The sequence below is a fragment of the Dreissena polymorpha genome, chromosome 1 (genome assembly GCF_020536995.1).
Source record: "Dreissena polymorpha isolate Duluth1 chromosome 1, UMN_Dpol_1.0, whole genome shotgun sequence".
NCBI classification, from domain to species: domain Eukaryota; kingdom Metazoa; phylum Mollusca; class Bivalvia; order Myida; family Dreissenidae; genus Dreissena; species Dreissena polymorpha.
Window position 1 is genome coordinate 126,536,982 of NC_068355.1, and position 72,089 is coordinate 126,609,070.

General features: G+C 33.9%; 4 protein-coding genes and 2 long non-coding RNA genes across 6 annotated transcripts; 3 read left to right on the forward strand and 3 right to left on the reverse strand.

Annotated features, from left to right (window-relative positions):
* Nucleotides 1–1,312: 1,312 nt before the first annotated feature.
* Nucleotides 1,313–21,992, reverse strand: LOC127849869 (uncharacterized). Its single transcript, XM_052382651.1, has 5 exons — nucleotides 21,838–21,992; nucleotides 21,315–21,569; nucleotides 20,781–21,160; nucleotides 2,253–2,425; nucleotides 1,313–1,607 (listed from the first exon to the last, which is right to left on the reverse strand). Exons 1-5 carry the CDS (start codon nucleotides 21,953–21,955, stop codon nucleotides 1,313–1,315), a joined length of 1,221 nt encoding a protein of 406 aa, XP_052238611.1. The 5' UTR covers nucleotides 21,956–21,992.
* Nucleotides 21,993–32,111: 10,119 nt separating this feature from the next.
* LOC127849127 (uncharacterized) lies at nucleotides 32,112–37,296 on the forward strand. Its single transcript, XR_008034835.1, has 4 exons — nucleotides 32,112–32,234; nucleotides 32,850–32,961; nucleotides 35,052–35,132; nucleotides 36,639–37,296. It is a non-coding gene; the product is annotated as an uncharacterized LOC127849127 (long non-coding RNA).
* Nucleotides 37,297–38,620: 1,324 nt separating this feature from the next.
* LOC127849135 (uncharacterized) lies at nucleotides 38,621–41,447 on the reverse strand. The gene is made up of 2 exons (XR_008034836.1): nucleotides 40,844–41,447; nucleotides 38,621–39,696 (listed from the first exon to the last, which is right to left on the reverse strand). It is a non-coding gene; the product is annotated as an uncharacterized LOC127849135 (long non-coding RNA).
* Nucleotides 41,448–41,450: 3 nt separating this feature from the next.
* LOC127849968 (polyunsaturated fatty acid lipoxygenase ALOX15B-like) lies at nucleotides 41,451–42,437 on the forward strand (the record flags this gene model as incomplete). Its single annotated transcript, XM_052382733.1, has 1 exon — nucleotides 41,451–42,437. A coding segment is annotated over one exon (987 nt), but the record flags the coding sequence as incomplete, so codon positions are not given.
* A 9,528-nt stretch (nucleotides 42,438–51,965) lies between these two features.
* On the reverse strand, nucleotides 51,966–53,305 carry LOC127849077 (uncharacterized). Its single transcript, XM_052381803.1, has 3 exons — nucleotides 53,160–53,305; nucleotides 52,637–52,891; nucleotides 51,966–52,482 (listed from the first exon to the last, which is right to left on the reverse strand). The coding sequence occupies exons 1-3, from the start codon at nucleotides 53,275–53,277 to the stop codon at nucleotides 52,055–52,057; spliced, it is 801 nt and encodes a 266-aa protein (XP_052237763.1). The 5' UTR covers nucleotides 53,278–53,305; the 3' UTR covers nucleotides 51,966–52,054.
* Nucleotides 53,306–62,558: 9,253 nt separating this feature from the next.
* Nucleotides 62,559–66,218, forward strand: LOC127850057 (polyunsaturated fatty acid lipoxygenase ALOX8-like). Its single transcript, XM_052382827.1, has 2 exons — nucleotides 62,559–63,848; nucleotides 66,048–66,218. The coding sequence occupies exons 1-2, from the start codon at nucleotides 62,559–62,561 to the stop codon at nucleotides 66,216–66,218; spliced, it is 1,461 nt and encodes a 486-aa protein (XP_052238787.1).
* Nucleotides 66,219–72,089: the final 5,871 nt, after the last annotated feature.

Below are 72,089 nucleotides of genomic sequence, written 5' to 3' on the forward strand. Positions count from 1 at the left end.
GACTGACCGTTTAGTCTGTTAAACAGGTTCAAAGTGTGTTGTGTCTATGTACATACTAAGTAATTCGTTTAAGTTCAGCTTTAATTATATGTAGATCTAACTGTTTTGTCATGTAATATTTTGTCGTCATGTAATATTATGTTTCTCGTTCTATTGTTGATGTACGATATTAAAAGTTTAAAAACAGTTTTTGTCATTCAATTTTAACAATAAAAAGTAATCAACAACATCCGCTTCGAATTAACGACGGCAACGCTGTGTCAATATTTAAACACTTCCGGTGAACTTCCGGTAAAAACGAAAGTAGAATTCATGGAGTAATGGTACGGTAAACAAAGTTGACTTTTTTCCAACAGATGTTGACCGAACATCCGAATATTCGTTCGGAAGGGTGACCGAATATTCGAATACCGAAATCGGTATTCGTTGCCATCCCTAATTTAAATCGTCGTAGAAGTTACAAACGGCATTACCATCCAATGGCAAATTAATGTTTCTTAAACAAAAAATATATTGATTAAATATCATAATAAGTGTCATACTTTTAACTTGTTTCACAAGTTAAACATCAGTTTAAAATAACATTTGCAATGTTTTGAATTTTTTTATTTTTATCTCTATTTTAGTTTGTATTTTTAATAGCATTCAATTGATTCTAAACAAACAACATACACCATACAAATGAAAAATATATCGTTCCATAGTTTAGAGCAAGATGCAAATAGTTTATTTGACACTTTGTATTTCTAGCTTTTTACGTGCTTCCCTCATTTAAACGAGTTACGTTTGTTTTAATACACTTAATTAAGGCAAATGTATAAATGTCCTTGCATTATTAACTTGTTTGAAAAAGTCTGTGTGCCAAAAGCCCTACAAGTAATCGCACCGAATGTAAAATAAATTAATGGTCGCTTTTACGTGGTTCTAGGTAGATGGCTATGTCGTTAATTAAAGTAAATTACGCCATAAAAGTCTTCATGACGCTACGTATTAGACATAAGGTTTCCTTTTCATTTATCCGATGGTTTTGCGTATACGATATGGGAAACAAAGTGTGTACTTGTGATAAATGTATATATTTGTATAACATTTATGTTAAGCCAATACGAGACTAGCTGAAAAGTGTTCTAAGGTTCAATAATAATTGTGATTAAATATAACTGATACATATACATTTACAGTAACATACATTCTAAAAAATAGATTGCGATCTGTTTTGTTTAAAGTTTTAATTGTTAGTATATGCAGCATTATTTTAACTGTATAAGTTTTTAGTCAAAATGCAAATGTAAATTATGTTAATGACATGTTTTCATTCTATTTCCCAGATAAATCTATCAAGCATATTGTCCATCTGCCCCGAAAACCACAGCGCCAACTGCTCTCTAGACCTACATGATGGATTCTTTGAGTCAAAGGCGCTATTCGGACAGCGTGTGTTCGCAATTGTTACTCCCGTTATCTTGGTAGCGGGGCTTATCGGTAACGGACTCTCTCTGGCAGTTTTCCGAACCAAAGCGCTAAGAAAGCTTTCAGCAAGCTCATATCTTGCGGCCTTGTCCATTGCCGATATGATCACGTTGTTAACGTATGTGTTGGTTGAATGGCTTAGAAGGGGCTTGTATTTCATTTACAATGATATTAACATGGATTTTCTGGAGCGCAACGGTATGTGTCAGTTGCAAATATACTTATCATACATAGTCCGAATAATGTCAGCTTGGATTATCGTCATGTTCACCGTCGAGAGATTCATGGCGATTTGTTATCCGCTGAAGAGATCCAAGCGGGGAGTTGGACGAGTAATTTTATACATGCTGCTTGTTGCAGCTCTGTCATCTGTCTACAAACCAATCCTTACGCGTGAGAAAATTATAAGCCAAATGCATATTGTGTGTACATCATATTTAGAATGGCTTTCAGTCGTGCTTGATACTGCGTATGCCTTATCTATAACGATAATTCCCTTACTTATCATTACTGTATTGAATATTTTAATCGTGGTTAAACTCTTCAAACGAAACAGAGAAAGAAACGAATTGTTTCCGGACGACGCTAATTCGAAGATTCGATTGGAGTTTACAATTATCTTAGTGGTGATTTCGTGTTGCTATATCGTGTTTAACATCCCATATAATGTCATGTGGATTTTGTTCTGGAATGTGAAACATTACACCGAAAACCAGAGTAACTTAATATACTTAGCAAGGGCATTCTTCTACATGAACTATTGTGTCAACTTTTTGCTATACAGTGTGACAGGCCGCTCCTTCAGGTCTGCGCTGAAGAGCCTGCTATTGTGTCGGTCATCGCGCAATGATCGGTACGGGTCGTATGTCATGTGCAGGCGACTTGGCTCAACCTTGAGCACACAGTACACAACGGGCAGTAAGCACACTGCGTCTGTAAGGTCGGCGAATCGCTCCTGAACATACAATACTCAAATACGAGAACAGACAATAAGCACTTAAAAACATATTATAATACAACGCAAGAGGAACAAACTCAAATATGTAATAGTGGAAAGACAAAACAATTATGCCTATTTATGAATAAACAATGAATATAACTCATTAACATCGAATAATCGCTAATGAAGAAAAATGTTAATTCAATTATAAAAGTGAGCTACATAACGAGGCGTGATGCTCCAATATAATATTTTAATTAAGCATCACTCGTGAACAAGCGTCGCGCTTAAATTAGACATTCCAATCGCTGTCTGGACAATCTCGTATTATAATTGAAAACGGGATTAATTGCATGTGCGCGAAGTGTCGTCCGAGATTGACCTATGCAGTCCGCACAAGTGAATCAGGGACGACACCTGCCGCCAAAACTTGCTTTGCATCAAGAAGAGTCTTCCTTTAAGAGCAAAATACCATAAAAGGCTCATTCAGACACGGGACAAGAAGAACCCATGCGCGGGGTAACTCAATATGTTATTTGTTTATACTTTGTGGTAATGAAACTTTAAAATATGACTATTGTTTTCTGTTATACTTGTTTTCTGTCGTGGGTACGTAAATAATTAGATATAAATTGACTGTTTTGTTCCGGTATATTGTGTCTCAATCAATGATTTTGTAGAATTTTATTACTATCACCTATTGGCCCTCATTCGTATTTTCCAACTATATATAAGCAAGAGATGTTTTCACCTCTAGCAGAAGTATTTGAATTGTTTAATACAATAAATTTCATTTCGTCTGAGCCCAAATGAATTCGGGTTCATAAAAAGTAAGGACCACAAACAACACACATTAAAAACGCTTAGAAGATAAACGTAAGTGAGGTTTTAAAAAAACAAATAACGTGTTGAAAACAGCACACAAACAACGCTTATAACCTGAAAGGTTCCATATTGCAGGAAAAGTATATAGAAGACATGTTTCCGTATGAGTTCAATGCATTTATAAGGTATTATCTTCATTATCAAAATAGAAACATTTATGGTGGACGCACCAGTTATCAAACACCTAAGAAATTACTTTAAAATTGAAACACTTTAAATAACAAAAACATTTTGTTTTAACTAATTACTAACAGTTCAATCATTTATTAACTTATTTGTATAGTTTTCCAGCAAATATCCTTCAAGAAATCATAACGATGATTCCCTGGTTATTGTCACCTCTAGCAGACAAAACAAAATGGCGGCCGATGTAAACATGACCCATAACCAGACTTTACATAAATACTACTCCAGTATATACAAAGTCACATGACTATCACGTGACCCGGACTCCGCGAAAAAATCTGCGTCTGCTACAATCAAAATTGCAAAGGGAAATATGCTTTTTGGTGTGTAAATGCACGTTTTGATAAAAGCATTAAAAAAGTAATAGCAAAAAACACATAAAAACGTGTAAATAACAATAATTGCATTCATTTAACCTGTTTCTGCGCATTTGTTTCAATCTAAGTAGGCAAGTAAGTCATGGACTTCATGTACGACCATTTGTTTATCGATGTGACCTCATGCGCACTTTTGCGCTTGCGCATATAGAACCAAAACAAAACGTTCGATAATAGGTGCTGTTCGATAACAGGTACGTCGACGATAATATGCAATTGTAAAAATGGTGAGACATGTATCGAATCCACAAAACAAACTTGAATGTATATTTAAAAATAAAACATGAGGGACTACACACCCAAAATGTTTATGAAGCATTTAAAAAGTAAATTTATTTTTGGCAGATTCCTAGTATTTAATAAATGCGTGAATACCAAAAAGAATCGTAGTGATGATTTGAATAACTGTTAAATCTTATTCAAAAATAAAATCACGTTGTCTGATTACCAATTAAAAAAATAAATATATCAGGTTTTTCACATGTTTTTGTTTCTCAAGTTGAAAATGTCTGATTGTAAATAAAGTATTGAGAAGTCATGAGCTTCATCAACATTTGTTGCAGTGATCTACAATATTATAATAACAATATATGAAATAATTTGTGTGGTTTGAAAGGTTCTACATTTTTAATTAGTATATACTTTACACCTACAGTATTTATGTATTTTGTGTTTCAGTTGTTAAGAAAAACAGTTTTAATTAAAAACTAAGTTTTTTATTTGGAGCTGAACTATTAAAATTAGCGTAGAACATTAACTATTTGAATATTTAATGTTTTTAATTGTATAATTATATATAATATGTATACTCATTAAAGGAAATTCATTTGAAGATATAACTTTAAATGCAACCTTTTAATAATAATACCAAACTTTGAAATACCATTCTATTAATATGAAAGCATACGTACGTCAGTATATTGTATTTTCGGCCGGTGTCCTTTAATAACGTAATAAATAGTTTTGTTTTGTCTTTAATCAATAATAATGTGAGCCTTATTTGATAGTTTCTTAACTTCAGTGGCATATTGCTTACAGAAAAGATCTTTTTTTCTGTAAAGAAACCATACAAATGCGGCGTCTAATGCTGAATGTATGTTGAAAACTAAATCAAACTTTTTAGCCTATTGGCAAATTTAAACAATGTTTTCCAGTACTATGTAAGCGAAATAAAGAAACTTATGACGCCGATTGGTATTTGCAATGTGTTCACCTGATTGTGTAGACTGTTTTATCATGTGAAACACCGATACATTTTGAAAAGAGACTTGTCTTAGTTCTTGACCACTCAGACAACGTATTTTGACATGGAATCCGTCGCCTACGGTGATTGCTTAGTCTATGTTGCAAATACCAGATTTCATTTTTTTCTGTTAGAATATTATATATCCCTATCAAAATAGCGTTATTCTGACAACATTGCATCTGTGCGACTTTCTAGTCGGCCTTTTGATATTCTCCCAACGAGAACGTATGCAAGTGCTTGTTTAGTGTTTTTTAAACGATGTATTAGATAATAATAATAGTTTATATAACTAAAATGCATTAGATGGTGACTTAAGTGTATTGAACTAAAATTATACTAACAATTCCAATGATGTTTTTTATATTTCAATCTCTTCATAAATGCTTACATTTGATTTAAACTAAATCATTTCCTTACATCAAATGCAAAAATAAACAAGTGGACCTGAAGATGCACCGTCAAGGGTAAAACATTATAATACATACGGCTCTTTTTTGGCAAGGAACCGAGTATGGCATACTTTCAAGTGTACTGATTTATATACTTGAAAACAGCATAAGTCACATTCCTTGCAAAAGAGACGGGACGATGGATTAAAGTAATTTCATCTTTTAAACTTTGCATTTTAACATCAACTATTTATAGAACAGGACAGCTTTTTAAATCAATATCTTCAAATTAAAAAGTTGTAAATGTCAATTAAAATTGCAACTTTTATCAAAGCGTAATGGAAACGTGCAAGTCAAAAGTTGCTAACAAAGTTGGTTTGTTATTTTTTAGTGAATAAATTCGATGTATGGTCTCGAAAATGCATCACAAAAAAGTCATTACTTTTCCGCATACACTTCGCATTAGTAGGTTTTTAAAGTTTGTTTTGTACAAATAAACTTCATTTTCGCTATGTTACGTGTCAATAAATTTATATTGAACTCAAAAAGCAAACATGTAGTTACTGTCGTCATCACTTCAAAACATTAGAGACCGAAAATAAAACCTTTTACCAAATACATTAATAACACTTAAAGTACTAACAAAAACAAGGCCTTGACACAGGAGTTTTCGTACCAAAACTGACCATACGAGTTAATCTTATAATATAAGTGTGAACATCAGGCCGATCGGTCAATTCGCTCACGAGTTATCAATCGGACATTATTTACACAATCAATGTCACAGTGACCATCATTAACCTGAAGTTTGATAGGGATTATCTTCTGTTCGAGGTCAATAAATCTGCAAAGTATGAGGCCCATCACTCAATCCTTTGACCACATATCGAACGGAAACCAATTTAACGCTTACTGTCACAGTGCCCTTGACATTTGAACTACTTAGCCCAATGTCATCTGCTGTCCGATGCTAATGCACATAGGAAGTATCAAACCAATAGGTCAATTCGTTGACTAGTTATTGATCGGAAACGATTTTCACACTTATTGTTATGGTTACCTTGACATTTGATTTAGTGACTCCAGTTTCAATAGGGGTCATCTACTTTCCAAGACCAATGCAAATTGGAAGTATCAAGCCAATCGGTGAATCAGATGACAAGTTATTGATCGGAAACGATTTCACACTTATTGTTACAATGACCTTAACCTTGGATCTAGTGACCCTAATTTCAATAGGGGCCATCTACTTCCCAACGCCGTTGCACATGGTAAGTTTCACACCAATCGGTCCATCCGTTCACACCATATTAATCGGAAATAATATTCCCTCTTAGTGCGACAGTGACCTTGAACTTTGATCTCGTGACCCCAATTTCAATATGGTTCATCTACTGGTAAAGGCAAATGTACGTGGGAAGCATTGAGCCAATTGGTCGATCCGTTCACAATTTGTTGATCGGGAACAATTTTCACTCTGAGTGTGACAGTGCCCTTTGACCTAGTGACCACAATTGCAATAGGGGCCATCGAAGCCAATGCACATGATAAGTATCAAGCCAAATGTTCAATCAATCCACAAGTTATTGATCGGAAACGAATTGGTCTACCGACAGTCCGACCGACATCCAGCAAAACAATATACCCTCTCTTCTTCGAAATGGGGCATAATGCTTATTAAGTTTAGAATAAGCTTCGATGCGGATTTTAATCAGTGTAACTAATGATTTGAATCGTTCATTCCGAGCTGTTGACCCAAGCTCTGGCATGTATATCTTAGTAGATTTATCTCAATTCGGATGTTCCTGCGAACTTTAGCGAATTTTCATCTAAACAATATATGCTTACACAATTTAAATCCATAGGTAATGTATTAATTGGGTTTAGCACCATTTGGATCTTAAATATCCTAATTTATTACATGTGGGAGGTCATTAATTCCTAGAAATAGGTTTATCCTAAGCCAAGGAAATTAAAAACATCAATGAAGAAGTAAAACTCTAGAATATTAATATCACTGAGAGACAAACGATTATAGTGTTACTCTAGTGATTGAATGGAACATTTGTCATTTTTATAGTTATGTAGTTTTTCTTTTCATCAGATACAATTGGAAATGTCCATGCATTTCATGATAGTCAGATTAAAACACAAATTTGCACATTAAAAACAAGAATGCTTTCTTGACATCCAAAACAACATCGTCGCTATTTATTGGCAAATTTTATTAATAAAACAACGCCATAAAACTAGGTTTATTTAATAAACATTGGTTATTAACAGAGATGACTTCGTTAAGAATATGATGGTGACATTAAGTTCTCATGGGATTATATATTTAATGGAACGCAGTGTCGTCATGTATGTGTGATCATTTTTATAATCATCAGCTTAGGGTTTTTGATATAAATATGGTAGGCGTCATTCCTGTCGTGTGGGCGTGTGTTCGTGCTTGCTACATTCCATCACAAATGATTATGTGCGAAAGTCCTCATATACTCTTGGAGACTATATCAACGCAACACTTTTCAAACTTAAATATCTCAGTAATAAGTTAAAAATTTTATTGAAAATTTCAAACGTAATCATTTGACTATATTATTTGCAAAATAACAATGAAAAAATTTATTCGTGACAAGCAGGCGCTTTTGCACATGCGGTAGGTGTGGTTTCATCTTTTAGCAAGTGAAAATAGTGAAACGCGATATGATTCTAATTTAATTTGAATTTCTTCATTTTAGGTGGTTTGATACATCAGGAAAACATAAAATCAATTTAAAAATTAATAGGTCTCGTATAAAATTTCAGGAGCGCAACAGCGCAATCGGCATGTTACAGGCTACCTTTCCCACTTGAAGAAGCATCCGCTCGTCACGGATGAATGATTACATCGTTGATTGTACATGTTGTGGTCAAATGATCACATGTACAATTTTAAATCAAAATATTTTATCATTACTGAGATATTAAAGTTTGAAAAAAGCTGCGTTCGAAAAGTCATCAAGTGTAGTACAGCGCGCTATATAATTCCAATTGAATTTCAATTTCATCATTTTACATGTAGGTGTGTTGTTTCATTAGGAAAACATAACATAAATTAGAAAAACAATATGGCTCGTATGAGCGCAATGAACAAGCCGGTCGGTCATTCATACGTGTAAGTTTATGCGTTTACATTTCAAATTATTATTTTACGATGTACGATTTGTGATTTTTACTTTTTCAATGATTTTCAATTTGTTATGTAAAATATTTTATTGTTGATAAATTTAATTTAAATTTACTTGGATTATTAGATATGTTTTTAATTAGTCTGAGTCCAAATTTCAACAAAATCAGTTAAAAAAACAAGAGAGCTATATTGATTTGATTACCTGTTGCGTTAGAAAAGTGTATTTTTGCGAGCAACTTTCGTCAAACATTTACATAACAATTACATTGTTTATGCAAGTGATACAGCATAAGTTCATGGTTTTGCGATTTCATGATTTTTAAGGCGTTATTGTCTTTGTTAATGATTGCATGTCAATTCTTAAGTGAGCAGTTTGTGTTTGTTTGTGCAATTTTCCTTAAACTTTTACATAATTATTATCTCTAATTGCTACTGAGCATATTATCAAGGTTTTTCGACCATTCAATTTTTTTTTATCTTTATGGACAATGAAATTGAACTTGAAGGTATTCACTCTCAACAGTTCACTTGCATTTTATAAAACCAAGCAAAAAACATGAAAATTGGCAGTTCAAATTAATTATTAACACCATTAGATGTAATAACATTAAAAAGTTGTATTTTTAAAATGATTCTGATAATGATTAGTGTTCAAACGTAATATTTGGCCATACTATTTTAAATCTATCCACTAATGACCACCATGAGAGACGGCATCGTTTGTGTCAAACCTGTGTGCATACCTCAGACTTCAAGCTCACATGAACAGGTAAACGGTGTAATTTAGCCATACAACAGCCTTTCCAGGATTGAACTGCATGCATCATGCAATTTTATGATAGCATCACAAATAACTAAAATAAGAAGACTTGTGCGTCTCGTGTGTCAACTATCATATGACCTTAAATGTCTAGGTCGTCATCACAGGTAAAAAGACAATCAGCCAAAACCAGTTTGATTATACAAAAGTGGAGTATGAAGACAACATTTGAATATTAAAGCCTCACCGCTCTAGTGTAACATGTGCTGATTTAACTAACAAATGTAATTGGATCGGTATTTTCTTTGAAAAGTTACCCATGCCTTTAAAACTATTGCAGATATACTTTGTCAATGCCTTTTTCTCACATATAAGTATTTGTTGTAGTTTTTTTTCCCATCAGAGTATTTTCATGGAGAAATTCAAGGGATTATTGTAGTACATGTAATCAGTTGTTGGGTTGTCCATTTTTACTATTGCAATGTATTTATATAATTTATGTTTAATTTCCAAGTCCCTTGCCATGTATTATGCAGATTTTGTTTAATAGGACACATATAACAAGATGTTAGACCATACTAACCTGACGCCGACCATTTGGGGAGTGAGTATCGGAAAGACATTGTAGTAGTATTGCTACACTAAACTTGCATATTCAATATGCACCCTAAACTTAGCCTAGTTAATTGTATTATGTTGCATACCGATTTATATTGCTTGAAATTGTATTGTTTATGTTGCTGTTGTATAATGATAACATTATTATTTAATGTTTGCATAACATGTGCATCGGATGAGAACAAGAAAAAAAGGAAATCTGTGAAATCTATAAAATCGCCGAGACGATAATCACATTGATGTGGAAGGATTCAGCAGGAAATGGCCAAAAGCACTGAAAGTGAGAGAAAAACTTATAATCAATTGTAAGGATATTATAATTATAATAAATTGATATGATATTTATATTAGAGAAGCACTTTTCTTAGTTGTTCATTCCATTCGACAACTTAGATATAGGCGTGGATTTTCAATTTTGTATTTGGGGCCATAGCATTGGAACAGGACGTGGAAGAAAAAAGACGGTGGCTAACTCTGTTTTGAAGAACGCCACAAAAAAAATGAACTATATTTATTTCAGAATGTTTTTTTTTCAAATATTCATGCTCTTCACTGCCAAAAGTCTCGGAAAACTAAAATTGACAACATAGAAGGAATGTACTTTATAACTAGGTAATGCTCATTGAATTATTGTAATGTCCGAAACTAATTTACAGAGAAGAAAATGCGATTATAGTTATTATTTTGACATTATTATTAATGTTCAGACGGAAAACCTTTAATATATTCTTACCGAATCACTACCAGACATTTACTAACATAATGATGGCATCATACAACTGATTTGCTGATTTGCTGCATTAATATATATTTCTCATCATAACAATATTTTTGAAGCGTGTTGGTTTGTTTGCAGAAAGCTTTTCAACGAGTGTGTTACTTAGAAAAGAATGCCAGACATATAATTATTACTTATGGTACTGTTTTCATTGATTTCACTGGCATCAACTCTTTGAGACGGATAAACATTTTTTAAACACGCGATTTCGTCCGATTAAATTGCGAGAAACAACAGTGCATACATTATCATGAACGGCGAGAAGCTGGAAGAAGTGATCAGCCTAAAGTACTTGGGAGCAATTTTGTCAAAGGAAGACACACTTATCTCCGTAGACTGCTCCGCATCTCCTATATAAAGCACAAGACCAACGAGTGAGTAAGGTACATGACAAGCTTGAGTTGGGCACATAACCAGGCACGACACTCTGTTCAAGACTGTGCAGGGCACGCTAGAGGGAGGTCTCATTCGAAGCCGTACAAAAAGCTTGATGGGAAAGGTTAACTAGTGGACGTCTCTCCCCATCGATGAGCTACTACAGACAAACCTTTAATAGCGGAGGATATCAATATCGGCTTCCCTCATTTCCATAAACCATGATGATGATAATGATGAGTATAGTCAATAGTGTTCTCAACTATAATTAAGCACCTACATGTACTATTAAACATATCTTATTAGCATTTAGAAAAAATATTGTTTCAGAAATCAGATATAACATGTAAATATAGTACGTTTCTTTTACCATGTTAAATTGGGAGGCGGAAAACTACAACGGGCGAGGCATGGTCAGGGGTGATAACCCTAAAAAAGGGTTAGAGTAAGGGTTAGGGTTAGGGGTCGGTTAGGGTTAGGGTTGGGTTTAGGCTAACCCAAACCTTAACCCGACCCCTAACACTAACCCTGACCCTTACCCTAACCCTCTAACCCCCCCCCCTTGCGCAATACCATACCATGCCTCGCCCGTTGTAGTTTTCCGCCTCCCTGTTAAATGATAATAAACGTGTGCTTATCCAAAGTACTGTTTTGATCATCCACAGGGTATTGCATATGTATGGCTTTATTGGGTCATAAAACGAAGACGCAGTCGGCTTTTGCGACAAAGGAATACAAATCGGATGAACTTGTCAGGATTATTATCCAGACACTGCATGGTCACCTTATATTTGATCTCCGTCTGAAATTCGACGGGAAGCAGACACGCACGCCAAAGACAACGATTGTCATGATATATTGTGATGGTAATACGCGTGTGTTTTCTCTATTAAGGATTTTTGAGCTGATTCCAACATAACATTCCTTAAGTTACTTATTTACAATATATTTATTTTATTATTATATGAAAAAAGTAACATGTGAATTAATGTGTACATGTTTATGATCGTAGCATTCTGATCATCAGATTTGATGGTGTTAATGAAAAAAGCTAATATTTATGCAAGGGAATAGAACAGCACAGGAACGAACGAATTAAGGATGTGTTCATTGGTATTTTTGTACCTTTGGGAAATTGGATTCTTAGACTGTTAAAAAACAAGAGTGATCCAAGTATGTCTCTCTGAATCTCGTAGTTGTTTGTGAAAGCTCAGTCGACCTATTTGAATAAATGAATTTAAGTATTTGCATATGTCACTCGTAAACATTCAAACCAGTTTTATCGTTGTGTTCTCCACCTAATGCCAAGTAAATTTTGGTTAAAGCTTTATAAATATTTCTGAATGTGTGAAAGAATTATCAATTTAATATATGCTAAAAATGAGGTATTTTATTACAATTGATATTTGAGTACTGTCAACAAAGGTTCGTTTCCATGAGATGGATTTCTATAATCGCCACGCTCAAATAGCAGCTGTTGTAGTGCGTTTTCTAAATTGCACGTAAAAGAGGAGAAAATCAACCCCCACATGTGAATTGAAAAAGAAAAGCAACTATTATACGGACGACACCGAATAAAAATAGAGTTCCTTTCACAATGTGTTACAACCAGACTATTTAAATGATTTGTCGCCACGATTAATTGTGTTCTAACATATGAAATGGTATTTTATTATTTTCAAAATAGTGTTAAAGTATTAATCGTTTTAAGTTATTTATTACATAATATACAATATGTGTGGCTTCTGATTTGTAGAAATAAAAATAATCAAAAACTGGATATTTGGTACAAGATAAGTACATATGAATTTCGCTGAACATATCTATGTTTGTGGACCTTTAACATGTATATACAGCAGCGTTCATATTTAATCAAATTAAGCTGTTTATGTACATTTTCAATAGCATTCACAAGTGTGCATATTTAAACGAAATGGAATTGCTTTCCTTTAACAGGACTGTTTGTGCGCAAGACACCGGGGAAATAAAACGTTTATTAATATAATGTTATTTTTTTATATTATTATATCAATGACTCTTTTGCATTTTTACACGGCACATTCAACTGAAGTTAAAACATTTACAAACGCAAGGCTTATGCTTATTTCATTTTCTTGGATTTAAAAAGGAAAACAACAAATCATATAAAAAATATCTAACATATTAACAATTTTTAATGAAAATTAATCGATTTATCATAAAACATTAAACAGTTTTAAACAACTTAAACTGCTGACTTCATAAAGGTCAATATCCCGTGGCACCAAAATTGCATTTACATATGGTATTAATCTAGCGATTTCGTCATGTTGAAAGTTGTATATTCTTTCTATGGCAAATTTACAAAATTCATACACTGTAAGAATTTCGCTTTATCTTTAACGTTGCGTGTCTTTAGTATGTAAAACAAATGTTCAAACTGTGACATAAATGTTGAGAGTGCTTGTCTTTCAATCACATGTATATTGTTTTTGTTCACTGTGTATGGCGGTATGAAGACGCATATTACGTCTAATTGCTGCTACATAATACCGCTGTCATTACGGAAATGTTGCGCTAGAAAAAAAGACATATTGCTACCCATAAAACATGTATTAAGACATTAAGTATCATATTTAGGTCAAAATTGACTTTCGAAATTGTATGGTTAGATGCTATGCCCTATATTTCATTACAATCAGCACTGTGCGTCTCACTACCTTATGTTTTATTGTAAAATTAATGTCATGAAACATTTTCAACATTTTTAAACACACGTTCAACTTGTGTACTGATTACCTTTTGCAGAAAATTTAAAGGATTGAGAAATTACAATAAGCCCAATCCCTGCGTTTCAAATGTATTATTGCCTTGGTTTGAGAAAACTGTGCTAAATGCATGTACGTTGTCTTCCCAGTTTAGCCTTGCAGTTAGCACAGGCCAATTGGGGGCGACACTTTTATGCACTTGTTCGCATATCGGAGATATATTCTTATTCGAAATAAGGCGACATTTAACGCCCATGCCATTTGTCTAAATTTCCCAGAACATTGACTTATCCAGAATATTGCAATCCTTGTACTACGAACAGAAGTCAATCAGTCGTTAATGTATCAATTTTGCTCTTTGGCGATGGCTTTCGCTTGCTAGTTGCGGCACTTACTTTAATACACTTCATTACGTTTAAGGCCATTTCATGATCTAATGAGCCATTAATGTTAAAACACTCTAAAAAGCCTTTTAGATTTAATTTTTTTCTTCACATATTTTCTATTTTCATGGTTATGTGCATTAAAAATCGAGGAAAAAAAAATCATCAAATCATTAAACATTTCAGGCATTCAAAGATATAACCGTCAATGTGTCTACCCATTTTGCATCTTAACCATTCGATTACAATATTAACTCTTATGATCCTTACTATTGACAAAGCAAAACTAATTTGGTATTTATTTCTACATAAAAGCCTTATATATGCATGCATAGTACCAAATGCGGAGTTACAAGTGGAATACATACAATATCAACACACATCCCGTGTATGAGCTAGTCTCAGCAGTCCGTAACAGACCTAACTGGCGAAGAATCCCTCAATTCTTCATAATGGAGTAAGGAAGTGTTTTTTATTTAATATTGAAACAATAACATAAACTGCAAAGAATACCCCCCCCCCTACGCACACATACATATCTTTTACATTCTTAACAGAAACTAAATTCAGGTGTAACATTCTGGATTATTCAGTGTATTTGCCGCCAACAACATAATGGTTTTTATAGTCTCTGCTTCTTACCCAATACATTCATAACATATCATAAGGCCTCGATCGTGGTCCAAGTATGCATCATGACTGTATGACGAAAGTTGCGGATAGGCGGGTGTAGATTACAGTCGCATAAAATTGCAAAACAGATACCGCATTGTGTGTGGAACCCACCGCCGTCATTGAGGATGGCATTGTCAAATAATGTATTGGTTAACACCAAAAGCATCAACGTTTGTACATTTTTTAGCTGTAAATGACACAGAAACTGTGATAAGACCCCAATTTGCAGGTATGGAAACAACGTGGAATTCACCTTTAAGATATTCCAATTTATCTTTTATAAAGATAAACAGGGTACTTGAACAATGTTGACAAATGATCCTAACTTTTTCTCCTGGCCACTGCATAGTTCCTTAAATTGAGTTAGCGTTTATTCGTTTGTATAGAATATAAGGAACTTGGCCTAAATTATATTTTATTATCATACATTTATTATGCGCCCCCAAAATTTTTGGGGGAGCTTATAGTCGCCGCTTCGTCTGTCCGTGCGTGTGTCCGTCCGTCCGTGCACAATTTTTGTCAGGGCTATTTCTCAGTAATTAATGACCGGAATTCAATTACACTTTATGGGAAGCTTCACTACAAAGAGGAGATGTGCATATTATCAGCCGGTTCTGGTCGGATGATTTTTTACAGTGTTATGGCCCTTTGAAATTTTCCATTAACTGTACATATAGTGCAATTCTTGTCCGGGCTATTTCTCCCCAACTACTGACTGGAATTCAATGAAGCTTTATGGGAATCTTAACTACCTTGAGGAGATGCGCATGTTATTTGTGGGTTCTTGTTAAATGATTTATTTAGAGAGTTATGGCCCTTTGAAATTTTTAAGTTGCTGAACTATCCATCGTATTATTTTGTCCGAAGTTATGCCCTTCAAGACGTTTCCTTTTATCTGAATATATAGTGCAATATTGTGACATAAACAACCTTTTGGGAGCATCACCCGTCTCCGACGGTTTCTTGTTCTATCAGAAATGGAAATATTTAATAAGCTGGACCTTTAATTTAATAAGTGGTGTTAATAAATCGCTTGAATGAAATATCCACTATATTCTTACTAATATTTGCATTTGTTTTGCGTAATTATGGCTTCTTGTTTCACTTCTTTATATTCTAGTAAGATGCCATAATACTAATTCCGTATGTGTGCTTAGACGTTTGTTGTGGCATTGCTGCGTTTTAGTTCCTGACTTAAGGTAGATTGCAGCCTAATGATCACGATGCCTAACCAATACGGATAAAACCTGAAACTGTTGTGCGTTTCTAGCTAATACACAAAACGGCACCGGATCATATCAGAAAATAATGATAATGTTTTTAGTGTTTTCTTTTATTTTCAAGATTCTTTTCTTTAAGTTATAATTTTTCACCAAACCAATATTCCACGGATCAAATAAGTCAATCATTCGGTAAATTTTATAATCGTACTCAGTAACAAAAGCGTCTATTTGCAGTGGGAACCTAAATTGCCCAACAGTTCATGCACCAAACCTATGGAAACGGACGTAAAATACAAGTATTCGTCCATATAAATAATGAAAATCAAACTTCTAAGCTAGTTTCCTGATGAAAAAGGAAAAATTATTATCGGACATCATTGAGATAATGAATGAAGGTTTAGTTTGTAGAAAAACAAGTATTTTATATGTTTCTTGTAGGCATTACTATTGCCAAGCAATATATGTCCCCTACCGGCTCCACCATTGTCAGCATTTTTTATATATATATTTGTTGCCATAGCAACCAGAATTCTTGGCGTATGTACATAATGAAAAGACGTGCATAATCGCCATATTGCCATCTGACCATGTTTCAAGTTTCATGAAAAAATATGAAGAACTTTTAAAGTTATCGCAGGATCCAGAAAAGTGTGACAGACATACGGACATATAAACAGACAGACTCAAAGACCGACGCACAGAGCGCAAAACATAAGTCCCCTCCGGTGAAACCGGTAGGGAACAATAAACATAAGTATAGTACGTTTAAATAATATATTGGATAATGTTGATATGGTAAACATTTAAAGCATTTCTTCAGTTTAGATTGTTACATGAATGGGTCTGTTATTTGTCGTCCCTCAGCCCCAGAACACTATCTAAATGCATGAAAATGCCATGACTTTACCCTGAATAAGATTATTTATACTAGGCATTACATATTGCAAATTGTATTGGTTCTTACAAATTGTTGCGTAGAACACATGCTATTGTAGAACGACCTTTTCATCAATGATATTTATATCATATAACAACCCTTTGTATATAATTGCAATACTGACGACAGATAACAAATAATGCACACATTGTAAGATAACTTTAACTGTCCTTAGTGCAACAAAGCATATCAGTACTTCTCTAACCTTTCAATGCATATGTGTAGAAAGTTGGAATCACACAAGTGTGATAAGTGTGGACACATGTTCAAGACCAAACGCTACCGTCGAGAACACGTGAAGGCTCATGATAACCATGAACAACATAATTGCTTTGTGTGTGGAATTTTTTACAAATATATCATGGCAGGAGTATAATCAATAAATGTGTTCATAAGTAGCTTCCTAACACAGTATGGCAGACAAGAATTGAACTTATCAAAAACCACTGTACCCGTTGTTGAAGCTTGTAAAAAGATTTTTGCGTCAAAATTTAAGGTGGGCTTTAGAAACCAAATAAGAATTATAATTTGTGTTGTACATTGTTATTTTGTACAGATTTTGTTGAAGTCTGTCAAGGCCAATGCAACTGATATTATAGAGATTTAGTTCAATAATGTTTGGAAATATAAAATGATTATATGCATTTGGGAAGACCGAATCATTCATCACTCTTAGGAAAGTAGCGAAACTGTTCGGACAGTGGTATAAAGTGTACTACTTGTTGGAATCCTGTATTTATCGAGTTCCATAGTTATTTTTTATACTGTTGGTAGACTGTGTTGATAAACAAATATTAAAAATATTTCAATATAAATACATAAGATCCATTATCTTGTCATGTTTAATATGAACCTTATTTATTGTTACCATTTAAGACATCTTTTAATTTTAAATGGCATAAATTGTATGCACTCTTTAATATTTTAATTATAGCTTTTTCATTTCTCAATATATTTAATTAATTTGATAAAATATTTGAAAAAAAAAAGATTTGAGTAAATAAAAAGAGTTTCACTATTAGGAAAAAGTCTATGATTTGAAGTAAAATGTTACATTCTTGAATTTTATTTGTACTAAAATGAGATAAAACAAGGGACAAAATTGTCACAAAACCACAAAACGTTTTACAAAAAAAAACAACAAAAACCGTCAGATTTCAAGGAGACAATTCAAAATGTGCAGTGTTACCCCCTTTTTAAATTCACTCTATTTTTACTCGATGCGACCTTGATTTAAATTTGAAAAAAAAATCTGATGAAGGGAGACAACTCAATATGTGAATTGTTACTGATTTCATAGTTACTCCCTTGTTTCAAAGTCAATCTATTTTTAGTTGTGGCGACCTTGACCTTGGAGATATCGACGTAATTCTTTCGCGCGACACACCGTCCAATGATGGTGAACACATGTGCCAAATGATTTTTTTAAATCTCACAATGAACGACATAGTTATTGCCCGGACAAGCTCATTGATGGCCATTTTTGACCTTTGAACTAAAAGTGTGAATTTGACCTTGGATATATCGACGTAAATCTTTCGCGCGACACACCGTCCAATGATGGTGAACAAATGTGCCTAATGATTTAAAAATCTCACAATGAACGAAAACGTTATGGCTCGGACAACCTTGTTTCGCCCGCCAGCCCGCCCGCCCGCCGACATTCGCCAATCTAATAACCAGGTTTTTCCTTCGAAAACCTGGTTAAAAAAGCACATGTTGTTTTTAAAACTTGCTGAAAAGCACGTTATCATCTGTATATGTATCAAGTGATTTCGTGTATTATCCGGTGTCGTGTTTCCGGAATTTATTCGATGCCAGTATTTTATGGTTTCGTCTTTTATCCGGTGCCGTGAAATCAATATGCGACCCTTTTAAAACGCAAAATGCTCATGTTTTGATGTTGCCTGTTATGTTCTATGAATATATTATACATCTAAATGATTCTTACAACATTATAAAGTAGAAGTAGTATTTTTGTTTCTCTCCAGCTACAAAAAAGCAAGTATTTTTTAACTATTTCATGACTATGAGATAGTTATGGTTCATTTATTTTCGTATGGAATTATGAAGTAAACCATGAACTGAAATACCACGATGTTCCGGGAGCAATAGTATTTGGCATACCTACGTGGTGTTGTTGCCATGCTTACTTCCAATACAAGGCACATCCTGTATTTCGCCTTGTTTATTTTCTGATTTTATCCGGTGCCGTTTCGCGTATAAGCTAATCAGCAGGCCGCAAAGGCTACTCAGGGAAGACACTTTCCGCCTAAACTGGATTAACTTTCTCTTAACTAAAAATACCATAAAAGCGGTAAGTGTCGTCCCTGATTAGCCTGTGCGGCCTGCACAGGCTAATCTTTGACGACACTTTACACGCATGCATTAAACCCCCTTTTCACAGAGCACGTCTAAATACATATCTTTCAACAGATTTCAGAAAAAGTGTACAACGTCTTTAAATCATTGTAGAAAAAGTGTCTTGTGAGTTATATCTATGTATTTGAATCAGGTGTAATTTTGAAAAAAAATGATGCCTTTGAACGAATTACTGATGACGACTTCAGTACGTGTGTCGAAAAAATATGTCATGAAAAATATCATATAATAAAAATAATAACATCTTTGAAAAACAATGATACGGTTTCTTCTAAAGCGCCACCTATGATTCAATTTAACCGGCAGCAACATTGTCAATACTATATGGACCGATGAGTACCTTTAAAATTGATTATGATTTTAACTGTGTTCATATCATTGTTAACATGTATATCATCATTTCACTTCATGATTACCTTATCGCAAATAATGTGACATTTTTTATCTAGTTTAAGCTTGTGTTAATTCAAAATCACTAGTAAGCACGTTTACAGATTGTACTCCTTATTACCTTTATTTAATAAGCATGGCTTTTTATCAAAAAGTATAATTTGCTTTTGATCGCATACATTGTCACTGTCTGGTCGTCGTATTTACACTACGTGTTAATTTAAATTATAAGAATGGTGGTTTTGCCATGTTCTAAAACTTACAGTACAAGCTATGAGTTGGAAAAGGAAGCCGTTTATACATGTACACTTGGTCTTTTCTTATCTATTTATCTATTCACCATTGTTGAATATGTTAACATATGCAAATTTGTAAGATCTCTTGTATGTGATCAGTCATGAACTGTCGCGTTTACAAACTTGGGAATTGAAATTGCAAGCTTTTATTAATTACACGTGTATGAAGTTATAAATATCTCCCATAAAGTTGAATTGTGTATAAGTGTTTTGCCTTCTAATAGTAGCATAGAGAGAATATAATGCCCCACTCAAGTGCAATAGTCGTTTAAGTTAACTTCTAAAACACATTAAAGTATACAACCAAGCACAGCTTCTTAAAAAAGTGTGTATGTGTGTTATTTATGCCTCAAATTAGAAATTAAATCTTCATAAGCAGCATTTGTACGGCGAAAGTTAGCAAGGGGAACGGTCTACCAATCGTCCTTTAAAATTAATGGAACATTGTACAAGGTGAGAACAAAACAAATAAACATGCAAACTGTGGTTTTGTAAGGTTACAGTTAATGAAGAAGGACACCAGAAAAAGAGTAGTAATAGCCGCCGTAAACGCTTTGGGATCCGCTGTCTTTATTTTCCAACCAAACCTCATCTCCCTCCGTAATTTTGAGCACAAGAGTCATTGCACACTGCTCCCACTGATTAGTACATTGGACCTTTGCCATCACTCGGCCATTGTGCATCAAGCCAACTCGAATGTCTACCGCCGAGAGCAGAAACGACGTTGTGAACAAATAATATCCGCTGACTAGTGCAATGAAGACGCCGTGGTTTGCGTGGTAGCCACCTCCGTCGTTGAGAACAACACTTTCAAAGTCGATGTTTTGATTAACTCCGATTCCATCTTGATTGATAACTTTTACTGCAGTAAAGGCAACTGGATTTGCGACCATACCTTGGCGTGCCGTTCGTTGAACGTTGTCGGCAATAGCTTTATACAATAGAGTAAACACGATTATAATACAAAAAATATATCGAATAAATATGGCTTGCAAAATTTAACATAATAACAATGAGCATTAAACAGGATAATTACTAAAGCTTTGATGGGGTACTTATGCCCACAAAACAAAACATATTCTCACTTCCATTAGTTGTCCTGGCAGATCTATCAATATCCTGTGTTAACAATATCCTTGTTGATTTCTGATCACCGGTATAATTGTTGTGAATTCCTTGTTGTTGTGGCAATAAATCATGTTTGGGTGTCATGGGTTTCACTGGCGTTAAGCTTTCTTCTCTCTGAATGCCGTGAATAATCCGTTTCAGTTCCTTTATTTCCTCTGACTGTTCTTGCAACTTCACCTCTTGAAGCCTGATATTCTCTGTCTGTTGTGCATCTACAAAAACAATTTTTTTAATGATAAGATCTGCGTTGTAGAAAATGTAATTTCATTGTAGAAATATATTAAGTTTTAAGTCTTTTAAAGGGCATTTGACTCATACATTTTTGTCAATGTATGTGATATTGAACATGTACAAGGGAATTTTTATTCAGTCATATACATTAGACGCATTCAGGAATTAAGTAAATGTGGTACAGTTCACACGGTAATATAGGGCATAAAGAGTATAGATTTAAAGAAAAGACCAAACAACTAGAGTTACCTGTTTTTAAAAGTGATAACACTGCGGCTTCTAAAAGCGCCAAACGCGAATAGAGATCAACCTCCGCAAAAAGGCTTTTAGGACACAATAGCAATATTAAGATGCCACGTATGTTCATTGTCCAGGCAGTGGTGTTCCCAAATGGTTCGTTATCAGCTTTTATCTGACTATTTAAAATGATGTAAATATTCAACCTGTCACATTCTATTGTTCAAACTTGGTAAAAATGGCGATACTAAGATTAAATAATTTTAATTATGTTTACTAAGCATGCTCATTTGGATGTCTGAATTTGAGATGTATGAAACCATGCGTGCTAAGTATAACTCTGTTAAAACTTTTTAAAAATTTACGTTTGATTCTATGTGTATATTAATGACCCAATAATGATTTGAAAACAATATATCCATGCAAGTGTATTTATAAACGTAACGTGTTTAGTATTTGTTCTAAATGTTTTATAACACGTTTTAAGAAAGGTGGTTAGCACGCACAAGATATGTACAATTATAATAAAACCGTTTAAATAAAAAAAGTTCCACAAAGACAATACACTGGGATTTTCATAGTGCTGTGGTGATATAAACCTTCTGCTACCGAACGATCATACTAAAGACTTGTGTTGAATTTAGATATCTTTAGTTTTGCACATGATCGGTTACTGAATTGTCTGATGTTTAAGTGTCGAAGATCGCATAATTCTATTTCACTGCCTTTGGGAGTTATGGGCAAAGGCAAGTAATCTCACACCAAGACATAATTTTTGCTTACTAAGTAGGATTGAGTTTGTGTGAACGTAAACATAAACTAAACGTATTGGTTAAAGGGATATGGTTTTGTTGAATGCAATGTTAACCAGAGCATAGCATTGAGCTTAAATCCCGTGCCGACGTATCAGTAGCTGACTGGTTTGTAACATCAAACCCATAACAATAAAAGGATAGCTCATTAGACTGGATATATTAATTAGAGCAAAACATTCACATACAAATTGTTTAGGTTCAATCCGTCTATGATTTCAAAATTACTGAATACATCAACACAAAGAAAACGTTCTGAATTTGTATTTACCCGCCGTTACACCATCGCAGAACCTGAAGTATGGTGCGACAAACGAGTGCAATCCATCACATTATACATCACAGTACTTTGCAATTTATGAATTGTGTTATTTCTACCAAGCTATGCAATTATACAGTCAAGAAATCCATTATTTGGTTTAGTTTAATGATGCAATTATTTTAATGTTTCTATGAAGAAAGTTGAAAGCTTGTATTACATTAACCACTCAAACTTTGTGTGCAGTTTAAATACATACGCGATTCTAAGACCGGCTTGACACGTGTGTTTCTATACCGCATTAACTAATGCAATTTAATGACCGCCTTGACAAACGAGTGCAAGCCATCACATTATACATCACAGTACTTTTCAATTTATGAATTGTGTTATTTCTACCAAACTATGCAATTATACAGTCTAGAAATCCATGATTTGTTATAGATTAATGATGCAATTGTTTCAATGTTTCTATGAAGAAAGTTTAAATCTTGTATTACATTAACCACTCAAACTATGTATGCAGTTTAAAAACATACGCGATTCTAAGACCGGCTTAACAAGTGCGTTTCTATGCCGCATTAACTAATGCGATTTTGTGACCGCCTTGACCTGTAAGCTCCTTGGACAACATATTGAGAAAGTATAAAAAATAGCCCTTTGTTTTTGTTTGAAACAATCACAACCTGGATTCTGAAAGAAATGGTACACAGGTATTGTATGTGTTTGCCGGTATTAAACATTGTTATGCATATGAACTTAATATTAAAACAATATTTTATTATATATCGTGTCTAAATCATTTAATGATATTCGCGTTTTCATATGTGTTAAGTTTGGCTATTATTTGTATTGGTGTAATGAAATTTTTGATACATATTTTAAATATGTTTATTTTCGATTTAGCTAATCCAAATCGAATTGCCTTGATCCTTTAATCATTAGAATTGCATTTTTCAGAGCGAGGTTTAGTACGCGTTGATGTTATTTGTAATTATATAATGATATTAGAACCCACCCAAAATGATGAAATTAAAATAAATGTAGAATAATATTGCGTCTCAACATTGCCACGTGAAATGAGATGAAACCATACATACCGCAGGTGCTAAAGCGTCCTATCGTCAAGGATGAATGAATTTTATCGTGGGATTGTTCAGAATGACGTCAAATGATCACTCGTAAAATGTTAAATCAAAATCTTAACTTATAATTGAGATATTTAAGTTTGAAAGTGTTGCGTTAGAAAAGTCTCCAAATGTATATGGCAATAATAAAACTGTTTGACATACAAAATCGAACTATTTGCCGTGAATGTCATACATATTAATATTTTACAATAAAAATGAAAATAAGGTTATCTATAAGTTAAAATCAGTAATGTTTTCTAACCTAATAAATACCAATACTGCGTATGTATGCATTGATCTGAATATAAAACCCAATCTGTAACGTTAAAACTCATAGCCGAATGGCTAGTCTTTGTCTGTAATTTATAAAACCCGTCTAATTAAGCATAATAATAAGCAGCGGTTTGTTCGACAAATTAAAACTAATTCTAATAAAACTTCAGAATCAAAGCACATATAAACTCATATTGAAATGAAGCGATATCACTGAAATACACACTGCATCTTGTGAGCGTTGTTATTTCAGGAGTGCTGCAGCATCCCAAAATACAGTTTCGTGCCCGGCTCACATCCTCTGATACTGCAGAGAATGGTAAAGATGTGGTGTATTCCTGGACATTGTACACAACGGCATGTCTCTTGAGACATCATGTCACTACAGAACTGATGGGCAATACATTTTTTCTTTAATACAGGACACTATCGTGATGTCCACGTGTGACATAGTCTAGGTGCGATCTACCTCTTCCAGTTAACTGTTTGATGACGAAATGCGTTCTAATTCATTTTCTGGATGACTGATTCGTGCGTGATATAAAACCGACATGTCCATACAATATATTTAGAAGTTTGCTTTTGGAATCAATCGATTTGCATTCAAAATACAAACAGTAGTATCTGTTTTACTATGCTAGCATATATAACAAAATGAGGTTTCTCCTTAATTTAAAAGTTCTGATGTATATACGATTATGTTTTATGTGTGTTTTAGCTTTTCTAATATAGGTATGCTTCACTTATACAAATAACAAGCAAAATCGCAAAAAAACCACTAACAAACACAATTTATAGACGTTTGTTTTCTATTTTTTTTTAATCATTGTATTGTTAGACTTAAGACTTTTTCATCTTTTTGTAAATACATGTTGTTTTATAATGGTTTGTTAACGACCAGCCTTTTTATTGTTGATACTTATTTAATGTTTCTTGGCGTAAAATTGCATAAGTTCAGCCTAATATAAACCCGGTTCTTTAAGAATACACAACGTAATATTTTCATTTTGTACGCAATATATGTAACGAACTTATACATGGGGTGCATTTTTTTATAGTGACACGATTAAAATAACTGCAAGAATAGCATCGTTATGTAACGACAACATTTATTCCGTTATAAATATAAATATTAATACTATATCACAATCACTTTAATGAATGTGATTGGATTGTGCTTATTTTCTTATTTTTGAAAATAAAACTTTATTTAATTAATTATAGTTATTCAATTATAATTTAAAAATAGTTTTATTAAAATATATTTTAACCTATCTTATTTAAGTATTACTGTGCTCAATAATGTACGGGGATCAAAATGCTATTCAATTAGAAAGCAACTCATGTTTATTTCTTGATTAAGTAAAAACGAATTTATGTCTGCTCACCATGGTTTCGTTTTGATTATTTAAACGTTTAAACTAATTACAAGATGACGCATGGAGAGCAAAAACATGATCCGTTCAATTATACATAAACGTCACTCCTTGTTAAAATACTAGATCCAATTAAGAAGATTGTATTCGACAGTTTAATGCAATACTCACTCAATTTACTTCTAAAAGATCACACACGATTTGGTATAATTATTTCAAAGATATTTATGTTCAACTTAGTCAATTACTTCATGTACAGTTTTAATATACAATGTATTTAATGATAATAAACTTTAAGTAGTGTACATTTTGTGTAATTGTATCTTCCAAATAATACATTTCGGAAACATACATAAAATGTAAAGCTCGTGTCAAATTCAAAATAAGAGTTAATTTGCAAACAGCTTATTTTCAAACGTATGGAAGTTCCATATTCTCCTTCGCGTGCAATAACCAATATTCCGTATCCGTTGCTTAGTGATATAGGCAATCGGGCGTTTACATAGCGGACGGTTAAAACATCACTCAGGGCACGTCAAACCTTGTTCGGTTGCTTAACCTGTAGCTTTTAAATTTGACTGATGCGGAGTGTTTTCAAAATGGCCACCTAAGACAGGTACCCACGTTTTAAATAATTTGTCAGGAGTCACCTCATTCAAGGAGAAACGGAGCACAAACATCAAATACAATAACAAACTTTTAATGTACTAAATAATATACGTGTGCATGTGTTTTGTTATTTTTGCATGTACAGGAGAGTAAATAGTCTATATGAAATGACATGTTAATCTTAGCAAACCTCCAGTTTGCACAAACATCTCACACACATCATTTTCATTTAAGAAAACATAACTGAGAACAACTCTCCATGTAAAATAGTGTAAGACAGTAATACTATGTTATTTAATGTTTGTATTTGTTAACGTGCTTTATTAAATTTATTTAAACGACAAGATCGAAAAAAGAGTTACCATGTTATGTGCGTATATCCGCCGACCTTATGAAAGCGCATATCTTATTATATACTCTGACTTTTATTTTGAAGATTATTCCGTTATGATCGCAGTTAAACACACCTTGACACCCAAGTATATGTTGTCGCAATAATTATATCCCATGCGGTTTTCGAAATAACATTCTCCGCCCGCACTATAGATACACAGCCGACTCTATTGCGTCAGAGATGCGCGACAAACGACGAAGATTAATTAACAGATTAATGCTAGTACCATTTGTCCATATTATTAATAGAAAGAGGCTTTACAATCTTTTCTCAGTCTTGATAAACTTGCTTGCAAGGTTGCTTTGTCAAATGCTTGTGAACTGTCAGACCCTGTTCAGAAATTGATAATGTGTTATTTAAGAACTCGCGCATTTTTAGTTATAAATATTCTATACATGTATTTCTGACGCAGCTGCAGTTTCACTGAGTTTATATTTACGTTACTTGAAGTATATTACAATATAATAACCTGTCAAAGTGTTTTATTTCATGTTCCTGTGTTTGTACCATGTATTTATTACGCACACGCATTAGATTTTCTTCCAAATATTCAATTACAGAATTTGCATATGTTAACTTAACCAGGTTTAATAGTGTGTTTTCCCTTTGGTTTTCATTCTAACAGATATTACAAATGTGTAGATATTAAATATTCCATCAAAATTCTACTGACGCATGAATATTTGAAATGAGATAACTTATCCAAACAGTTTTATAATTTACAAACAGTCATCAATTGTAATATATTTGTAAATATTAAATATAATTAATATACCACTATAGTATGACTATTTTAGATGAGATTACTAAATGTTTTCAGCGTTTTCAATTTTAAACATCTTAAAAATCTAACGCATTAGCCCGAAATCGACTATATCGTACATAAATGGAATATTCTTAAAGAAGAAATCCAGCACAGGCTAAAATACATTTTTTTAAGTCTAGTGAATAAATAACCTTGGTAATTTAGACGTTTTCACTGAAATGAATCGTTGATATTAGTTGGTTTAAACATATTTATTCAATAATGTGTTTTACAACATAATGTACAAGCATCTAAAGTTTATAGGATTGGAACGATAGCTAGGCTAGTAGGGTTCCTTTCCTCATTGATATTAGTTGTTAATATTGTAGCAAATACTTTGAATATAACCACGGAAAAACATATTTAATCCATTTAACAGAAGTGAGTTTGTTTTCCATTTTACGCTTACAATAAAATTTCACGGGCATATAATGTAAAACGAAAATTCATAGCGTTTAAGCAGTTGTTTTTGTAAATAGTACTGATATATTTTCACAAACTAAGGAGCTAGTACGTTTTATTGGAATATTGATTTAATAAAAAGCTATTATATGTGTTAATGTCAAAGACGAAATACTAGAATATTTAGGTCAATTGTATAGTAAATCATTTTATCCTATTACCAGATGAAAATCGATAGTATAACAACGATTGTATAAACTTTAGCTTTATACTAGGTTACAATATACTAAATAACCGTTTCATGTTGGGCTGTACTCTCTAAAAAAGTATTATAGTTGACAGGAAGGCATGTTTTACACTTTTAACTATTATTCGGGTGTTATCTTTCGGAGATAATGGTAGGGCATGAATAGGTGTTCAGTACTGAGTCCCTGAAATATGAGAAACTTGAAGACTATAGTAAACTATTGCACTGAAAAAGGTTACATTCCACTAAGAAACGTACGAAAATAAAAGTTGCAAAAACAGTCGATTTTGATTTGTGTCAAGTTCTTTCTTGCATTGAACATGACATATCTTTTTTATTGCATAAATCGATTCCGCTTGAATGGCCTTTAAGAACAGGTACGGTTATTGGGGTCTCTATGTGCAAAATGTTGCATTTATTTTGGCTTAAAGTTGTCGCTTTTACATTGAATTATATAGGGAAACTATTTAGTATATTCTGACCTACTATTGCTATTTTTAGATCAGATTTGGGTTTTTCCAAAAAATGGATAATATGTTTTTGTGAACTACAGAAAGATAAAATCGTCAAAAAATGCGATATTTTATAATAATTAATGGAAAAGGGGAGGAAATAATAGGATAAATAGAATATTATGTGAGTTTTGGATAAAGGTCAAGCTTATCATGCTAGGCTCGAACCATGGTAGCGCTCGGCAAGCCTCGCGCTGACATGGTTCTAAGCCTCGCATGATAAACTTGATCTTTATCCAAAACTCACATAATATTCTATATATACCAGAATAATGCACTATTCGTTCTATTATCTGTGTAGCACCAGAAAGTAATGTCGTTGGGTAATTTGCATAGAACTTTCCTAGAGGGGAAATCGAAACCTTTCTATCGCCAGGCGTGCAATATATCCACAAAAGGAAGCGATGTCGTCATAGTTAGATTCATTTTCTATATACATTCGACACTTTGTTCGCTTCAGAAAGGTTGCGACTTCATCATTTATCGTATTTGGACCTGACAATTGATGAATTATGATAAAGCGCTAAATTCAAGTGTTGAAAAGCTTTGTTTTTCGTCAGACTTGAAGTCGCATGCTGCTGTTTTGTGTTAGTATACTCAGTTGCTGGACAAGATTTGACTGCAATATTGTGATATATTTGATTGAAATTACATGCGCATTCTTAACGTAATATAAACAAATATAAAATAGCGCCTTAAGTGATGACTTGTTTTAATGTAATGGCAACTATCTTTGTAATTAAGGTATAAGCACTGTAATAAACTTCTAACAATATCGCTTTATTTCGTACATATTCATCACACCCATACTAAATGTAGGACCAGGAAACTACATTAACATTAAAAAAAACATATGACCGACAATGTACGTGACAAGTTGGGTCTTTATAAGACAAGCAAATTGCCATCTCTAAAGAAAACTATTCATACAGTGTTAATGTTGATCATAATTATGTGACTTGAGTTAATGATAAATGTCAAGTATTGGATGGCAGTGTTGCTAAATATAAAGAAAACTATTTGTGAAAAAACTGTCGCCGGATGGTAGAATTTCAAACGCTGCTTGAAGATTTGTCCCACTGTCAAGAATGTCGTTTAGGACCAGTGCCACTTACACATTGTAATCGTGTTGGTGAGCAGAAAAGGGGATCCAGTGGGGTTTTATTGTGCCATGTAAGAATGTTGGCTTTAAACCGGGTGTCGTACGGCAAAACCCATAACTTAAAGAAGAATCTTTTAGAAGGAGTATCTTGTTTTGATATCAACACGAAGCTCAGAACAGGCAGAAACGTGGAATAATTTTATGCGATACGTGTTTAAGTTTCACACAGTTTCATTAATCATAATCCACAGTTAAATCCAGGACATTATGCCAAAGCAGTAGAGGACAGGAAAAGGTTGACCATGGCGATTGAGCATAAAAAAGGCGATTGGACAAGCATCAATGACGTCCAAAAAAAAATAGGTGTTTGTTTTCGCATCCATCAGACATCACACGGTATTTAACTTTGTTTGTTATTTTTCCACGTAAATCATATCCTGTCAAAGTATATTAACATTCTGATTCGTTCAATGCCTGCGATATCGGGTTTGTTACAATCAGGCATTTTATTGATTTGCGAAAGGAATATTTAGATGTATCTAAATACTTTAAGAGATGAGTATGGTATATGATTTATTTAATATTGCACAGGATTTACTTTGCATTCTACTAGATATTATATCTGATATCCAAGCTAGCGGTAATTTTTTTATGGTATGGTTAGTATTTATTGAAGTTTAGTGTTGTAAACAAATTCTAGCCTTTCATGTGTTGTCCGTTAAGCACAGTTGTTGCTCCATGCGCTTCTTACGTATGCTTCCCGTACTCCATCCCCGTTCCAAACATCATATGTTATTGGTTGGTGGTCACCATACCGGACAAGTAAGGTACTCCGGTTCTCACTGCAGCTCGAGATCACGCCAAACACTACATACAATCTTTAATTTAAAACACATAGCTGTACATTGAAGCTATGATTCAAAAATTCGTCTCATGAATCTCATGAACGTCGAGATACACACAGACAACTTATAATTTTCACCATGTAAACAATAATCTACCGTTTTCCTAGTTGACAACGGTTAATTTTATACCCTTTTAAACTCAAGTGGTTAGTAATTTACATAATGAACAGTTGTTTTACCAACTTGCGGTAAATCATTAAGTTTTAATAGCAGTTTTCTTACAAATAAGAACATGAAAATGTTTTTGCATCACCTTTTTTAAGAAAACAAAATGTCACAACTGCAACACAGTAAAAATCATTCGAACCACTCCATCTTCGAAACCGATTTGTTCATTGTTTTCTCGCAATCACCAGAAAGTCTCGTACAATCTACATCTTTTCAATAGTACCGTAAAAAGAATCAGTATTCTTTTTTTTTTTAGAAACGTTTAATTAATTATGTTTGCTCACCAAACCACAGAACTATCAAACGGTCTATAAAATATGTTACATACTGATATTTGGTACACATATATGCATTGATTTAAAGTCGTTCACTTTAAAGTTTGTTATTTTAAGATGGAAAGACGATGTCAAATTCGGAATGCAGCGTTTTGCTGGCACGCACAACACCGTTATCAGGCTCTGTACGGAAATACCAGAGAAACTTGGCTTAACACCGGCAATGCTCAAACCTCTCATAGAAAATGATACACTGGAGTCGGCGATAAAGAAAAAGCGTCTTTTTATAATAGACCACTCAATTCTACGGAATTGTCCAACGATCAAAGAGACTGTTGTTTGCTCTCCTATAGCATTGTTTTACCGACGGAATGACAACAAAATAGTTCCCATCGCCATTCAGCTGTTCCAAGACAAAGCCCACGATAACCCAGTCTTTCTACCTTCCGATCCCAAATACACGTGGATCCTCGCGAAAATGTGGTTCAACTATGGAAAGCCAAAGGGGACCCCCGCTAAAATACATATACTTATATAGTAAATATCGGGATTGTCATTTTTCGCGGAACTTTCACTTTCCGCGAAAAACCAATGCCAGCATGGCCAAAAATCACTACATACAAATCGAAATCTAAAAAGCGCGGAACTTTCATATATTTTCCGTCGGAGCAATTATTTTTCAACCCTGTAGAAAAAGCGGGCTCAATTAATCGCGCGGAACCTTATTTATCTACTCTGTACAAATAGTAGTGTTTAAAATCGCGCGGAGATTGTAGAATGCTATTTTAAGAAGTCTATTAAAGAGAGAAAATCCAGTAAATACCAGATCCAAAAAGCGCGGAACACAAATATCGTCCGCGAAAATTAAGCATTGAATTACTGTACAAATCTCGGGTTGTTAGGTGTTAGAATCCCTAGTAACCCGAAAAATTTGATTGGATCCGATACTAAGAAATAACCAATCAGATACTTTGTAACAAATGCAACACAATCAGTGCGTTCAGTAAGTATAACGTTTCAAGATGGCGGAGCGAATTGCATGGTTGTTTTTTCTACTCGATGGATTCGCATATAATTCGGAAATAGATCAGATTGGGATCAATAACTTTATTGCATACGATCATTTACATGTATTACCAGGTTTGTATTTGTACTTTTTGTGTAAAACTATCGGATAATTTGCATAATGTTGACAATCGTTAATTAAATGAGCCGCGTTCTAAGAAAACTGGGTTTAATGCATGTGCGTAAAGTGTCATCCCAGATTAGCCTGTGCAGTCCACACATGCTTATAAGGGATTACACTTTCCGCTTTTATGGTATTTTTAGTTTCAAGGAAGTCCTCCTTACCGAAAATCAAGTTAATGCGGAAAGTGTCGTCCCTGATTAGCCTGTGCGGACTGTTGTGTTTTTAATCCGGTTAGCTTTCGGTTCGGGGACAGTACTGGTAATCTACACAGGCTAATCTGGGATGACAGTTTACGCACATGCACTAAGCCCAGTTTTCTCCGAACGCTACTGAAATAATAACTTATTGTAATGTAATGTACTTGTGTCTTGTATTCGTTAAGTTGAATGTCAATATATTAATAAATTTATCTTTCTTTTCAACCTATTAATTAAAATAAGGTATTGTTTTTAATCCGTTTTTAGTTTCGTTATAGCTGACCTAGATTAAAACATTTCGTCATAAATAAATAAATAAAATTATTAATAAATTTATGTTTTTATATAATTTATATATAAATTTTGTAGGTGTGTGTTGCCAGTAATGATTGAAGATATGCCAAACAAATTGTGGCTCTCTATACAGACAGATTTCAGGTCTCAATTTCGACTTCAAAGGTCAACATATCACTGATATCAGGTTTGTCAGCTATTGGTTTGTATTATTCTTATCCACATTGCAGCAAGAATAACTGGATAACCTGACTATTCAATAGCTATTACATGTAATTTAAATTAATCATGTTTCTAAATCATCCATTAAATGCGGCTAATTCTCCAATTGAAAGTGTTGTATGTTGGAAGTTTTTTGTGACAAAAACTTGGAGTAGATTTATTTTACTCCCAAACTTCCTTTAAGAAAGCCCAACAGCTGTAGAGTGATGGAAAATCTACTTCTTTAAAGTATTTATAAGTGAATAGACCCTTTTCACAATAAGCCAATATAGCAGGTAGTCAAATGATTGCAGAATTCCAGAATGAGGCTGAACGTGTAGAGATTTCTAATAGTGCACGCAATATCGCTCTGCTTTTGATCAGCGATTTAATGATATTGCCAACACAAGTCGACTTCGTCAGAAACAGCCGTTAATTACTTAATATATACTTTCCATTTTAAGTGGCAATATACATGTCAATGTATGAAATACATTTTCTTGATTAAAGTACTTGTTTGTATTCAATTTTTTTGCACAAATTCTGACACTCCAAGTATGGCTTTCAATTCTTAGTGTGTGTAAATTGACAGTCTAAAACTTATTGGATTATCTGACACTCTTTGTTTGCGCATTATTTGGGCGATCAATCAATTATTTTGTTTATTGATAGATCTTGCGTTTAAATGCCCCTGTATTCAGCACAAACCCATAACCTCGTTATGATCAGATACTGTGCAGACAAATACTAAATAACAACGTGATGTCATAAACCACCGGTTGCAGATATCTGGTCATTTAACACAATTAATGACACCTCCATGTGACCATGCCTTCTCGTGGTTGTAGCATTGCGTAGCTGTTTCTTGTAATAATTTAATGCCAAATACTCAATTGTTGCTTTTATTGAACATAAAAGATATTGTCAACATTGAAAGTCATCTGTCCAAACATATTGTCAGAAACTAAATATTGTATAGATATTAGCCAGTTTTATCATAATTAAAAAGTACTTTTTACCTATATATTTTAAATATTTCAAAAATTTAATGCTAAACATTAGTGTCATTTTCTTCTATTTTATAGGACTTTGTCTTATGCTTGATTCAACTCTTACATGTTCTATGATTCATGAAATAGTTCACAAACTAATACATCCATACCTTTGAGAATTGTAGTCTTATAATACTTTGTATTGTATATTGCTAATTTATGACTTTCATTTGTGCAATAATCGATGTTTAGTCTTCAGACCACATTAACTCTGATGCTTATGGGTAACTCGTATTTTTATGCCCCCGGTAGGGTGGCATATAGCAGTTGAACTATCAGTCAGTCAGTATGTCAGTCTGTCTGTCCGTCCGAAAAAAAACTAACGTTGGCCATTACTTTTGCAATATTGAAGATAGCAACTTGATATTTGGCATGCATGTGTATCTCATGAAGCTGCACATTTTGAGTGGTGGAAGTTCAAGGTTAAGGTCATCCTTCAAGGTCAAAGGTAAAAAATAATAATAAAAAATTTAAGCGGTGCAGTAGGGGGCATTGTGTTTCTGAAGAACACATCTCTTGTTATTTAGAAAGATTAAATATAATTTATTAATATACACAAATAGTATTAAATATTATGTCCTTGAATTATTATTTAGGTATTATAATTTTTATATAAGAATTACTTATTAATTTATTGACTTAACACAGCATGACATGTGATGGTTGTCTGTATGCATATGTTTGACTTAATTGTAACCAGTGTCAGTTTGCATTAAAATCTTGATATTCAATGCAATTTGCATAGCAAAAGAAAATGCAGTTACACGTTCAGCCTTGTTCTGCAATTCGACGCGTCAGGTGATATGATTGATATCTTAAAATAGTATCGGTGTTCATATTGTGAAACTGGTCTATTATTCGATTATGATTAATTTGATGAATCAAGTTAATTTTTGTTAAATGTCTGTTTAAATATTAAGAAATTTATTTTATAACAATAAAGTAATATGTAGGGAATTGAGTTACCTACACATTCTTTTAAAAGAAAGTTGAATTGTAAATGTATACTTCATTTATTTTGTAGGTATTCTGTGAATTTGTGGCACCATGTATGGTACGTGAGCGCAAAATGTCTGTTGGAAAAAGGATATTGGAATAAGCAAAGGTAAATTTTATGTGAAGGAGTCTTGACAATTGCAAATATGGTTAGTTTTTTGTAAGGCTCGCAGAAAGTGGCCCTAGCCTTCATATGTAAATAAAAAGCTGAAGGAGTATTTATGAAAAATCGTGTAATCAAGTGTGCAATCTGTAACATTTTATTTATTAGCTCATCTATTTTTTTGAAAAAAAAATATGAGCTATTGTCATCACCTTGGCGTCGTCGTCCGGTTAAGTTTTGTGTTTAGGTCCACTTTTCTCATAAAGTGTCAAGTATAAAACTTAGTACATTTACTTACTACCATGAGGGGACTGGGCAGGCAAAGTTAGATAACTCTGGCGTGCATTTTGACAGAATTATGTGCCCTTTTTATACTTAGAAAATTGAAAATTTGGTTAAGTTTTGTGTTTAGGTCCATTTTAATCCTTAAGTATCAAAGCTATTGCTTTTATACTTGCAACACTTACTATCATAAAGGGACTGTGCAGGCAGTTATGTAACTCTGACTGGCATTTTGAAAGTATTATGTGCCCTTTTTATTCTTAGAAAAGTGAAAATTTGGTTAAGTTTTGTGTTTTGGTCCACTTTACTCTTAAAGTATCATAGAAATTGCTTTCATACTTGGAACACTCGCAAATTATCATAAGGGGACAGTACAGGACAAGTTGAATAACTCTGGTTGTCATTTTGACGGAATTATGGTCCTTTTCTTACTTAGTAACTTTGAATATATGGTTAAATTTTGTGTTTTGATCTACTTTACTTCTCAAGTATCAAGGCTATTGCTTTCAAACTTCAAATACTGTCATGCTATCATAAGTTACTGTACCTGGCAAGTTGAATTTTACCTTGACCTTTGAATGACCATGACTCTCAAGGTGAAATTATTAAATTTTGCTAAAATTTCCATAACTTCTTTACAAGCGTTACAAAGCAACTCTTACCTGACATACCACAATAGACTTCACCCAAACCATCCCCCACGCCCCCCCCCCCAAAAAAGAAAAATTGCCACACCCTCACAATATACCCCCGCCCATTTTTTTTAAACATGGCTAAAAAACACAAATATTTATTTTTATCATTTTTTCATTTTTGGAAGATGGTGTAATAAATGACCACACCACCACACTATACACCCTTTTCCACCCCACCTCTCCCTCCTTTTTGAGTGAAGTATTAAGATAGGTCCCTTCAACTTAAAAAAAAAAAGGGAAGAGGTCTGAATCCGAAGGGCGGTGCTCTTGTTAACAATCGAATGAGACATAACTTAGAAGCTTCACTTCATTTACTTTGTTAGGCTGGTGTAGTGGATATGGTGTTCACCTAGTGATGGGAAAATTTTGGGTTCAACCCTGTTTATTAGCGGTCTCTTTATCTTCATATATACAAAGTACTGATTATTCCCAGAAAATGGACTCTTGAATGTCTTAATAAGCCTAAAGCTTTCAATGCAATCAAGCATAATTAATATGGCTAAACTCTAGCATAAATTATACTTTTGTATTTCAGGGACTCAACATTACACAGTCATTTCAACATGTAGAGTCTTGTCAGCAATGATGGAGCAGTACATCAGATTTCCAGAATCTCGTCATGAGCTTAAGATCATTGCCTATGGATTTCATCAATGATGTAAAATGATTGGACTGTTGAATGATGGAACCCACAGTGCATGTCCTGCTTCAACATCTGAGCATAGGTCCTTGTTTATCGGCAGTTTAGTTCTTCAAGCAGTCTGTGACAGTAACTTTAAATGTTTGGACATATGCCCTGGATGGCCAAGTTCTGTGCATGATGCCCATTTAAATAGGAACGGCCCAGTGGCGCATTAAATGGACAATCGTTCGAATGTTCTGGAGGATTCAGCTTACCGCCTGACAAGAAATCTTGCTTTTTGTTCCGTATCGAGGCCATGGACATTTGTATCATTTGCAAAAAGATACTGCGATATTTGTGCCTTTGTTCATGCTTTATAGTTGATTCACAATTGGAAGCCATAACCTGTTTTATAGGATGGTGTTAGTGGGACAATGAATTTTGTAAAGATTTAAAGACTGGAAAAGATAATTAAAAGTCAAAAGAGTTCTGCTATTGTTAAGCATGCTTTATTGATTTGTAATGTTATAAAAATAGCATTATTAACAGAATAAAATGTCCATAATTTGAATATTCTTCTGTTTTCAGCAACATTTAATTTGATATAGTACAAAATGCTGCATCATGTTATATCATGATCCGTTTTGTGAACAACGACCTTTCAATGTATATTTAATAATTTGTCAATGGGTGTTACACGCATTAGCCCTACCATTAGCCCAAAAAGGAATTGCTTAGGAGTTTTGCCACCTTCTAGAGAAAAATACTTCTCAGAAACAATTGCATTTTGGAAAGTCTATGGCTAGTAAAATTTGGATTCCTTTTGGATACCCAAGGTTACCAATTTATGTTTAATGAATTTGCAATAAAAAGCTTTGACAGAACATAATGTCACAGAGTCGAACAAGTGTATGGAATAAAGTGGAATTTGATTAAATGAGTAATACACATTATTTGCTTCTTTGATTAAAAGTTTGTGTTTTCACTAAAACTGCAAACATAGTAAGCTTTAAGGTATTGCAACTAAATAAAAGATTCAGATTTAAATTGCATTATTTGAATGCGCTGTCTAATACATATGAGCCTCGCTCTGTGAAAAAGGGGTTTAATGCATGTGCGTTCCAGATTAGCCTGGGCAAACCGCACAGGCTTATCATGGACGATACTTAACGCACATGCATTAAACCCCTTTTTCACAGAGCAAGGCTCATATATGTTCAATAAACCAAAGATAATCAAAAACAAAATGAGACATTTAACCCTGTACCACTCAAAAACGCACTAAGACACATTCGAGAATAAATTTAATTTAAGACCTTTCTTACTATATTAAAGTTTTAAAGGCTTTGCTTCCAACCCATGGATACTGATGAGCAGCAAACAGCATAAAACCTGAACAGATTGTGAGTTACTTGCAGGCTGTTCTGGTTTTATGATGTTTGCATGTAGAAATTTTAAAATTTCCTCAGAGCAGGAAAAGGTTAATAATAACACAACAGCAATTAAGTCATTTTAAGACTTTGGTTCCAATCAAAGTGCCATAGCACCTAAAAATTTGGTATGTAATTATTTCATTTCAAAGAATGGCACAGTGGTAAAGAAGTTTACTCTAGAAGACCATGGTTTAAATCCCCATGAAACCAAATTATCTTTTTCTTTTATCAATACAGCCTGGCTTAAATTGAACCGATGTTCATACTTATGCAAGTAACTTGCAACTGTCTAACCAAAATTGGAGATGGTGGAAGGCAAAATTAATGGCTGTGCAACTTAAATTATCTTTTCATACTAAAACAATATATTGTTGATTTACAGTATCTTGTACAGCATGCATCTAATACTACAGCCAAATTTGCTTACAAATAATATTACAACTTTACAAGAAGCACAAGTCATTGAAGACTAAACTTTATTGCATCAACCATTTAGCAGGAATAAAATATAAAGAGAAAAAATATGGCAATTTTGTCATCTTAAAATACAAGTGTTGATATACAATCCCATAGCATATAAAAACGACAGTTTACTATTTATCCGTTCTATATGTCAGCATAAAGACAAGATGGTATTGACTGTGCAATGAAACACAAGCAATTCTATTACAATTGCTTTTAATTATATGATCTGTACCTTCATTAACATTCAAGAATTTTAATATAAATACATGATGAAAGATGAGCTTGTTCTTGTCTTAAAATAACTTGTAACTTTGCAATGACCAAACAATACAACTCAACATACAAATTATCCAACAAAATATATTTTAATGACACAATATTTTATTCAACAATAGGAATAGCTTAAGGTTGCAACGTATTACACTAAAGTCACAGTGTCAATCTAAGCAAAGAGTAAAATCATAAAGAGATGTTCACAACGGATGATGTGCAAGCTGTCTCTGACTCAGATTTCCACATCAGATGATGGTCAAGCTGGTTATTAGAAGGATGTGAACAACCGATGAAGTGCATGCTGGCTCTAAGACAGATATCCACAACAGACATTGTCCTTGCTGGCTCTGATTCTAATGTCCACAAGTAAATAACATGCAAGCTATCTCTGACTGATGTCCTTAACGTATGACATGCAAGCTGGATCTAACACAGATGTCCACAACAGATTACGTGCAAGTTAGCACTAACACGGATGTCCACAACAGAAGATGTGCAAGCTGGCTCTAATACTGATGCCCAAAAGAGATGACGTGCAAGCTGGCTCTTACACGGATGTTCACAACAGATGACGTGCAAGCTAGCACTAACACGGATGTCCACAACAGAAGATGTGCAAGCTGGCTCTTACACGGATGTTCACAACAGATGATGTGCAAGCTAGCACTAACACGGATGTCCACAACACAGGACATGCAAGCTGGCTCTAACACGGATGTCCACAACACAGGACGTGCAAGCTGGCTCTGCCTCAGATATGTACTCAGAAGATGATGTTCAAGTTGGGAACACTGTTACAGCTATAAAATACAAAAACCATGTTTCATACTTGCATATTATTTTACTACCTGTATTTCTTCCACAATAAAGTACATTATACTTATTATTTACATTCTGCTATTGATATCTGAAGGTTTACCAGATGCTTTGTTTGTGTGAAGATAGTTCATACCATAGATTAGCCGTAAAACACTTTTTAGACATAATGTGCATTCGGCTTTAAGCAATATAGCTCAGAATTCACTGGTTAAATCAAAGTTGTTGGGCTAAATTGGCTTGCTATGCAGACAAAATGTAGAGTTTTGAATCTGTGTCGTATCTGGTGTGAATGTTGTGTTATTTTATTTGGTCAGTATATCAGACATGTACACCTGTTATATGTTAACTGTAAGAGTTAAGAATGTCTTGACAGTCATTGTGTTTGTAATACATTGTGTTATCTTTCAGATTTGTGTGACAGTTAAATATAATAATCAATAATCTTGTTCTGCATGCCGGTCAAATTGTTCCGTGGTAAACACCTCCCCACTCGTACCTGTTTTTTAGTCAACTTGTACCTACCCTAACTAAACCTGTACCCGATATACAGAAATAGGTGTAGGATGGTTAGCTTTAAAGTCAAACTCATAGAGACAATGTTTTTTTTCCTCTTAATGTTTCCACTAAAATTATCTAAGCATTTTTCACGCAAGTTGTTTGCTGCAGATATGTATAACGCTGCTAAAGTGTTGATGAAAATTGACACTTGTGTTTGGTGTCTTTCAATGATTTGACAATTGTGACAAAATAAGACAAATGTAACAAGTCGAATAGTTTGAATGAGGTACGAGTTGACAAATTTGGAAACGAGTTGACCAAGGTACGAGTTGCCTTTGGGAGGAATTGCCTGTAAAGCCTTGTTCTTTTTCTTTGTGAAGGTGTATACGGTGCTGGACTAGAGCACATGACTACCATAACAATAACTTGGCTCTATACTTACTGAGCTTAAGGGAAGATTTTTCTTACCCACAAACACTACTGTATTTCATTTTTTGACGACATGAGTCTGACGTGATTATGTTTTACTAGAGACGTTTGCATATCGACAAACCGTGAAAACAACACTCGATACTCTTGAGCTGTTTTAATTGCATTCCAATTCATAATTCGTGTATGTTAAATACTTACCTCATGGCTAATGTCATCAAAATTGATCATTCTTTCGCCCTTTAAAGGTTTTGTGTTAATGTGAAACAACCGTCATCGTGATGACTGCATGAATGCTGGATAAGACGCTAGTTTTGATTGGTTCACTCTAGGTGTCGGAACCAATCAAATTTTATCGCGTAACCACATAGCAACCCGAATTTCGTGCAGTAATTCAATGCTATTGAAAAATCGCGCGGAGTAATGAATCTTCCGCGCGATTTTTCATTAGCAACCCGCAATTTACATAGCAACCCGAGATTTGTACAGTAATTCAATGCTCAATTTTCGCGGACGATATAGACTTCTTAAAATAGCGTTCTACAATCTCCGCGCGATTCTATACACTACTTTTTGTACAGAGTAGGTTCAGCGCGATAAATTGAGCCCGCTTTTTCTATACTAAAAGATAGTTGTTCCGACGGAAATATATGAAAGTTCCGCGCTTTTTAGATTTCGATTTTTATGTATTTTTTTTGGCCATGTTGACATTGGTTTTTCGCGAGAGTGAAAGTTCCGCGAGAAATGAAAATCCCGATAGTTACTATATAATTATATGTATTTTAGCGGGGGTCCCCTTTGGCTTTCCATATTCAACAATGCAGACACCTGCGTTCATCAAGCAAACACCCATCTTGGATACACGCACATCGTTATGGAGGGATTTGAAGTATCCATAAATCGAAATCTCTCCAAGGCACACCCGATGTTTAAAATAATGGCACCGCACTTCATGTATCTGATGACAATCAACTATCTTGCTTTAGATATCTTGCTCGGGGAAGGTCAATTTATGAACACAGTCGTTTCTGTGGGTACGGAAGGAGCCTACGAGTTGATCAGGCGTTACCGAACCAAATGGAGGCTCAACGTTGAAGGAACGCTCCCGGCGGACCTAAAAGAGCGAGGTGTAGACAGCACAGATGTAGTTCCTGACTATCCCTTTCGGGATGATTCGCTGCTGACGTACAACGCAATCCTACAATACGTAACAGACTACGTTCACCTCTACTATCCATCCGATAAGGAGTTGAGTGAAGATAATGAGACACAGAACTGGCGGGCAGACCTGGAGAGACCAATACATGATGGTGGCCTTGGTATTCTTGGTGTTGAAGGGGTCGACGGGAGATTTACATCACGTGAACAACCGATTCAAGTAGTCACGAGCATTATCTACACGTGTAGCGCGGGTCACGCGGCAGCGAACTTCAAGCAGTACGACGAATACGCATACCCTATGAATTACCCGTCAATGCTTTGCGGAAAGCCACCTAGCGACAGAGGAAGCCGTTCCGAGGTTGACGTCATACAAACCATTCAACCCCGCTTGAATCACTACCAAGTGATGACGATATTGAAAGTCCTAAGTGATCATTCATTCGGGAACCAACTGGTTGATTTCGACCAACGGTACATCTATGACCCGAAAGCGATGCATATTGTGAAGAAGTTTAGAGCCGATCTGTGTAAGATTCATAGAAAAATCCAAAAACGGAACATGGAAAGAGAAATCCCGTATGATTACATGGATCCACTTGTAATACCCAATTCTATCAATATTTTAGTACTTTGAACAAACAACGTACTTTATGTATCCAATCTGAATATCCAACTATCTCAATGTTTAAGTAATTTGTACAAATAACCTTCTTTATATATTCAATTGTAATACCCAATTCTATTAATATTTGACTACTTTGTACAAACAGCATACTTTGTGTGAACAGTAAGATGTGTGATCTGCGGATTCCGGGATCAGTGCCTGAAAGCCAGTGCAAGATTGATTTGTACAATCATTCGTGTTGATATCTTTTATACATTTTAACCAAATATCAGAATATTATTTCACTTGATTCTACTTTATTAAAAGCTATCTAGCATTCCTTGTAACGCTTTGCATTGCTGCTATATCATGTATATCTTTCTTTGTTAATGAGTATGGGACTGTACTGCAGACCAGTTTTTGTATAAGTGATACAGGGCTATAAATATATGTCTGAATTTTGTCATTGTTTCGCATACATGTGCTCGTTTATTGGTTCTAAATAATTTTTAATTGTGTTGCATTTTCGTCGCATGCCATTATTTCCTTTATTGAATGACTGAACGTTAAAAGTATAGCTTCTTAAATATGTATATTAAATTGTTGTTGTTTGTCAAATTGATATATTTGATTGAAATCATGATATACCATTTCATGTTAGCAAATTGTGTGCTTCAATGTAAACTAATCACGCTTAATTAAGAATGTTTAATGGTCAAATGTTTGTTTCAATATGACATTGAAATTATGTGCTTTGTTTCCTTGGGTTGGTTTATATTTACTTTTTCATATATTGTCTATATATATTATTCTGCTTTTTATATAAACTAAATCTTTAAATTACCTTTATGATTTCTTAATTGAATGGTTGTTGTTTTGATGTTATCTTCGAAAGGTTAAGAAAAGTAATATGATATCAGATTGAAAGGCCAAATGAATTCGACATTTATGACTTAAACTGCGGAGTAGAAATACCATTAGATTTACTAGCACATATCTTATCACTTCAAAGATTGATTTTTAAGCCATGTCCGAACGCGAACTTTACTTTCGAATTAAAATATGGTACCAGTTAGAGTAATAATCTGCATATGATTATTTTCATTATATGTATTCACAATACTGCATTAGAGGTAGCCCTAAGTTCTTAGATGCGATTGGAACCAGTCGATCCTCGAACTTGCAGTTGTTTCAATCACATTACTTTCTGAAATATTCAGACATTGGCTTGCTTTTTTTACGTATTGCGAAGACTTAAGATCTAAAACTTGCTATTTATTTGCTCTATTCCATTGGCGAGTTGTTTTAAAACAGCACTGTCCTTGCAATTTGTAAATTTAATAGAATGAACAAATATTGATAAAAGCATAATGACAAAACAGAAGCGAACGCAATTGTTCTATCATGTTTGACCACTTGGACCCATTGGATTTGTATCAAGCCCGTTTGAGTTTAAGCATTCTCAGCTAATGTCAAGATCAATTGTCAGGATACGCTTTAAAATCCCAGATTGATTTGATTGCAAATCTCTTTAATTCAGTCACACCAGCTGGAGCAGTTGCTCTGCTCCCACTTTCATTCATAAACAGCTCGGTATGATCATGCCTATATTATATAAATTTGACGCTATTAAATAGGATTTACAATTAATTTGTTTTTTCAACTTAACAATAATATATGTTTAATACTTCTATTTTAATAAGAAAAACTAAGAAAAAATACGTTGTCAACATAAAATGTTCGTTAAAAACAAAGAACATAAAGTATGAGATGCATATTATCTTAAAATTCCCTAATAGCGTAATACAATTTTGTATGGAAATCAACGACATGATTTTCAGGAGATTGTCTTTAGCAAATATAGCATTAATTCTCAGACAATAACTAGCAAGTCTCTTAGAGTCAGATATTGGCTTAATTAATGGAATATAAACATAATACAATGTTATTGATGGTAATTTGGCGATTCCGGGTGTCGGTAAGATACATTGTTTACATACTAAAGAATAAGAAACATGTACCTAGCACTGATATTTAAACGATCACATAGGTCGTTGTAAAAAAAATCAAGTATCTAAGTTAATCAAATAATGTATATTCAATTCAAGACATATAAATAAATGGTTGTTAATATAATGGACTTAAAATAAAACTATTTATTTTTATACCACATTCAACTGAAGTAAAGCATTACAAAGCAAGGCTTATGCTTATTTCATTTTCTTGGATTTAAAAAGGAAAACAACAAATCATATAAAAAATATCTAACATATTAACAATTTTTAATGAAAATTAATCGATTTATCATAAAACATTAAACAGTTTTAAACAACTTAAACTGCTGACTTCATAAAGGTCAATATCCCGTGGCACCAAAATTGCATTTACATATGGTATTAATCTAGCGATTTCGTCATGTTGAAAGTTGTATATTCTTTCTATGGCAAATTTACAAATTCATACACTGTAAGAATTTCGCTTTATCTTTAACGTTGCGTGTCTTTAGTATGTAAAACAAATGTTCAAACTGTGACATAAATGTTGAGAGTGCTTGTCTTTCAATCACATGTATATTGTTTTTGTTCACTGTGTATGGCGGTATGAAGACGCATATTACGTCTAATTGCTGCTACATAATACCGCTGTCATTACGGAAATGTTGCGCTAGAAAAAAAGACATATTGCTACCCATAAAACATGTATTAAGACATTAAGTATCATATTTAGGTCAAAATTGACTTTCGAAATTGTATGGTTAGATGCTATGCCCTATATTTCATTACAATCAGCACTGTGCGTCTCACTACCTTATGTTTTATTGTAAAATTAATGTCATGAAACATTTTCAACATTTTTTAAACACCGTTCAACTTGTGTACTGATTACCTTTTGCAGAAAATTAAAGGATTGAGAAATTACAATAAGCCCAAATCCCTGCGTTTCAAATGTATTATTGCCTTTGGTTTGAGAAAACTGTGCTAAATGCATGTACGTTGTCGTCCCAGTTTAGCCTTGCAGTTAGCACAGGCCAATTGGGGGCGACACTTTTATGCACTTGTTCGCATATAGGAGATATATTCTTATTCGAAATAAGGCGACATTAACGCCCCATGCCATTTGTCTAAATTTCCCAGAACAATTGACTTATCCAGAATATTGCAATCCTTGTACCTACGAACAGAAGTCAATCAAGTCGTTAATGTATCAATTTTGCTCTTTGGCGATGGCTTTCGCTTGCTAGTTGCGGCACTTACTTTAATACACTTCATTACGTTTAAGGCCATTTCATGATCTAATGAGCCATTAATGTTAAACACTCTAAAAAGCCTTTTAGATTTAATTTTTTTCTTCACATATTTTCTATTTTCATGGTTATGTGCATTAAAATCGAGGGAAAAAAAATCATTCAAATCATTAAACATTTCAGGCATTCAAAGATATAACCGCAATGTGTCTACCCATTTTGCATCTTAACCATTCGATTACAATATTAACTCTTATGATCCTTACTATTGACAAAGCAAAACTAATTTGGTATTTATTTCTACATAAAAGCCTTATATATGCATGCATAGTACCAAATGCGGAGTTACCAGTGGAATACATACAATATCAACACACATCCCGTGTATGAGCTAGTCTCAGCAGTCCGTAACAGACCTAACTGGCGAAGAATCCCTCAATTCTTCATAATGGAGTAAGGAAGTGTTTTTTTATTTATATTGAAACAATAACATAAACTGCATAGAATACCCCCCCCCCCTACGCACACATACATATCTTTTACATTCTTAACAGAAACTAAATTCAGGTGTAACATTCTGGATTATTCAGTGTATTTGCCGCCAACAACATAATGGTTTTTATAGTCTCTGCTTCTTACCCAATACATTCATAACATATCATAAGGCCTCGATCGTGGTCCAAGTATGCATCATGACTGTATGACGAAAGTTGCGGATAGGCGGGTGTAGATTACAGTCGCATAAAATTGCAAAACAGATACCGCATTGTGTGTGGAACCCACCGCCGTCATTGAGGATGGCATTGTCAAATAATGTATTGGTTAACACCAAAAGCATCAACGTTTGTACATTTTTTAGCTGTAAATGACACAGAAACTGTGATAAGACCCCAATTTGCAGGTATGGAAACAACGTGGAATTCACCTTTAAGATATTCCAATTTATCTTTATAAAGATAAACAGGGTACTTGAACAATGTTGACAAATGATCCTAACTTTTTCTCCTGGCCACTGCATAGTTCCTTAAATTGAGTTAGCGTTTATTCGTTTGTATAGAATATAAGGAACTTGGCCTAAATTATATTTTATTATCATACATTTATTATGCGCCCCCAAAATTTTTGGGGGAGCTTATAGTCGCCGCTTCGTCTGTCCGTGCGTGTGTCCGTCCGTCCGTGCACAATTTTTGTCAGGGCTATTTCTCAGTAATTAATGACCGGAATTCAATTACACTTTATGGGAAGCTTCACTACAAAGAGGAGATGTGCATATTATCAGCCGGTTCTGGTCGGATGATTTTTTACAGTGTTATGGCCATTTGAAATTTTCCATTAACTGTACATATAGTGCAATTCTTGTCCGGGCTATTTCTCCCCAACTACTGACTGGAATTCAATGAAGCTTTATGGGAATCTTAACTACCTTGAGGAGATGCGCATGTTATTTGTGGGTTCTTGTTAAATGATTTATTTAGAGAGTTATGGCCCTTTGAAATTTTTAAGTTGCTGAACTATCCATCGTATTATTTTGTCCGAAGTTATGCCCTTCAAGACGTTTCCTTTTATCTGAATATATAGTGCAATATTGTGACATAAACAACCTTTTGGGAGCATCACCCGTCTCCGACGGTTTCTTGTTCTATCAGAAATGGAAATATTTAATAAGCTGGACCTTTAATTTAATAAGTGGTGTTAATAAATCGCTTGAATGAAATATCCACTATATTCTTACTAATATTTGCATTTGTTTTGCGTAATTATGGCTTCTTGTTTCACTTCTTTATATTCTAGTAAGATGCCATAATACTAATTCCGTATGTGTGCTTAGACGTTTGTTGTGGCATTGCTGCGTTTTAGTTCCTGACTTAAGGTAGATTGCAGCCTAATGATCACGATGCCTAACCAATACGGATAAAACCTGAAACTTTTGTGCGTTTCTAGCTAATACACAAAACGGCACCGGATCATATCAGAAAATAATGATAATGTTTTTAGTGTTTTCTTTTATTTTCAAGATTCTTTTCTTTAAGTTATAATTTTTCACCAAACCAATATTCCACGGATCAAATAAGTCAATCATTCGGTAAATTTTATAATCGTACTCAGTAACAAAAGCGTCTATTTGCAGTGGGAACCTAAATTGCCCAACAGTTCATGCACCAAACCTATGGAAACGGACGTAAAATACAAGTATTCGTCCATATAAATAATGAAAATCAAACTTCTAAGCTAGTTTCCTGATGAAAAAGGAAAAATTATTATCGGACATCATTGAGATAATGAATGAAGGTTTAGTTTGTAGAAAAACAAGTATTTTATATGTTTCTTGTAGGCATTACTATTGCCAAGCAATATATGTCCCCTACCGGCTCCACCATTGTCAGCATTTTTTATATATATATTTGTTGCCATAGCAACCAGAATTCTTGGCGTATGTACATAATGAAAAGACGTGCATAATCGCCATATTGCCATCTGACCATGTTTCAAGTTTCATGAAAAAATATGAAGAACTTTTAAAGTTATCGCAGGATCCAGAAAAGTGTGACAGACATACGGACATATAAACAGACAGACTCAAAGACCGACGCACAGAGCGCAAAACATAAGTCCCCTCCGGTGAAACCGGTAGGGAACAATAAACATAAGTATAGTACGTTTAAATAATATATTGGATAATGTTGATATGGTAAACATTTAAAGCATTTCTTCAGTTTAGATTGTTACATGAATGGGTCTGTTATTTGTCGTCCCTCAGCCCCAGAACACTATCTAAATGCATGAAAATGCCATGACTTTACCCTGAATAAGATTATTTATACTAGGCATTACATATTGCAAATTGTATTGGTTCTTACAAATTGTTGCGTAGAACACATGCTATTGTAGAACGACCTTTTCATCAATGATATTTATATCATATAACAACCCTTTGTATATAATTGCAATACTGACGACAGATAACAAATAATGCACACATTGTAAGATAACTTTAACTGTCCTTAGTGCAACAAAGCATATCAGTACTTCTCTAACCTTTCAATGCATATGTGTAGAAAGTTGGAATCACACAAGTGTGATAAGTGTGGACACATGTTCAAGACCAAACGCTACCGTCGAGAACACGTGAAGGCTCATGATAACCATGAACAACATAATTGCTTTGTGTGTGGAATTTTTTACAAATATATCATGGCAGGAGTATAATCAATAAATGTGTTCATAAGAAGCTTCCTAACACAGTATGGCAGACAAGAATTGAACTTATCAAAAACCACTGTACCCGTTGTTGAAGCTTGTAAAAAGATTTTTGCGTCAAAATTTAAGGTGGGCTTTAGAAACCAAATAAGAATTATAATTTGTGTTGTACATTGTTATTTTGTACAGATTTTGTTGAAGTCTGTCAAGGCCAATGCAACTGATATTATAGAGATTTAGTTCAATAATGTTTGGAAATATAAAATGATTATATGCATTTGGGAAGACCGAATCATTCATCACTCTTAGGAAAGTAGCGAAACTGTTCGGACAGTGGTATAAAGTGTACTACTTGTTGGAATCCTGTATTTATCGAGTTCCATAGTTATTTTTTATACTGTTGGTAGACTGTGTTGATAAACAAATATTAAAAATATTTCAATATAAATACATAAGATCCATTATCTTGTCATGTTTAATATGAACCTTATTTATTGTTACCATTTAAGACATCTTTTAATTTTAAATGGCATAAATTGTATGCACTCTTTAATATTTTAATTATAGCTTTTTCATTTCTCAATATATTTAATTAATTTGATAAAATATTTGAAAAAAAAAAGATTTGAGTAAATAAAAAGAGTTTCACTATTAGGAAAAAGTCTATGATTTGAAGTAAAATGTTACATTCTTGAATTTTATTTGTACTAAAATGAGATAAAACAAGGGACAAAATTGTCACAAAACCACAAAACGTTTTACAAAAAAAAGAACAAAAACCGTCAGATTTCAAGGAGACAATTCAAAATGTGCAGTGTTACCCCCTTTTTAAATTCACTCTATTTTTACTCGATGCGACCTTGATTTAAATTTGAAAAAAAAATCTGATGAAGGGAGACAACTCAATATGTGAATTGTTACTGATTTCATAGTTACTCCCCTTGTTTCAAAGTCAATCTATTTTTAGTTGTGGTGACCTTGACCTTGGAGATATCGACGTAATTCTTTCGCGCGACACACCGTCCAATGATGGTGAACACATGTGCCAAATGATTTTTTTTAATCTCACAATGAACGACATAGTTATTGCCCGGACAAGCTCATTGATGGCCATTTTAGACCTTTGAACTAAAAGTGTGAATTCGACCTTGGATATATCGACGTAAATCTTTCGCGCGACACACCGTCCAATGATGGTGAACAAATGTGCCTAATGATTTAAAAATCTCACAATGAACGAAAACGTTATGGCTCGGACAACCTTGTTTCGCCCGCCAGCCCGCCCGCCCGCCGACATTCGCCAATCTAATAACCAGGTTTTTCCTTCGAAAACCTGGTTAAAAAAGCACATGTTGTTTTTAAAACTTGCTGAAAAGCACGTTATCATCTGTATATGTATCAAGTGATTTCGTGTATTATCCGGTGTCGTGTTTCCGGAATTTATTCGATGCCAGTATTTTATGGTTTCGTCTTTTATCCGGTGCCGTGAAATCAATATGCGACCCTTTTAAAACGCAAAATGCTCATGTTTTGATGTTGCCTGTTATGTTCTATGAATATATTATACATCTAAATGATTCTTACAACATTATAAAGTAGAAGTAGTATTTTTGTTTCTCTCCAGCTACAAAAAAGCAAGTATTTTTTAACTATTTCATGACTATGAGATAGTTATGGTTCATTTATTTTCGTATGGAATTATGAAGTAAACCATGAACTGAAATACCACGATGTTCCGGGAGCAATAGTATTTGGCATACCTACGTGGTGTTGTTGCCATGCTTACTTCCAATACAAGGCACATCCTGTATTTCGCCTTGTTTATTTTCTGATTTTATCCGGTGCCGTTTCGCGTATAAGCTAATCAGCAGGCCGCAAAGGCTACTCAGGGAAGACACTTTCCGCCTAAACTGGATTAACTTTCTCTTAACTAAAAATACCATAAAAGCGGTAAGTGTCGTCCCTGATTAGCCTGTGCGGCCTGCACAGGCTAATCTTTGACGACACTTTACACGCATGCATTTAACCCCCTTTTCACAGAGCACGTCTAAATACATATCTTTCAACAGATTTCAGAAAAAGTGTACAACGTCTTTAAATCATTGTAGAAAAAGTGTCTTGTGAGTTATATCTATGTATTTGAATCAGGTGTAATTTTGAAAAAAAAATGATGCCTTTGAACGAATTACTGATGACGACTTCAGTACGTGTGTCGAAAAAATATGTCATGAAAAATATCATATAATAAAAATAATAACATCTTTGAAAAACAATGATTCGGTTTCTTCTAAAGCGCCACCTATGATTCAATTTAACCGGCAGCAACATTGTCAATACTATATGGACCGATGAGTACCTTTAAAATTGATTATGATTTTAACTGTGTTCATATCATTGTTAACATGTATATCATCATTTCACTTCATGATTACCTTATCGCAAATAATGTGACATTTTTTATCTAGTTTAAGCTTGTGTTAATTCAAAATCACTAGTAAGCACGTTTACAGATTGTACTCCTTATTACCTTTATTTAATAAGCATGGCTTTTTATCAAAAAGTATAATTTGCTTTTGATCGCATACATTGTCACTGTCTGGTCGTCGTATTTACACTACGTGTTAATTTAAATTATAAGAATGGTGGTTTTGCCATGTTCTAAAACTTACAGTACAAGCTATGAGTTGGAAAAGGAAGCCGTTTATACATGTACACTTGGTCTTTTCTTATCTATTTATCTATTCACCATTGTTGAATATGTTAACATATGCAAATTTGTAAGATCTCTTGTATGTGATCAGTCATGAACTGTCGCGTTTACAAACTTGGGAATTGAAATTGCAAGCTTTTATTAATTACACGTGTATGAAGTTATAAATATCTCCCATAAAGTTGAATTGTGTATAAGTGTTTTGCCTTCTAATAGTAGCATAGAGAGAATATAATGCCCCACTCAAGTGCAATAGTCGTTTAAGTTAACTTCTAAAACACATTAAAGTATACAACCAAGCACAGCTTCTTAAAATAGTGTGTATGTGTGTTATTTATGCCTCAAATTAGAAATTAAATCTTCATAAGCAGCATTTGTACGGCGAAAGTTAGCAAGGGGAACGGTCTACCAATCGTCCTTTAAAATTAATGGAACATTGTACAAGGTGAGAACAAAACAAATAAACATGCAAACTGTGGTTTTGTAAGGTTACAGTTAATGAAGAAGGACACCAGAAAAAGAGTAGTAATAGCCGCCGTAAACGCTTTGGGATCCGCTGCCTTTATTTTCCAACCAAACCTCATCTCCCTCCGTAATTTTGAGCACAAGAGTCATTGCACACTGCTCCCACTGATTAGTACATTGGACCTTTGCCATCACTCGGCCATTGTGCATCAAGCCAACTCGAATGTCTACCGCCGAGAGCAGAAACGACGTTGTGAACAAATAATATCCGCTGACTAGTGCAATGAAGACGCCGTGGTTTGCGTGGTAGCCACCTCCGTCGTTGAGAACAACACTTTCAAAGTCGATGTTTTGATTAACTCCGATTCCATCTTGATTGATAACTTTTACTGCAGTAAAGGCAACTGGATTTGCGACCATACCTTGGCGTGCCGTTCGTTGAACGTTGTCGGCAATAGCTTTATACAATAGAGTAAACACGATTATAATACAAAAAATATATCGAATAAATATGGCTTGCAAAATTTAACATAATAACAATGAGCATTAAACAGGATAATTACTAAAGCTTTGATGGGGTACTTATGCCCACAAAACAAAACATATTCTCACTTCCATTAGTTGTCCTGGCAGATCTATCAATATCCTGTGTTAACAATATCCTTGTTGATTTCTGATCACCGGTATAATTGTTGTGAATTCCTTGTTGTTGTGGCAATAAATCATGTTTGGGTGTCATGGGTTTCACTGGCGTTAAGCTTTCTTCTCTCTGAATGCCGTGAATAATCCGTTTCAGTTCCTTTATTTCCTCTGACTGTTCTTGCAACTTCACCTCTTGAAGCCTGATAGTCTCTGTCTGTTGTGCATCTACAAAAACAATTTTTTTAATGATAAGATCTGCGTTGTAGAAAATGTAATTTCATTGTAGAAATATATTAAGTTTTAAGTCTTTTAAAGGGCATTTGACTCATACATTTTTGTCAATGTATGTGATATTGAACATGTACAAGGGAATTTTTATTCAGTCATATACATTAGACGCATTCAGGAATTAAGTAAATGTGGTACAGTTCACACGGTAATATAGGGCATAAAGAGTATAGATTTAAAGAAAAGACCAAACAACTAGAGTTACCTGTTTTTAAAAGTGATAACACTGCGGCTTCTAAAAGCGCCAAACGCGAATAGAGATCAACCTCCGCAAAAAGGCTTTTAGGACACAATAGCAATATTAAGATGCCACGTATGTTCATTGTCCAGGCAGTGGTGTTCCCAAATGGTTCGTTATCAGCTTTTATCTGACCATTTAAAATGATGTAAATATTCAACCTGTCACATTCTATTGTTCAAACTTGGTAAAAATGGCGATACTAAGATTAAATAATTTTAATTATGTTTACTAAGCATGCTCATTTGGATGTCTGAATTTGAGATGTATGAAACCATGCGTGTTAAGTATAACTCTGTTAAAACTTTTTAAAAATTTACGTTTGATTCTATGTGTATATTAATGACCCAATAATGATTTGAAAACAATATATCCATGCAAGTGTATTTATAAACGTAACGTGTTTAGTATTTGTTCTAAATGTTTTATAACACGTTTTAAGAAAGGTGGTTAGCACGCACAAGATATGTACAATTATAATAAAACCGTTTAAATAAAAAAAGTTCCACAAAGACAATACACTGGGATTTTCATAGTGCTGTGGTGATATAAACCTTCTGCTACCGAACGATCATACTTAAGACTTGTGTTGAATTTAGATATCTTTAGTTTTGCACATGATCGGTTACTGAATTGTCTGATGTTTAAGTGTCGAAGATCGCATAATTCTATTTCACTGCCTTTGGGAGTTATGGGCAAAGGCAAGTAATCTCACACCAAGACATAATTTTTGCTTACTAAGTAGGATTGAGTTTGTGTGAACGTAAACATAAACTAAACGTATTGGTTAAAGGGATATGGTTTTGTTGAATGCAATGTTAACCAGAGCATAGCATTGAGCTTAAATCCCGTGCCGACGTATCAGTAGCTGACTGGTTTGTAACATCAAACCCATAACAATAAAAGGATAGCTCATTAGACTGGATATATTAATTAGAGCAAAACATTCACATACAAATTGTTTAGGTTCAATCCGTCTATGATTTCAAAATTACTGAATACATCAACACAAAGAAAACGTTCTGAATTTGTATTTACCCGCCGTTACACCATCGCAGAACCTGAAGTATGGTGCGACAAACGAGTGCAATCCATCACATTATACATCACAGTACTTTGCAATTTATGAATTGTGTTATTTCTACCAAGCTATGCAATTATACAGTCAAGAAATCCATTATTTGGTTTAGTTTAATGATGCAATTATTTTAATGTTTCTATGAAGAAAGTTGAAAGCTTGTATTACATTAACCACTCAAACTTTGTGTGCAGTTTAAATACATACGCGATTCTAAGACCGGCTTGACACGTGTGTTTCTATACCGCATTAACTAATGCAATTTAATGACCGCCTTGACAAACGAGTGCAAGCCATCACATTATACATCACAGTACTTTTCAATTTATGAATTGTGTTATTTCTACCAAACTATGCAATTATACAGTCTAGAAATCCATGATTTGTTATAGATAAATGATGCAATTGTTTCAATGTTTCTATGAAGAAAGTTTAAATCTTGTATTACATTAACCACTCAAACTATGTATGCAGTTTAAAAACATACGCGATTCTAAGACCGGCTTAACAAGTGCGTTTCTATGCCGCATTAACTAATGCGATTTTGTGACCGCCTTGACCTGTAAGCTCCTTGGACAACATATTGAGAAAGTATAAAAAATAGCCCTTTGTTTTTGTTTGAAACAATCACAACCTGGATTCTGAAAGAAATGGTACACAGGTATTGTATGTGTTTGCCGGTATTAAACATTGTTATGCATATGAACTTAATATTAAAACAATATTTTATTATATATCGTGTCTAAATCATTTAATGATATTCGCGTTTTCATATGTGTTAAGTTTGGCTATTATTTGTATTGGTGTAATGAAATTTTTGATACATATTTTAAATATGTTTATTTTCGATTTAGCTAATCCAAATCGAATTGCCTTGATCCTTTAATCATTAGAATTGCATTTTTCAGAGCGAGGTTTAGTACGCGTTGATGTTATTTGTAATTATATAATGATATTAGAACCCACCCAAAATGATGAAATTAAAATAAATGTAGAATAATATTGCGTCTCAACATTGCCACGTGAAATGAGATGAAACCATACATACCGCAGGTGCTAAAGCGTCCTATCGTCAAGGATGAATGAATTTTATCGTGGGATTGTTCAGAATGACGTCAAATGATCACTCGTAAAATGTTAAATCAAAATCTTAACTTATAATTGAGATATTTAAGTTTGAAAGTGTTGCGTTAGAAAAGTCTCCAAATGTATATGGCAATAATAAAACTGTTTGACATACAAAATCGAACTATTTGCCGTGAATGTCATACATATTAATATTTTACAATAAAAATGAAAATAAGGTTATCTATAATTTAAAATCAGTAATGTTTTCTAACCTAATAAATACCAATACTGCGTATGTATGCATTGATCTGAATATAAAACCCAATCTGTAACGTTAAAACTCATAGCCGAATGGCTAGTCTTTGTCTGTAATTTATAAAACCCGTCTAATTAAGCATAATAATAAGCAGCGGTTTGTTCGACAAATTAAAACTAATTCTAATAAAACTTCAGAATCAAAGCACATATAAACTCATATTGAAATGAAGCGATATCACTGAAATACACACTGCATCTTGTGAGCGTTGTTATTTCAGGAGTGCTGCAGCATCCCAAAATACAGTTTCGTGCCCGGCTCACATCCTCTGATACTGCAGAGAATGGTAAAGATGTGGTGTATTCCTGGACATTGTACACAACGGCATGTCTCTTGAGACATCATGTCACTACAGAACTGATGGGCAATACATTTTTTCTTTAATACAGGACACTATCGTGATGTCCACGTGTGACATAGTCTAGGTGCGATCTACCTCTTCCAGTTAACTGTTTGATGACGAAATGCGTTCTAATTCATTTTCTGGATGACTGATTCGTGCGTGATATAAAACCGACATGTCCATACAATATATTTAGAAGTTTGCTTTTGGAATCAATCGATTTGCATTCAAAATACAAACAGTAGTATCTGTTTTACTATGCTAGCATATATAACAAAATGAGGTTTCTCCTTAATTTAAAAGTTCTGATGTATATACGATTATGTTTTATGTGTGTTTTAGCTTTTCTTATATAGGTATGCTTCACTTATACAAATAACAAGCAAAATCGCAAAAAAAACACTAACAAACACAATTTATAGACGTTTGTTTTCTATTTTTTTTTAATCATTGTATTGTTAGACTTAAGACTTTTTCATCTTTTTGTAAATACATGTTGTTTTATAATGGTTTGTTAACGACCAGCCTTTTTATTGTTGATACTTATTTAATGTTTCTTGGCGTAAAATTGCATAAGTTCAGCCTAATATAAACCCGGTTCTTTAAGAATACACAACGTAATATTTTCATTTTGTACGCAATATATGTAACGAACTTATACATGGGGTGCATTTTTTTATAGTGACACGATTAAAATAACTGCAAGAATAGCATCGTTATGTAACGACAACATTTATTCCGTTATAAATATAAATATAAATACTATATCACAATCACTTTAATGAATGTGATTGGATTGTGCTTATTTTCTTATTTTTGAAAATAAAACTTTATTTAATTAATTATAGTTATTCAATTATAATTTAAAAATAGTTTTATTAAAATATATTTTAACCTATCTTATTTAAGTATTACTGTGCTCAATAATGTACGGGGATCAAAATGCTATTCAATTAGAAAGCAACTCATGTTTATTTCTTGATTAAGTAAAAACGAATTTATGTCTGCTCACCATGGTTTCGTTTTGATTATTTAAACGTTTAAACTAATTACAAGATGACGCATGGAGAGCAAAAACATGATCCGTTCAATTATACATAAACGTCACTCCTTGTTAAAATACTAGATCCAATTAAGAAGATTGTATTCGACAGTTTAATGCAATACTCACTCAATTTACTTCTAAAAGATCACACACGATTTGGTATAATTATTTCAAAGATATTTATGTTCAACTTAGTCAATTACTTCATGTACAGTTTTAATATACAATGTATTTAATGATAATAAACTTTAAGTAGTGTACATTTTGTGTAATTGTATCTTCCAAATAATACATTTCGGAAACATACATAAAATGTAAAGCTCGTGTCAAATTCAAAATAAGAGTTAATTTGCAAACAGCTTATTTTCAAACGTATGGAAGTTCCATATTCTCCTTCGCGTGCAATAACCAATATTCCGTATCCGTTGCTTAGTGATATAGGCAATCGGGCGTTTACATAGCGGACGGTTAAAACATCACTCAGGGCACGTCAAACCTTGTTCGGTTGCTTAACCTGTAGCTTTTAAATTTGACTGATGCGGAGTGTTTTCAAAATGGCCACCTAAGACAGGTACCCACGTTTTAAATAATTTGTCAGGAGTCACCTCATTCAAGGAGAAACGGAGCACAAACATCAAATACAATAACAAACTTTTAATGTACTAAATAATATACGTGTGCATGTGTTTTGTTATTTTTGCATGTACAGGAGAGTAAATAGTCTATATGAAATGACATGTTAATCTTAGCAAACCTCCAGTTTGCACAAACATCTCACACACATCATTTTCATTTAAGAAAACATAACTGAGAACAACTCTCCATGTAAAATAGTGTAAGACAGTAATACTATGTTATTTAATGTTTGTATTTGTTAACGTGCTTTATTAAATTTATTTAAACGACAAGATCGAAAAAAGAGTTACCATGTTATGTGCGTATATCCGCCGACCTTATGAAAGCGCATATCTTATTATATACTCTGACTTTTATTTTGAAGATTATTCCGTTATGATCGCAGTTAAACACACCTTGACACCCAAGTATATGTTGTCGCAATAATTATATCCCATGCGGTTTTCGAAATAACATTCTCCGCCCGCACTATAGATACACAGCCGACTCTATTGCGTCAGAGATGCGCGACAAACGACGAAGATTAATTAACAGATTAATGCTAGTACCATTTGTCCATATTATTAATAGAAAGAGGCTTTACAATCTTTTCTCAGTCTTGATAAACTTGCTTGCAAGGTTGCTTTGTCAAATGCTTGTGAACTGTCAGACCCTGTTCAGAAATTGATAATGTGTTATTTAAGAACTCGCGCATTTTTAGTTATAAATATTCTATACATGTATTTCTGACGCAGCTGCAGTTTCACTGAGTTTATATTTACGTTACTTGAAGTATATTACAATATAATAACCTGTCAAAGTGTTTTATTTCATGTTCCTGTGTTTGTACCATGTATTTATTACGCACACGCATTAGATTTTCTTCCAAATATTCAATTACAGAATGTGCATATGTTAACTTAACCAGGTTTAATAGTGTGTTTTCCCTTTGGTTTTCATTCTAACAGATATTACAAATGTGTAGATATTAAATATTCCATCAAAATTCTACTGACGCATGAATATTTGAAATGAGATAACTTATCCAAACAGTTTTATAATTTACAAACAGTCATCAATTGTAATATATTTGTAAATATTAAATATAATTAATATACCACTATAGTATGACTATTTTAGATGAGATTACTAAATGTTTTCAGCGTTTTCAATTTTAAACATCTTAAAAATCTAACGCATTAGCCCGAAATCGACTATATCGTACATAAATGGAATATTCTTAAAGAAGAAATCCAGCACAGGCTAAAATACATTTTTTTAAGTCTAGTGAATAAATAACCTTGGTAATTTAGACGTTTTCACTGAAATGAATCGTTGATATTAGTTGGTTTAAACATATTTATTCAATAATGTGTTTTACAACATAATGTACAAGCATCTAAAGTTTATAGGATTGGAACGATAGCTAGGCTAGTAGGGTTCCTTTCCTCATTGATATTAGTTGTTAATATTGTAGCAAATACTTTGAATATAACCACGGAAAAACATATTTAATCCATTTAACAGAAGTGAGTTTGTTTTCCATTTTACGCTTACAATAAAATTTCACGGGCATATAATGTAAAACGAAAATTCATAGCGTTTAAGCAGTTGTTTTTGTAAATAGTACTGATATATTTTCACAAACTAAGGAGCTAGTACGTTTTATTGGAATATTGATTTAATAAAAAGCTATTATATGTGTTAATGTCAAAGACGAAATACTAGAATATTTAGGTCAATTGTATAGTAAATCATTTTATCCTATTACCAGATGAAAATCGATAGTATAACAACGATTGTATAAACTTTAGCTTTATACTAGGTTACAATATACTAAATAACCGTTTCATGTTGGGCTGTACTCTCTAAAAAAGTATTATAGTTGACAGGAAGGCATGTTTTACACTTTTAACTATTATTCGGGTGTTATCTTTCGGAGATAATGGTAGGGCATGAATAGGTGTTCAGTACTGAGTCCCTGAAATATGAGAAACTTGAAGACTATAGTAAACTATTGCACTGAAAAAGGTTACATTCCACTAAGAAACGTACGAAAATAAAAGTTGCAAAAACAGTCGATTTTGATTTGTGTCAAGTTCTTTCTTGCATTGAACATGACATATCTTTTTTATTGCATAAATCGATTCCGCTTGAATGGCCTTTAAGAACAGGTACGGTTATTGGGGTCTCTATGTGCAAAATGTTGCATTTATTTTGGCTTAAAGTTGTCGCTTTTACATTGAATTATATAGGGAAACTATTTAGTATATTCTGACCTACTATTGCTATTTTTAGATCAGATTTGGGTTTTTCCAAAAAATGGATAATATGTTTTTGTGAACTACAGAAAGATAAAATCGTCAAAAAATGCGATATTTTATAATAATTAATGGAAAAGGGGAGGAAATAATAGGATAAATAGAATATTATGTGAGTTTTGGATAAAGGTCAAGCTTATCATGCTAGGCTCGAACCATGGTAGCGCTCGGCAAGCCTCGCGCTGACATGGTTCTAAGCCTCGCATGATAAACTTGATCTTTATCCAAAACTCACATAATATTCTATATATACCAGAATAATGCACTATTCGTTCTATTATCTGTGTAGCACCAGAAAGTAATGTCGTTGGGTAATTTGCATAGAACTTTCCTAGAGGGGAAATCGAAACCTTTCTATCGCCAGGCGTGCAATATATCCACAAAAGGAAGCGATGTCGTCATAGTTAGATTCATTTTCTATATACATTCGACACTTTGTTCGCTTCAGAAAGGTTGCGACTTCATCATTTATCGTATTTGGACCTGACAATTGATGAATTATGATAAAGCGCTAAATTCAAGTGTTGAAAAGCTTTGTTTTTCGTCAGACTTGAAGTCGCATGCTGCTGTTTTGTGTTAGTATACTCAGTTGCTGGACAAGATTTGACTGCAATATTGTGATATATTTGATTGAAATTACATGCGCATTCTTAACGTAATATAAACAAATATAAAATAGCGCCTTAAGTGATGACTTGTTTTAATGTAATGGCAACTATCTTTGTAATTAAGGTATAAGCACTGTAATAAACTTCTAACAATATCGCTTTATTTCGTACATATTCATCACACCCATACTAAATGTAGGACCAGGAAACTACATTAACATTAAAAAAAACATATGACCGACAATGTACGTGACAAGTTGGGTCTTTATAAGACAAGCAAATTGCCATCTCTAAAGAAAACTATTCATACAGTGTTAATGTTGATCATAATTATGTGACTGGAGTTAATGATAAATGTCAAGTATTGGATGGCAGTGTTGCTAAATATAAAGAAAACTATTTGTGAAAAAACTGTCGCCGGATGGTAGAATTTCAAACGCTGCTTGAAGATTTGTCCCACTGTCAAGAATGTCGTTTAGGACCAGTGCCACTTACACATTGTAATCGTGTTGGTGAGCAGAAAAGGGGATCCAGTGGGGTTTTATTGTGCCATGTAAGAATGTTGGCTTTAAACCGGGTGTCGTACGGCAAAACCCATAACTTAAAGAAGAATCTTTTAGAAGGAGTATCTTGTTTTGATATCAACACGAAGCTCAGAACAGGCAGAAACGTGGAATAATTTTATGCGATACGTGTTTAAGTTTCACACAGTTTCATTAATCATAATCCACAGTTAAATCCAGGACATTATGCCAAAGCAGTAGAGGACAGGAAAAGGTTGACCATGGCGATTGAGCATAAAAAAGGCGATTGGACAAGCATCAATGACGTCCAAAAAAAAATAGGTGTTTGTTTTCGCATCCATCAGACATCACACGGTATTTAACTTTGTGTGTTATTTTTCCACGTAAATCATATCCTGTCAAAGTATATTAACATTCTGATTCGTTCAATGCCTGCGATATCGGGTTTGTTACAATCAGGCATTTTATTGATTTGCGAAAGGAATATTTAGATGTATCTAAATACTTTAAGAGATGAGTATGGTATATGATTTATTTAATATTGCACAGGATTTACTTTGCATTCTACTAGATATTATATCTGATATCCAAGCTAGCGGTAATTTTTTTATGGTATGGTTAGTATTTATTGAAGTTTAGTGTTGTAAACAAATTCTAGCCTTTCATGTGTTGTCCGTTAAGCACAGTTGTTGCTCCATGCGCTTCTTACGTATGCTTCCCGTACTCAATCCCCGTTCCAAACATCATATGTTATTGGTTGGTGGTCACCATACCGGACAAGTAAGGTACTCCGGTTCTCACTGCAGCTCGAGATCACGCCAAACACTACATACAATCTTTAATTTAAAACACATAGCTGTACATTGAAGCTATGATTCAAAAATTCGTCTCATGAATCTCATGAACGTCGAGATACACACAGACAACTTATAATTTTCACCATGTAAACAATACTCTACCGTTTTCCTAGTTGACAACGGTTAATTTTATACCCTTTTAAACTCAAGTGGTTAGTAATTTACATAATGAACAGTTGTTTTACCAACTTGCGGTAAATCATTAAGTTTTAATAGCAGTTTTCTTACAAATAAGAACATGAAAATGTTTTTGCATCACCTTTTTTAAGAAAACAAAATGTCACAACTGCAACACAGTAAAAATCATTCGAACCAATCCATCTTCGAAACCGATTTGTTCATTGTTTTCTCGCAATCACCAGAAAGTCTCGTACAATCTACATCTTTTCAATAGTACCGTAAAAAGAATCAGTATTCTTTTTTTTTTTAGAAACGTTTAATTAATTATGTTTGCTCACCAAACCACAGAACTATCAAACGGTCTATAAAATATGTTACATACTGATATTTGGTACACATATATGCATTGATTTAAAGTCGTTCACTTTAAAGTTTGTTATTTTAAGATGGAAAGACGATGTCAAATTCGGAATGCAGCGTTTTGCTGGCACGCACAACACCGTTATCAGGCTCTGTACGGAAATACCAGAGAAACTTGGCTTAACACCGGCAATGCTCAAACCTCTCATAGAAAATGATACACTGGAGTCGGCGATAAAGAAAAAGCGTCTTTTTATAATAGACCACTCAATTCTACGGAATTGTCCAACGATCAAAGAGACTGTTGTTTGCTCTCCTATAGCATTGTTTTACCGACGGAATGACAACAAAATAGTTCCCATCGCCATTCAGCTGTTCCAAGACAAAGCCCACGATAACCCAGTCTTTCTACCTTCCGATCCCAAATACACGTGGATCCTTGCGAAAATGTGGTTCAACAATGCAGACACCTGCGTTCATCAAGCAAACACCCATCTTGGATACACGCACATCGTTATGGAGGGATTTGAAGTATCCATAAATCGAAATCTCTCCAAGGCACACCCGATGTTTAAAATAATGGCACCGCACTTCATGTATCTGATGACAATCAACTATCTTGCTTTAGATATCTTGCTCGGGGAAGGTCAATTTATGAACACAGTCGTTTCTGTGGGTACGGAAGGAGCCTACGAGTTGATCAGGCGTTACCGAACCAAATGGAGGCTCAACGTTGAAGGAACGCTCCCGGCGGACCTAAAAGAGCGAGGTGTAGACAGCACAGATGTAGTTCCTGACTATCCCTTTCGGGATGATTCGCTGCTGACGTACAACGCAATCCTACAATACGTAACAGACTACGTTCACCTCTACTATCCATCCGATAAGGAGTTGAGTGAAGATAATGAGACACAGAACTGGCGGGCAGACCTGGAGAGACCAATACATGATGGTGGCCTTGGTATTCTTGGTGTTGAAGGGGTCGACGGGAGATTTACATCACGTGAACAACCGATTCAAGTAGTCACGAGCATTATCTACACGTGTAGCGCGGGTCACGCGGCAGCGAACTTCAAGCAGTACGACGAATACGCATACCCTATGAATTACCCGTCAATGCTTTGCGGAAAGCCACCTAGCGACAGAGGAAGCCGTTCCGAGGTTGACGTCATACAAACCATTCAACCCCGCTTGAATCACTACCAAGTGATGACGATATTGAAAGTCCTAAGTGATCATTCATTCGGGAACCAACTGGTTGATTTCGACCAACGGTACATCTATGACCCGAAAGCGATGCATATTGTGAAGAAGTTTAGAGCCGATCTGTGTAAGATTCATAGAAAAATCCAAAAACGGAACATGGAAAGAGAAATCCCGTATGATTACATGGATCCACTTGTAATACCCAATTCTATCAATATTTTAGTACTTTGAACAAACAACGTACTTTATGTATCCAATCTGAATATCCAACTATCTCAATGTTTAAGTAATTTGTACAAATAACCTTCTTTATATATTCAATTGTAATACCCAATTCTATTAATATTTGACTACTTTGTACAAACAGCATACTTTGTGTGAACAGTAAGATGTGTGATCTGCGGATTCCGGGATCAGTGCCTGAAAGCCAGTGCAAGATTGATTTGTACAATCATTCGTGTTGATATCTTTTATACATTTTAACCAAATATCAGAATATTATTTCACTTGATTCTACTTTATTAAAAGCTATCTAGCATTCCTTGTAACGCTTTGCATTGCTGCTATATCATGTATATCTTTCTTTGTTAATGAGTATGGGACTGTACTGCAGACCAGTTTTTGTATAAGTGATACAGGGCTATAAATATATGTCTGAATTTTGTCATTGTTTCGCATACATGTGCTCGTTTATTGGTTCTAAATAATTTTTAATTGTGTTGCATTTTCGTCGCATGCCATTATTTCCTTTATTGAATGACTGAACGTTAAAAGTATAGCTTCTTAAATATGTATATTAAATTGTTGTTGTTTGTCAAATTGATATATTTGATTGAAATCATGATATACCATTTCATGTTAGCAAATTGTGTGCTTCAATGTAAACTAATCACGCTTAATTAAGAATGTTTAATGGTCAAATGTTTGTTTCAATATGACATTGAAATTATGTGCTTTGTTTCCTTGGGTTGGTTTATATTTACTTTTTCATATATTGTCTATATATATTATTCTGCCTTTTATATAAACTAAATCTTTAAATTACCTTTATGATTTCTTAATTGAATGGTTGTTGTTTTGATGTTATCTTCGAAAGGTTAAGAAAAGTAATATGATATCAGATTGAAAGGCCAAATGAATTCGACATTTATGACTTAAACTGCGGAGTAGAAATACCATTAGATTTACTAGCACATATCTTATCACTTCAAAGATTGATTTTTAAGCCATGTCCGAACGCGAACTTTACTTTCGAATTAAAATATGGTACCAGTTAGAGTAATAATCTGCATATGATTATTTTCATTATATGTATTCACAATACTGCATTAGAGGTAGCCCTAAGTTCTTAGATGCGATTGGAACCAGTCGATCCTCGAACTTGCAGTTGTTTCAATCACATTACTTTCTGAAATATTCAGACATTGGCTTGCTTTTTTTACGTATTGCGAAGACTTAAGATCTAAAACTTGCTATTTATTTGCTCTATTCCATTGGCGAGTTGTTTTAAAACAGCACTGTCCTTGCAATTTGTAAATTTAATAGAATGAACAAATATTGATAAAAGCATAATGACAAAACAGAAGCGAACGCAATTGTTCTATCATGTTTGACCACTTGGACCCATTGGATTTGTATCAAGCCCGTTTGAGTTTAAGCATTCTCAGCTAATGTCAAGATCAATTGTCAGGATACGCTTTAAAATCCCAGATTGATTTGATTGCAAATCTCTTTAATTCAGTCACACCAGCTGGAGCAGTTGCTCTGCTCCCACTTTCATTCATAAACAGCTCGGTATGATCATGCCTATATTATATAAATTTGACGCTATTAAATAGGATTTACAATTAATTTGTTTTTTCAACTTAACAATAATATATGTTTAATACTTCTATTTTAATAAGAAAAACTAAGAAAAAATACGTTGTCAACATAAAATGTTCGTTAAAAACAAAGAACATAAAGTATGAGATGCATATTATCTTAAAATTCCCTAATAGCGTAATACAATTTTGTATGGAAATCAACGACATGATTTTCAGGAGGTTGTCTTTAGCAAATATAGCATTAATTCTCAGACAATAACTAGCAAGTCTCTTAGAGTCAGATATTGGCTTAATTAATGGAATATAAACATAATACAATGTTATTGATGGTAATTTGGCGATTCCGGGTGTCGGTAAGATACATTGTTTACATACTAAAGAATAAGAAACATGTACCTAGCACTGATATTTAAACGATCACATAGGTCGTTGTAAAAAAATCATTATCAAAGTTGATCCAATAATGATATATGTCTTTATTATATGTATTTTATAATTCAATGTTGGGGAGGGTGGTAAAGATATGAAGAATTGAAGTATAAAAATAGACAGACTGACATACCGACAGATATACAGACAAACAGAAAGATGGTCGGTCAGCCAGCTGATCAGCCAGTCAGCCAGCGACCAGCCAGTCAGCAAGCCAGTCAGCCAGATAGCCAGCAAGCCAGCCAGCAAGCAAGCCAGCCAGCAAGCCAGCCAGCAAGCTAGCAAGCCAGCAAGCCAGCAAGCCAGCTAGCCAGCGAGACAGCGAGACAGCAAGCCAGCCAGCCAGCGAGCCAGCCGATCAGCCAGCCAGCCAGCGAGACAGCCAGTCAGCCTGACAGCCTGACAGCCAGCGAGCGAGCGAGCCAGCCAACATGCCAGCCAGCCAGCAAACCAGCCAAGCAGCCAGCTAGAGAAAACAAGTCCACATACCTTACCGCTATTTTTTGGATATGTAAGACAGTCAAGCTCAGGTCACATATTGCGTGAGAAAACAATCGGATTGAACAGGGTTTTATGTTTTAACGCGAGCGACTTCGTAGGTTTTTGAAAGTGAATGCTTCGAGCTTAAACCACAGCAAATTGATCAGTTTCCACAGTGTATGCATTTTTAAACTCGGTTTTAAAAATTAATAATACGAAGTCCTTATTGTTGTCTTTTTGCCAATAATTTTAACGATAATTGGAAAAAATAAATGATAAATTCATGCAAAATTCACATCTCTTGTTCATGTTGTCTACGAACAATTTTAACAATTATTTATAGATTATAATACAATGCACCTTTTCAAAGAACAACATTTCAACAGGTTAGGTAATACAATCAAAATATTACTCCCGTAACAGGGAAACAGGGAAACTTTCCTGATCCGCGGTCATATTACATGTTGTCCTCACTATCGACACAAGTAGCGTGTTTTTTATCAATTCGAAAATAAACCCTTTCGCTTTTGACATTTACGTGATGATGGTGAATCAAAAGTTGAAAATAAAAGTATGTCTTAGTTGTGCAAGAAGCGCAAATCTACCAACGACATTATTTAAATAGACAGGATCCTATAAAATCAATTTAACCGAGTATTTTGAACGTTTTACAGTTGTGTGATGTTTCTTCATCTGGTGAAGGTTACCTTTAAGTGTTGCATTAACGTTGACTACACATACATGTATTCCAAACAGGTTATTTATCTTAAAAAGAAACCTACTATTCCCACGGTTGTAAGATTCACCTACTTTTCGTAACCGTAATTATCAGTTGTATCTGGCCATATAACTAAAATTTCCACAAAGCACTTTAATTAACGACATAATAATTGGTTTTGGGATAGACGGGGTAGTGAGAACGGAATATATGTTTTAAAAAAAAGATTTATATAACGCAAGTGTTTTGTAGCCTTCTTGGCGCTGCATATTAATAACTTTATATACTAGCATTAACTGTTTTTATTTAGAATTCAATAACCACGCGATTACCACGTTTTTTAAGGCGTATACGAATGATGCATGATAGTCTGAATAAGTCCCAATAAGTCAGCGATATTTCAGAGTATGTATTACCTTGGATAATTTATACAGTATGATGGTCAACAATTATGTGAGCGAGGACTTGTAGAAAAAAACATTTCTGTTATGTCTTTTGACGAATGTCTGACCTTGTATCTTGTTTTTACTATTACTCAGTGTATCGTACAATTTAAAACTAACCATGTGTATACAACTTGTCTCACCCCCACTTGCCATAAGCCATAATGTCTAAAGTCACACCTTCAGGTATAAATGTTAAAATGTTTGTTAAACACATTCCATATTTGGAACTCTTTGGGGTCGACCTGATTTGCATTTATGCTCGACAGTTCTTGGCACACTTTAAAAAGAGTATATATTAGTATAGAAGAGTAACTTAAGTAAAAATGTATCCAAAGTGTGCTATACAATAAATATTAACAACTTAAGTCTGAAACATTAAAAAGCCAAACTAACACTTAGCTTTTGTAATCATACAGGGGTTTGGAAAATACACATTGTTATAATAGATTTTGCTTCTATTAACAATATATCTAGGGGATATTTAGATACATATTTTAAAGTATTTTGTAACCAATATTCCTTTAAATTTGTAACCAGTGTTCCCATTTTAGTGAATCAGGGTTGATAATTTCGAAACTAATTTCAAAGAGTCAACATAAGTAAAGCCCCTTCAGCTGTTTGATGAATGTACAAGTTCTTGACATTTGAATATTGGCGTACAAAATAAAGTAAATTACAATCAAATAAGTTATAAGTTATTATATACGCAAAACATAAACTGTCAGCCGACGAAACTTACCAAAGGGAGAGCTAAGACCTCTCCTTCGCCAGGGGAGGCACTTGATCCTACTAACGACCATCATCTAAGAAAAAATACCACGGAGTACAAGTTCATCATCAACATAATCATCGTAACAATCCTGAATGATTTCCAACTTGCATCCACATATTTTCAAACTTAAGTTGTCAAAGCAATTAACATTACATTTCAAAGAAATATCCCTGGTGGACGTTTACGAACGTATAAGGTATCGTCAAAACCTGGGTGGCGACGTTTCTAGAGATTCGTTATTCCTATATACTCTGAAAACGTATTCTTAACTCAAACACACACATAAAATATAAATATTAAACACGTATTCCTCATTTATACTTCATAATATCGGTAATATATTTACACGACTGTTTTTTTCTTTCAAATATTACTAATCAAAATTAAAAAAACAATATATGGATTTAAAAGATCTACATATTTTCTTTTGTATCACACCCCATGTTTTTCTGTATAACCATTTATGTCTGAAGAATCTATAAAGTGATTCTTATCATATGATTCATTTTGCGAAACATAAATTATCAAAAGAGGTATAAATGGCATTTGCATTTAAATTCAACATAATAGTTATCCTCTATCTTTCTTGTTGTTGAAAGAATACTTCTTATTTTCTATAAAATGTACTAAAGACGGTTAACCTATTTTTTTCTATTTTAATAACAATAATTGTTTTGAGCAAACTTTATTGAAGAAAAACTTACTGTTCAATTTCGTACGTTTGTCATTTATCTCCCCATGGAACAGAGATAAATGTTCCGCGGTAGTATAATGGTGGAGTTTGGATGATGAATGCATAGGCTGTGTAGGGCCTCTCTCATTTCTTGCATGTATTTTATACTACTTCTTTGAGGTCTGTATATGGCTGCAGCGATGATTTTGTTTATTCCCTCTGCATTCTATACTGGCTACTGTTAGTTCGTGTTTGTCTCGACTCGATCGTCAATTAATTTAATCATTGCATTTGGTATCGATCTATATAATGTATCTTATGTAAATATGCAGCCTAAATAAAAAAATCTAAGTGTCGAAATGTAAACACTATTTAGGTTCTATTGTCCTACGGTAAATGAACAGGTCTGAGACATTTTTCCTAATATCCTTAAGTAGATCTTTTAATATAGTTTTTGCGGCATTATAAATTGCGTCGAAACCTCATATTAGCGTAAAACACGTTTTAACGACAGAGTGTGTCAATTAAAATACGTAGTTGCAACACGTTGTTCATCTAAATATTCAGACGACGCTTTCGTTTTTTTTCAATGATTGAATAACAAACAATAATTGTATCTCGTTAAATGGAAGCGAACTATAACACTCATTAAAAAAAGATAACCAAGAGTCGCCGGAGTTAGTTTTCTTAACTTGAACATGCCTCTAAAGAGTGTGTATTGGAAATGTCCGAATTTTCCAAAATACATGTAATTCAGGACCATTAGCTAAATAATTCCATTTTTATATTTTGTGAAATTCTTTATTTTCCCTAAAACTAATTTTGAACATGAATCACTAGCAGGCGTTTCTTTTTAGCGGTCAGCCGACTGGGAAGTCAGCATAAATATGTATGCTTTTGTTAAGCAAACTAATTTTCTTCAGCAATTCAATTGAAACTGCATATACATACATTAAATCCACGAAATGTGGAAATGACGCTGCTTTTGCCCAAACGAAACCTATCAAAAATGTCGTAAGAACTGGCCTAAATTTATAAGAGGAATGTTTTTGTTTGGTCTCAGTGTTCAACAATTCCTTCAAAGTAGAACATATCAAGTGGTTTTTAAATAAGAAATGCGTCCGTTCAATAACCCTTTTATTGCAGCGAATTGCAATAGAACCATAATTAAGTTGAAACATTTGCAACGTTCACAAGGTGGCTCTATTGACGTGTATTTAGTGTACGTGTGTTTGTTCTGTATTTGTGCATTTTGCATGGACAATTTAAGTTTTGCCACACACTTTCAAATTTGGCTGCTAGCCATACATAACATATACTATGCTATTAAAGTTTTATATTGTGCTATTGCAGGTAAAGTTTCACTTTGTTGATGATTGTTTCCGACGGCTTACGTTTGTAACATACGGGTTGTGTGTACTTTCAAATAATGGATGAAGACACACATTATAATACGATACCGCAAACATATGTAATCATCTCTGAAAATTCAGAGAACTGTATCTGCTCCTGGTGTTATGTCTATTTATAAAGAGGCACAGTACAGACGTAAGATGTCTTCTCAATAACTCATAATATGATGGGGTGCTCTCAAAAGTGCATTTAAGTAATTGCCGAAATCATCAATTAGCCAAAACGATATCATTTATGGCGCATAATAGTGCTTATGAAGTACAACAATTGCCATGTTCTGAACAACTCAACAATATTCGTATGTTAATTTGAGCCTGGGTCTGGTAAAACTGGGCTTTATGCATGCGCGTAAAATGTTGTGCATGTGTTGTTTGTCTCTGTGCTCGGCAATTCCTTTCCATATTTAAGACGTGACATTGGACCATCAATGTAAACGTCATTTGTCATGGTTAATAACAAATAATTATGCTGAAAACATACGTGTCTTCGGTCAGGAAATAAAAAAAACATTTTCAAATCTGTTAATGGTGTCAGGGGAAACAGCAAGAGGTTTCTTAATGGACTGGGTCCATGAACTTTCCCTTGTATTTCGCCAATTAAGTCATTTAAAGTTATATATAAGGCTGTGTTGTTGTCGGTGATAATACCAATGTGGGAACTTAACAAGCATTAACATCATCTTTCAACGACATTCCCTAGAATATTATATCCATTTGAGGTCATTTGTGGACAGCGAATCGCAACGGAACCATAATTAAATTGAAACCTCCACAAGGTGGCTCTATATGTAAGCCGCCTTATATTCAGTGTATGTGTGTTTTTTCTGTATGTGTGCATCTTGGCTGGACAATTTAAGGTTTGCCACACACTTTGAAATATGGTTGCTAGCCATAGTTCATACATAAGATATACAGTTCTATAAAAGTGTATATATTGTGATATCGCAAGTAAAGTTTCACTTTGTTGATGATTGTGTTTCCGACGGCGTACGTTTGCAACATACGAGTTGTATTTAATTTCAAACAAATGGATGAAGACAAACATAAGAATACGATTCCGCCCCCAAATATGTTATCATCTCTGAAAATTCAGAGACATTCATCTTCTCCCGGCGTAATGTCTATTTATAAACAGGCAAAGTACACATGTAAGATGCCTAATCAATAGCTCATTATACGATGTGGATCTTTCAAAATCATTAAAATGTATTAAAGAAATAGCCGAATGCATCAAATAGCCAAATTAATACCATTAATAGCGCATAATAGTTCGTAGAAAGTACAACAATTGCCATGTTCTGGACAACTCAACAATATTCTTTTGTTAATTTGAGTCTGGTTTTGGAAAAACTAGGCTTAATGTATGTGCGTAAAATGTTATCTCAGAATATCCTGTGCAGTACGCTTGAACAATGAACATGTGTTGGACAGAGATACGCATCGTTAAAGGTTTGAAACCCCTTCAAATATTGCAGTGATATTATAAATAGAGAAATGGAAATCCTTCTTCATTAAATGGTACTAGCGATATATGTATCTATTAAAAATAAATATAAATATATTTTCTTTGCAATAGGCTGTATTCAAGAATGGTCTTAAAGTTGGGCGAATTTGCTTGTATAGTAGGCGTATATCGTACTCATAAACTAGTGATGCAAATGTTGTAAATTAGTTGTCAAT

Coding starts and splice junctions, on each gene's coding strand:
- LOC127849869 (XM_052382651.1), bottom strand. CDS start 21,955: ATGAACATACGTGGCATCTTAATATTGCTATTGTGTCCTAAAAGCCTT. Junction 2,426..20,780: donor AAGACAGCGGATCCCAAAGC/GTTTACGGCGGC, acceptor TTGTATGTTCAG/GAGCGATTCGCCGACCTTAC. Junction 1,608..2,252: donor AAGGAGCGGCCTGTCACACT/GTATAGCAAAAA, acceptor GCCCCTTCTAAG/CCATTCAACCAACACATACG.
- LOC127849077 (XM_052381803.1), bottom strand. CDS start 53,277: ATGAACATACGTGGCATCTTAATATTGCTATTGTGTCCTAAAAGCCTT. Junction 52,892..53,159: donor GTTATCACTTTTAAAAACAG/GTAACTCTAGTT, acceptor TTGTTTTTGTAG/ATGCACAACAGACAGAGACT. Junction 52,483..52,636: donor TGCCAGGACAACTAATGGAA/GTGAGAATATGT, acceptor TATTGTATAAAG/CTATTGCCGACAACGTTCAA.
- LOC127850057 (XM_052382827.1), top strand. CDS start 62,559: ATGCAGCGTTTTGCTGGCACGCACAACACCGTTATCAGGCTCTGTACG. Junction 63,849..66,047: donor ATGATTACATGGATCCACTT/GTAATACCCAAT, acceptor ACATACCGACAG/ATATACAGACAAACAGAAAG.